The following is a 62,949-nucleotide window of genomic DNA, read 5'->3' on the forward strand; positions in this document are numbered from 1 at the left end:
GCATAAGGTCACAACATAGTCACTGCCACTGACAGAAGCACTGGAAATGTTCTGGAATTCAGTGAGGTCAGGTCTAGGCTAGGTGGTCCTTCCCGCCACAGAGATGCACAAACTGCAATCTGGCCACCTCTAGCTGACTTTCCACTCCTGTGCTATGCCTCATCTACAGAAAAGAGGTAGGAAGCTGGCAGGGATTTTTCTGTGCCTCCTCACCAAGCTGCAGGGCAGCTCTGCTGAAGCTCAGATATGGACAAATCCATACCTTCCTGCCCCAAAGGTGGACAGCAGCACCAGTCCACAAGATGGAAAACCAAGCCACACACTTTCCCATCCCATGTTATTTAACAGAAGTATCAGCCTTATCCATGGCATTATCATGTCTGTCTTGTATTTAAAAACAATCTCACTTTTCTTATTAGTCCAAGGGTAAGAAGAGGTCACACAAACCATTATAGAGCCTAAAAGCCAGATATTAATTTTAAAAGACTGTAACAGCTTTGTGCTCTGCCAAAAAAAAAAAAATAAATAAATCACCATTTCAGATGATGTCTTACATGCACTGGCTTCTCAGTAAAAGGAATTTACCTTTTCATTATTATTTACTGACTGTGCTTGTATTTCATTTGTATGGATTTTATCCAGTGAACCGGTGGAAAAGACAGCAGCCTCAGAAAAATTTAATAAAAAGATGGAGACAGTGAACAATCATTGGAGTCTGTATCTTGACTTGAGGTCATATTTCTGTTTCTTTTATTATGTTCATTTCAGGGAAACAAAAAGCATTTCAGGGAAACAAAAAACTCCTGGATGGGAGCAAATCAGAGCTGCTAATGGCACTGCTAGATTCTTCATGAGCAGCAGTGCCCAAAAACACATCTGTGACAAAATCAAAGAATTCACCCTCACTGTTAAGCTTGAGCAGCCAGTTTGTCACACAAATAAATATTAAAAATCCCCAAGACTTTTTAGCAGCTTTCTAGTCCAACTGCACATACTCTTACATGGCTGAGTCAAGATCTGTGTTTTGCAGCACACACTGCCCCCTCAGAGGGCTGTACTGGGACCAGTACTGTTCCACTTCAATGACAGAGGGAGCAAGTGCACCCTCAGCAAACTTGCAGATGACACCAAGCTGAGCAGGGCAGCTGGTACACCTGAAGGACAGGGATGTCATCCAGAGGGACCTGGACAAGCTCAAGAAGTGGGCCCAGGGAGATTTTGTTGTGGCCTTTCAGTATTTATAGTGGGCTTATAAGAAAGATGGGGACACAGTTTTTAGTAGAGTGCTCAGTGATAGGACAAGGCGTAGTGGTTTTAAAGTAAAAGGTAAAGTCAGACTGGATGTAAGGATGCAATTTTTTACAGTGAGGGTAGTGAAACACTGAAACAGGTTGCTCTGACAGGTGGTAGGTGCCCAGTCCCTGGAAACATTTGAAGTCGGGCTGGACAGGGCTCTGAACAACCTGATCTATTTGAAGATCATTCTCTGCTCACTGCAGTGGGGTTGGACTAGATAACCTCTAAAGGTCCCTTGCAACCCAACCCATTCTATAGTAACACCACATTATACCCCAACAATTAGAGCTTGCAGTCTAAGTTGAAGCACAATTGCATATAAAATCAGTCTTCATTAGTGCTTGTAGTGATAGATTCCTTTATCCAACAGCTACATAATATCCAACATCCACACCAAAGAAAAAAACCAGAGCTAGGGACCTAGGAACCTCCTTCAAGAGCATTAGTACTAATACTTTAGAGAAGGCTTCAACAGCCAAGGTCTGCTTTGATCTTAGTTGTGTCTCTTTAGGGTTTTCTTTTCTCCTTTCCTTAAAATCTCAGTACTGTTTAAAATCCTTTCAATTCCTCAAGCAAGAACTTGCATATTGAAAAATATCAGGATTGACCAATTCTTCAGAAGTACTAGTTAAAAGAAGGAAGAACAATATATCACATCTGCCAAGTCTGATATTTGAAGTCCTCTACAAGTTATACCAGACAAATATTGGGGAAAGTGAGGGAAGACCTAAATCTTAACTAGAAACCTTTTATCTGTCTGTTCAGTAATGGAGATGACAAGGATGTTTTTAAGTACCCTAAATCCCAGGGTAAAACCTAATTTAGGTTTGGCCCAGGAGCTTCTAGAGTCAACACTGAGGTTTTCGTAACAAGTTTTCAAGGATTCTCAACTTGAGCTTTTTTTCACTGGCTTCCTTCATGTCAGCTATGAGCTGTCTATAATAACAGCCTGCAAACATTTCATGTATTAGAGACAGAGCAACTTATCAGGATACAAACAGAATCTTTAGCTATAACCACTGTGCTCAAGGAAATAACACATAGATTTCAGCAACAGGAAAATAATATTTGAATTGGATTCCATCATCACCTCTAAAATCAACTAGCTGGGTTTTTTTTCCCCTCAAGACCAGTGAGGTTCTTTTCGAGCTACAAAGAGGCCAACCCTTCTCTAAACTCTTTCTCTAAATCTAAACAAAAATATGTACTTAGGTCCTAGAATAAGAATCAATGCTCTATGTGCCCAGCACTAGAAACTAAGACTTCAAGTTCAGCCACTGGATTTCTTGAGCTGTCTCTACTGATACCACCCAAAACAGCTGCAACATTTCCCAGATCTGTCAAGGGGAAAAGGAAAAACACGTACAAAAAGCTTTCCAAAGGCAGCAGAGTGGCCTAGCTGGCACTGAGTCAAGTCACAACTTCTATGCACTGGCCTCCTTCTATTAGTCATTGTGGTATACATCGCTGCCCTATAAAAATACTTCTCCAAAGTTAATAAAACCATCCAAGGAATGTGGATCTGATGTCTGTAACAAATCTGGGATATGGTCCAGAACCATCTATTAGTAGTCACACCACTGCCTACTCAGCCTCCCTGAACACTTTTTCAGAGCTACATGAGAAGTCCAGGGATACAACACCAAACACCTATCAAGAGTCAAAGAACACACAAAAGGTCTTGCTTAATAAAGATGTAAAGGTTCAAGAAACCTCCTCAGCTTATTCATTCACCTCCATCTTCTCCACTCATTTAGCAATTAAGAATTGACTGCATGATGCCTTTCCTCATGGTCAGTGCCACTCATACAGCTCATCTACACATTTCCTTGATAAATTCTCTCAAAAATAAGTCAGACTTTGTTAAAAATTAGTTCAGTGGAAGCTATTTGTAATTAATCACAGAACTCCATTTGGTTTGCCAGACAACATTTCATTACAGTGACACTGTACTACCTTATCATCCTTCCACTTAGCTGGACTTTTTGCCTTAAAATTCGGTTTTGCCCTAAGTGAGAAGCAAACTGCAGTCTTCGGCACTTTTCCCAAAGCTCACAATCCTGTTGCTGTAAACACGTGCACCCCAATGAGCACAGTCAAGATTTCCTAAAACCACTGCAGTTCAGTTACTGATGATCAACTCCAAAAGCAGGAATAGAGTAGAGGGCCCAACATGAGGAATAGAGTAGAGGAACCGTGAAGGTTCTCTTAGGAATCACACATTTAAACCTTCATCAAAACAGTTCTTGTTCCACCTACTGAGAAACATATCACAATCTATACCTTAAAAGAAATATTTAAAATATATACACACACCAATATTTATACATAATAGATTTTTAAATGTGTCACCTAAACTATATTTTACATGTGTATGCACAGGTGCACACGCAGGCATGTTTTTAAGAAGGTAAGTTGTCCTTACAAAGCTTCCTATTTTGAGTGCAATCCAGGAAAGCTCAAGCTCACAGCTATATCCATAAATTATGACAAACACATTCATTAGCCCAAAGCTTGCAGGACCAGTTCATCTTAACAGTAATAACATAACTCAGTTCACAGTTGAGCTAGGTTCACATCAAGCAAAAGACTTTTGCTGTGTCTCACCTGTCTTACCACTCCAACCCTTTTAATACAAACAAACTTCCTTCTTAAAGGCCTGCCATGCTACACCTGAAAACACTTCTCTGAAAACCCCTTCCTCAGTGTTTTCTCCCAAGGTCACATATCTCCAACAGGCTTCGCAAGCAGATTTCCAAGACACAGATATGCTGCATGTCCATATAATATTCAATGACTAAATATATTTGTCTTTGTGCAAGTGCACGAACTGAGAGATAATGAAAAGCAGATCAGGAAACCCTTTTTTTGGAAACTATGTTCTAACATTTTTAAATTCTGATTTGTAGAACAGCAACATATTTTTCCAGCATTACATTTAAATTCTCTTTGCCACAGGAAAAAGTCACTTAAAAATGAACTCTTAAATTTAGAAGCTAATAGTTCCAGTTAATTATATATTCATTAGTTGAGTCTCCCTGTTATGGCTTCATGCTGTAATTTCAAGTTCAGTCTGTATGAGGAGTCACTCCTGCTTCGAAAAGAAAGGATAAACACCAAGCCATAGAGTCCAAGGAGAGGGAAAATAGGAAAAAAAAAGTCAGGTTAGAAATCAGGTAGAGATCAACTACAACTGGTCCTTTATGTCAGTGACCGAAGTTTCCATGACTCTAATGTTAAGTTCTCAGGAAGTATAACTGTTTTAATTACATACACTTAGAGAACAGTATAAATGCCACAAAGACCCATTAGAAATATAGAATTTATTTTTCATTACATTCAGACAGCAATATGTTGCATATTTGGACATGCCACATCTTGTACCATAGGTGACTTATGGAGCCTATGTTTATAGTTGTGGTAGCTATTGCTAGCCCAGAAAACACAAAATGTGTTTTTGGAGTGGTTCTCTTGAGAACTTTAAGCCACCAGCAGCAATTTTTACAGAAGGGTACTCCTGAAAATCCACTTCATAAAAATTCATTATCCAACTGTTTCCTGTCTCTTACCTTTACAGTCTCAGAGCTCAAGAAAGCAATTTCAACAATAGCAGTGGGCAGGGAGATTGAGGACTTGCCCCTTATCTTCCCTCAGGTAGCAGTTCTCAGTAAAGATGATACCGCGTTGTAAGGCCACCAAATTCCTCATGGGCCATGAACTGTGCTTTTGGTAGGGCAGCTCCTTTCCCATCCTAGGGTCTCTGCAGCCCTTGCTTCCATTCCCTCCTTGCACATCCAGGTGCAAGCTAACCCAAGAGTGAATCTTACAGTTCTGACAATATCCTAAAACATGTTATTTAAAAAACCTACAACAAAAACTCAGTGAGCCACGGGGGGGAAAAAAAAGACAACATTTTGTTATGTTTAAATCTTCAGTGTACCATAAGCAAGAGGTATCTTCACAACCAGTTTTCCTGACAGCATCTATTCAGTGTATTTCCCTTCATCCTTACAAACTCAGAAACTCTGGGGTGCTGTTTTCCTTGTGTCTCTTAACTCTGCTGGCATTCAGCTCAGGAATACCAGGAGCTGCAGTGCATCATCACATAAAGATGGGGAGGGGTAGGAGAGTGAGAAGAGTGAATAAGGAGGAATACAGAGGCACTGTCCTTGGCAGGCTCTGCACCAGCCATACAGAGAATATGCATACACGTCATGAAGGGTTTTATTGTTGTCTTGCTCTATTTTTTGTCCTTTTCTTTTTTTAATTAAAAAACATTACTCCTGCTAAGGCTGGTTGTGCAAAGTTAACTTTCAAGAACCACCATTCAGTCTGACTCTGTTCCTGCAGACAGGCTTCCTATGGATCCATTTCTCACTAGCATCCTGCTGTAGTTTTTCTGCTGTTCTTCTCTGAAAGTATCTTTGACTTTCGCTCGTTTCAGACCTCCATCCCTGAAATAGAGCAAGAGGGAAAAGTAACCCATCAGGACTGTTATGACTGTTGTTATCAAACTATGCATTACGTTAACTGTAGAGTCTAAATTTAAAGTATTATTATTAAAGGATTTTCTTTAGAACTTCTATAACATCCAAGTTTAAGCATGTTTATTAAAACCTTTACCTTAAGCCACAATTTGTATGAAGTCCAAATTTTGAGTCTAGCTCACTAAAGAAGCCTACTCATGCTGGTAACAGGCTGTACCTACAATAGAAATCTTTGGCAATCTGGGATACTGCTTCCCTAGCCTGTAGGGGAAGTCAACCTTGTGCAACACCATAGTTGTCTCTTGCCTTACATCATTCAGAGGGCCAGCTGGACCTCACAGTTGAATATATTTGCCCACTCTTTTCATCAAAATCTTGCTCTGAAGTTTGTTTTATATGAAATCTAGGCATTGTACTGCCACTTACTGAAGTAGGACATGAGAAAGTCAGAGCAGAAAGCCTCAAGCCCCATTTTTTGTTCAGGTTTGACAAGTAACTTCACTTCTGCTGCTTAATCACAGCAGAAGTCTCAACATGAGGAACAACTGTGAATGGGCTGCTTCAAAAGCATCAAGCCTTCAGGTGAAAATCATTCCATGTTACACACTCCAAAGACTTTGTGCATCTTTATTTTTACTTTCACATACGTGCACGTGGATTTACTCCTTTGCTTTCTCCAGAGTGTAATAAAGTGATGTTGAGTGTTATCTGTCACAAAGCTAAGGGAGGAAGCACCTCTCAATCAAACTAACAGAAAGTCCATGAAGTCTAACAAGGATGGCATTACTCACCAGGGAAGTTCAGTCAGTCCTCCTTGGCGAGCAATGGCTGACCTCACTCTGTTGGCAAAGTGAACAGCATCTTCATCCTCCTTCAAGGGTCATAAATTCAACATAAAGCAGAGAGAAGTGAATTGAAACAGGATTTAATAACATTTTTATCTGCTGCCTCATCAAATTAGCTCACTGCCAAATGATTTGGTCCTTATCATGCCAACATCACAATCTGATGTCCCCTTGTGGTAATAATTTAATTCATTTTTCCCCTAAAGTGTTGAAACTAGCAGAAAATTTTGCTCCAGCAGGATGCAACATTGACACTATTGTGATGGTACCAAGCTGCATCAGGAAAAGCTAAGTCCAGTCATACATCAGTCAACACTGACAAAAATCCAATACAAAATTGATATGGGGGTATGGGGTAAGTAGAGGTTTTGGGGGAAAAGAGTAAAAAGGTCTTGCAGACACAGTCAAGTTCTTAAACAGCAATTAGTCAGCCAGATGCTAGATTACCTCTCTAACCATTGGTGGCAAGTACCACACGTTGCAAACAATGGCCCAGCTTGTCATTATTCGCAGCAGGTAGCTCACGATGTTGTATTTGCTGCTGTTCCAGAATGCATCTCCAAACTGAGGATCATACTGCAAAGGATCACAAAAAACAAATCATAAAACCCCTTCCCCACAGACCATCACAGCCTCCTGGATCTGTGATTACATGACAGAACCAGTAGCAGATGTCACTCATTTGCCTGAACAGCCAAAACAGTTAAGTCTGCTGTGAGCAGCGTGGTTCCCTTCCCTTCAGTACTGGGAGGGACTAGCTGGATCTCCCTTCCTTTCAGCTTTCTGGAGGAAGAAGCTGATCCCATCAGGGACTACCAGCCAGGTTCCATAGGCCAAGGGATTTCACTTTCATTTTAGCCACTTTTACTCCAGGAGTTATCCACAGCACACAGCCAATTGCCAGAGCTACTGTACTGAGACAGCTTCCTGCCACCCAGACAAAAACAGATCCCAAACTTTGAAATTTAGCAGACAATTTTTTCCACTTACTTTGATTGCAACAGGATAGATTGTCCCTCCTATTTCAAAGCTCCCCTTCTTGAACATCATCACAGATGTATTGTTTATGCAGGTGCCTGTCCAGAAGATAAAGTCATTGCTCCACACAGCCTACCACATTTCAGTAGCAACACTGTATCAATGTACAGGTCCTGCCCATAAAGGCCTGCATTTGCTGCTCAGGGAGTGTAACTTAAGCATCTCTCCCTTCCTTACTTTTATCCTTTGTCTTTTGACTGACTCCCTGAATAAAGCCCAAATGCGTGTGAGACAAAAAGCACAATGCTGAATTTAAATCTATAGGACAGTGAATTGATATTCACAGGGCAAAATAAACAATCTTCCCATTCTTCTGCCTAGAGCTTCTGCCAGGAGAACCAACAGTTGTGTTGTCTCCACGTAATCTCGTACGAAAGATGAAAAATAGGAATGCCCTAACCAAGTTTATGGCAAGGGTGAAGATACAACTGAGCAGCAGAAGCCATGGAAAGAGAACAGGGATGACATCTACTTTGAATGGAGATAAGTAGTTCAGCTTCTTACCTTCTGGAAAAATTAAAATTGGAAGCTTGCTTTTATCTGCCACATGTTCCCTGAGTCTGTAAAAGCAGAAGGAAAGCTTAAAAGACAATTTCTTTCCAGTCTTCTTTCCCCAGGCAGGTGCATTAAAAATATCTTTACATATTATGTATTTGTTTGAAAGCAAAGGCTTTTACTAGACACTAATTTGTACTTGCTTTTCTGATTATAAGAAAACTGAAGTTTTGTGCAAGCCACCCCTTAGGCCCGTGGTGCATTACACTGAGGCAACATCCTGTTTTCCTTCCTCTATATTATTTTATTAATGACTGTCAGGAAAGCCAACAAATGTATGCCATTAAGTCAGTCCAACCAACTCTGATCAACTCAACCTTCAAGAAATTACCCACATAAGAAAAAAAAAAAAATTGTGCAGTGGTCCATCCAGGTTTTGCTTACTTAACAGCAGATTTCATAAAAAGTGGGTTCCTAAATGCCTACAGCTCACACTATTTGAATAACACTTGGATAACTTGGCAAAGCTGTCCTGCTGTGCAGAGGCAAATAAGAGGTGGTAAAGAAGTTAACCTGTCAAAATTAACCTAAAAGTTCTTTAAAAATTAGGAAGAATTTCTATCCCTGTACTACTGTGTCCACAGTTATGCCTTTGGTGACATTCTGCAGAAAACCACTTTTTGTAATCAGCTCATTCTTATAACTAGACACCTTCTGCCCCTCACCCAAACAAGTGAAGCTTGGTATTTCCAGTGGCTCACAATTTCAAATGAAATTGAGAGTTTGTATCACAGAAAGCCCATTTTATGATCAGTATTTCTCTTCAACAGAAAATCTCAAAATTTAAATAGCTTCCCATCCTTTTAAAATGTATATCTGAATTCACCAGACATTAGTTATAATGCTGATGGCTACCCAACTGAGATGTTTTGTGACAGTCCACTATTCAGACCTTACCAGAACTTTTGGGCTCATCCATGTTACCCTGTACAAACTTTTCAAGCCTTTGTTGGTGACCTTGACACCTGACATTTTGACCAGTCTACTGCACCAAAGCCCACACAAACAAGCTTATTCAGGTCATTCTGAGTGATCCAGTTTCCTGCATACCACCCCTGGAACTCACTCCAAAAACCCCTCGTCTGGGTCTTTGATTGTCCAGTGACTCTCCAGGGAGTCGGGCACGGGGAGGTAGCAGAGACACACCTCACCTTTTCGTCACTAGATGGCGATCCTTGATCTCGGAGCGTTCAAACCAGACGTGAGGACAGGCCTTGACCGTGGCTCGCTGGATGACTCCCATCAGCCCACCATGAACCTGGCCAACCTGCAAGCCCAGCAAGGCACATCAGCATCTAAGACACTTGAAAAGCAGAACCTCCTCTTATGCATCTCTCTTAAAAAAAACCCCAAATGCACTGGAGACTGCAAACCAGGATCAAGCAGCAAGCACAAAACTGTTAAACTGCATTCACTTGAGAGGACTTAGGTGCACACAGGGAAGTGTATCCCAAGTAGGTGAAGAGCCTAGCACTGACACTGCCAGGACAACTTCACCAGCATGTAAATTGAAGACCAACTTCAACACTAGTGCTCAAGTAGATATCTCTAAACCATGGAAGTTTAATACTGAAGTCCACAACCAATACCCCACAATCTTTCCCTCTCATGGTCCCTCCTCTCCCTCTGCTGTGGTCATAATGGATCTGCTCATACCATGGCATAGCATCCATCATTTGTCAGAATGATTGCATCTATCGGTGATGTGTGGTTGGCAACACAAATTCCTCCTTTCTTAGGTCTGTTTTCCCTGCAAGTACATATTTTTTGGTTAGACTACTAGTGCACTAAGCATCACATTACACACACAACAGTTCCATAAAGCTGCCAGGTGACTCAGTATCTAGTGTGACATTAACTTGCAGGTAAAAAAAGAGCAGCCCCCGTTTCAAATGGGATGCTCACACACACAGAAGTATACACACACTTTTGCTATTGTCACTCACTTGTTATGATAATGGATGGTACCAGACAGAGCTCTGACGAGGATGCGGGAGCACGTGAGGTGGACCAATTCACTCAGGTAGTTTTTCACACTGAAAGAAATCACAGATATTTGGAGCACCCTGGAAAGCAGCTAGACACACATACAATATTCTCCAGCCTACTCAATACAACTCAGGACTGAAATTTTCCTGGTGTTCTGGAGCACAGAGGGATATTCCCAGTTCTACCACTCACTTGCTATTGCAGCTCAGCCAAGATATGTCATACTCTTGGTGTCGCTTATCTAGGCAAGGCTGTAATCTCCTTACTGGATGTTTTTCATCCCAACACCATTACCTCCGCTACAACGCTCCCTTTGAGTCTCTCCTGAGAGCATGAGGAGCCCTTTAGAGATCTCAGTGCCAAGCCTGGCAAGAAGCCAACCTCAACCCAAAATCAAAATGCCACTAAAAGCAAGGTCACAAATTTGCGGTTCAAGTGGACTATCAGTAGTCTGTTTGTAAAATCTGTCTGCTCCCCATCTTCAGCTGTTTGCACTGATGCAACTTGGCAAGTTCATCCTTTACACGCAGTACCTACCTGCTGTTTGGCAGCTGGCCTACCAATGTTGTTCCCACAATCATTGACGAAATCCCAATGGCAGCGAGGGTAATGCTACACACAACACAGACATTAAATCAAAATAAGTATTTTATTCATTGTAACAACACTTTCTCGCTACAAAATAGAAAGGGATTGCAGAAATTCAATTATTCCTCAGATACCCAACTTCTACAGTTCACTAACTCAGCAATCCCCTGACCTGTTGCTCAAAATCATGGTCTAGCAAAGGCAGCAGATTCAGATACAGTGTAAGGGAGCTTTACAGCTCACCCACCTTACACTTATACTGCCAATACACATGACTGTGGGGAAGAATTCATGGGAAAGATGATTACTTAGCCCTAATCTACTCTCCACAGTGAATGGCAAGATAAAAGTATTCTGAACAGCAACTTAACCATTAAAAGGAGTCTTTAAGCAGGTTAATCTTCTGTATCTGCCAATGCTGCCTTTCGACTAAAAGCAGCTGAGATGACATTTACCAAGAAAACACAAATTTATGCATTCCCAGGCTGCCAAAATCCATCAGCACCCACGAGCTTACCGTAGGGGCAGCAGGAAGCAGTACCGCACTACAACCCCAATGACCCACACAATAGTCAGCCTCAGGCTGATGTAATGGAAGTTGACATTAGTCCTCGTCAGGAGATTCCAAGAGAGCAGCTCTTCTGAGGAAAACCTCTGGGTGACTGCATCATCCACAATAGCCCCAAACCCTTTTCTGCAGAAGTAGAAAACGTCAGAGAATTCGAAATTCAGTTCATCCATATGTGCAATTTCTTCCTCCATAGACGTTTCATCTCTTTCAATGATACCTTGGGAAGGAAATGGTAACCACATGAGGAAATAATTCTGTGAATTAACAGTCATTCTCCAAATCACTTGTCACTCTGCATTACCCAAGGAGACAAACTGACTTTCAGAGCCCCTCCTATGACAGCAAGATCAGCTGGGTAGTTGAACACAGCATACTCTTCAGTAGGCAAGTTCCAGCTCCCCTTCCTCACATCTACTCCTTGAGCAGAAAATACATCAAATTCTGTTGCCTACTGAACATGAAGCAAGAAGACTAACCCTTTCCCACCATCTAACATGCTCTCAACTCTGCAACTTTATCCAAGACCATTTTATGCTTTCAGAAGAAACCAGGTGAGATCTTGTCCTTTACATTCCCTTCTGTGTTCTGTATATTTGTAGGCATTTATTCTTCTCAATGGAGGCTTTCCTGTTCCCTAAGCCCATCTTATATTGTGGTGTTCCTCAGCCACATTCAGCTGAAATGTGTTCTGCTGTTACTTGCCAAAGCCCCAGACCACAACACTGTGCATGGACCAGCTTTGAACCAAATGCACCTTCCTCCCTCCACAGTACAAGTCTTTCCTATAAGTAACCACACAATTTTTTTATTTTAGTTAAAATCAAACAAAGAAACATATCAAACAAAGTCATGCCTAGAGGTGCCTTACTATAATTTACTTCAGTTGTGTTTCAGTTGAACTCTGAGCACGTAATGCCTGGCAAAAGAGGAGAAACCTGGACAGTTCAGAACTGCAGTAGCAATAGGAAGTATTCCCTCTTCTCCTCCCCTCTTTTCACTTTTTATACTTATGGTCTGATAACCTCCGATTTCTCACTAGGGCTTTTAAAGGCAAGGACAAATTGTGTAAGCTAAATAAAAAGATCAAGTAACTGCTTTCTGGTAAGCAAGTCTGGCTCCAGAAACTGATGACTGAAGAAATTTAGAGTAACAGTTCACCAGAACAACCATCCCCTGAGACACTCAACTTGGATTACAGAGGTCCAAGTTCAGGTTGCCACTCTGTCAGACATCCTCTGACAAATTGCATAATCCTTGTGCTGCCATGTTGAGATAAAAAAGGGAAAGGACGTAGGAAAGGACGAGCTACTAAGAACTTTCCACATTATATTAAGTGTTTTTTGTAGGAAATCTGCATCCCAATGAAGTCTTGCCAGCACAAAAACTCTGAACATATTTGCTGTGCAAATCACACACAACATTTAAATTACAAGTGATACGGAAAATCTTCGTATTGCACTGTAGCATACATATGGGATAACATAGGAAGCTCCAAGATGCAAGGCCCACTAATTACTGAGGACAATGCTAAAGAACAACATCTAAGAGATGTCACACTGAAACAAAACCTATTAACACCTTCAGCTTTGAACCTGGCAGCCATGTCTTCCAATTCCACCACACCACCTCACCACATCATCCTATCACAAGCCTACAAATATAATTCATTAATATGAAACACCAAAATGGCACACCACATGCCCTTCAGGACCTAAATTATACAAGCATGCATCACATCAAACATTCACCAGAATAAACTACACTTGTGTTGTATTTTAAACCCAAATCAGAGCTCTAGTTTGTGGTTCAATTTTTTTCTCAGTCAGTCCCCTAAACCTCTAAACTTTGAAACATCCAGGACTGTAGGCAAATCAGTCGAACCTGTCTGCTCCACACTGCTGGAGACAGGTTGTAGGCAAGAAACCAGGGGAACTCTCCAGCACTCATCACACAAGTATCACTCTTCTCTCCAGATGCCAGAACTAGGAACACTTCCTCCTTATCCAGACTCTGGTTCAGCACCAGTTAAGCATCTGCCTCACCCGGCTACAATTTCTTGGCTGAAACCAGCCCAGGGTTCAAGATTATCTGCTGGCAAGCTGAGAGAGCACAGCTGTACTGTCTTGCCTCATCAGCCTGCACTGTCCTTGTCACATGATGCCCCCATGCACCAGCCCTGGGACAAGCCAGGATCTCAGCAGCACACGAAGGTATTATGAACAGAATGGTAACACATGCTGCTCTGGTCATGTACTTAGCTGTCTTGTAATCAGAAGGAACATTTAATGGCCTTTAATCCTTGGCCATGGGCAGAGTTGAGTTTGCCAAAGACAGCACTACACAGAAGAACAGCCAACATCACTCTCAACCAAACAAAAAGCCATAGCAGCAGCTTTACTTGGCGTTGCTGCACAAGCCCCAAGCCTTCAAGCTCACATATTCTAGGTCACCTGATTATACCAGGCTCAAACTTGATACTGTCTACTTACACAGTAAGTATATACTACATAGTGAGTAGATGCTACTAACATTATTTGCTTAAACTTTTCTTTTATTGGATGTAATTTTCGAAACTGACTTAATAGCATTTTGTCTTTTTTAAACCCACCAGCTTGAAGATAACACAGCCAACACCCACACAGAGCTGAGAGCTGGTTATTCAGCTGCAATGAGATAGACATCAAGCCTCCAGCTACCTGCTCAGCCAAGAGCTACCATTGGCTCCAGCACAAACACGCTGCCCTCTAACACAGAGGCACCCTGAGGTGAAAGCACCAGGTAACTGCCTAAAGCAACTACATTTCTCCCTGGACTATTCCTTATCACAGCACCAGTGCAGGGGCAGTGGTTGTCATTTCTGCCAAGAGATGTGAAATACACTGGGTTTGGTACTGCAGAGGAAGGTGGTGTCTCCTCAGTTGTGCTCACTTATCTTTGTCTTTTTTTTTTATTCACGGACACAGTTTTAAGGTGTTTGGGAAGACCATTTTTGCTCTGCCTGCAAACAGGAAAACTTGCCCTTGCACATGCATATGCAATGCTCCCTCCTATCCTGACCCAACTCTTAGTGATCACTGGATGGTCAAGAAAGATGGAAAAGGTGATACACACTCCCTTACAACACAACGTGCACATGCGTACACACAAACATTTACCTTTACCCTGTTTTATCAACTACTCTGTAACTCATTATCAGCAGGAATTTCTCCTCCCTCAGTAAATATTGTGTAATGCAATTGGGCCTCTCTGCCTGCTCATGTTTTGTCACCTCAGGGGATGCCAACTTATATAATGCACTGTTAGACCTACACCTGCCCTGACCCTCCAGCACTTTCATCCACATACAGGAATCCAGACTCCTAATTACAAGTCAGTTATTCCTATGCTTAAAATACTCCCAAGAGCAATACCCAGAGCACAGCTTGGCACAGCAGGCTTCATATCTCCCCTGCTTCCCACACCTTCTCAATAAGTAACAGTTAAGACTAGCTTCCTGCAGAAAGAGCCATCTACAGTGGGGAAGGGTTTTAACCTTTTATTTCAGATATAAAAAGGACATTAAAAAGTGGTGCTTCAGGCCACCACTGCAATTGTGTATCCCCATACATAAGACCACCTGAACACAGCCCCCATGCAATCATCTGTATGAATTATCTCAGACCATTTTTACTATCAATGATGCTGCTCCAGACAGTGGAGTACACTCAATTTAGTCTGAACCATGGCACATATTAACACTATACACCCCTCAGTCATGCATAACACAACCAGCTATTTGGAGTTTTTTGGAAAGATAGCTCATTGATATATCTACTAACTGGGACCTCTCCCTTTTCTTTTCTAGAGAAGAAATAATTACACATGAGAATGACCAGATGTCTAGGAATACAAAATCTCCTACTGCACAACTAAAGCAGCACAGCCAGATCTCTTGCCCTTTTCCTGACCCATGGCATAATGGGGCACTATCAGCCTTACAAGAAGAAAACAGGTATCTTGCTGCATCACTGACAGCCTGTGAAGCACATAACAGGGCACTGACATTATTTGGAAGGACCTTGCCTTCCCCTGCCATCCCCCAGAAATATCCCACAACTGTCAGGACACTGGTTAGTGATATAGAATGTACTTTTTCTCAGCCACTTTAAAGTCAGCAATTAAATAAGACAAGTTTTAAGCTGTTTTAAGAGCTGCTGGGCAGTATCTCCAGTTTATTATTACAGGTGCTGACACTTGCATCTGCTACCATCGAAGCCTGTTTCATGCCTGGCCTGCAGATAGTAAGATACCAGTGTTTACAGTATTGATAAAGATACTCCTCTGCAGATGAAACACACACAACCAGTTCAGCAATTCAGTCCCCATTACTGCCTCATGTTTGCATGAGCTAATTCCTAGAATCAGGTAACAACTGACTCGTCTACTAACTGGCAAGCTGGGCCTGTTTCCAGCTGTGCTGCCTAATGAGAGAGCACATAGAAAATGCTGACACTGCTGCCAAATGCTGTCAAAACCAAGCAAATGATTAGCAATACTGAGGCATTCAGGAATCAGGAGAAAACCAACTGCAGACTGCAATGCCTTTTGAGCCTTCTCCTGTTTCCTAGGCTAACTCAGACTGCTCTCACAGCTCCAAAGTCTTACAGCCAACTCTGACCTACTACAGCCTACCAACTGACCTACTACGACTCACACAGACTATGGGTTAAGACATAGTAAAAAAACCAATTTCAAAATTAGGCTAAAGGAAGAATTATGAAGCAATTTTTCAGCTGTCTTTCTACAGACAAGGAGTGTAAGAAGTTTGACAAACACTGATATAAACTCCAGGGGGCAAAAGGCTCATAGAAGCAGACTGAAAAAGGGGAATGAGTATAACACCACACACTTTAATCTGGCAGCCCTACAACAGGAAAGCACTGAGCTTGGAAAAGAAAAGTACTGTCCAATAAACATTCAGATCTCCTCAGAGAATATTTTCAGTGTACTCTGATGCTGTTAGGACTGAGATAGCTGGCCAGCAACCCTGCAGAAAGTGACTTAAAGAGATTTCAAGATAAAAATCAACCTTATATTTAAAATTGAAAACTTCCATCAAGTTTGAGGATGGTCTCCATCTTACGCTTTACTTTGTTTTGTTAAACTTAATGTTATTTCATACACTTCATTTCCTCATCCCCTGTTTGTCAACCATTCAGTACAAGCCGGTAAAAAAAGCATTTCATCCTGCAGGAACAGCAGCATTGTAAAACAATTAGATGCATCAGAGTGCTGGTTTTAGCTGGGGTAGAGTTAATTTTCTTCACAGTGGCTGGTATGGGGCTGCATTTTGGATTTGTGCTGAACACAGTGATGATAATACAGAGATGTTTTTGTTATTGCTGAGCAGGGCTTACATAGAGCCAAGGCCTTTGCTTTTTGTACTGTTACACTGCTGAAGATTTTGGGGGTGCATGGAAGGCTGGGAAGAGACACAGCTGGGACCCCAACTGACCAAAAGGATATTCCATACCATATGGCATCATGCTCAGTATATAAAGTGGAAGGAAAAAAGAGGAAAGAAGGGACATTTGCAGTGATGGCGTTTGTCTTCCCAAGTACCTGTTAAGCGCCATAGGGCCCTTCTCTCCTGGAAGTATCTGAACACCTGCCTGCCTGTGGGAAACAGTGAATTAATTCTTTGTTTTGCTTTGCTTGTATGTGGAGCTTTTGCTTTCCCTATTAAACTGCCTTTATCTCAACCCACAAGTGCTCTACCTCTTACCCTTCTGGTTCTCTCCCCAGTCCCACTGGAGGGGGAGTGAGCGAGAGGTTGCTTCGGGCTTGGAGGCTGGCTGGGGTGAAACCACAACAGTCAGCACATACCCACCCCACCTCTTTTCCAGTTCTCTCATGCACACATCTAACTAATTCATTTGCAAAGGACTCTACTCTGATTTTAGAACATCAGTCTTATCAATTTGACTTTACCCCAGGCTCTCACCATTAGCAGTAGGAGTCTTTGGCATCTGTGGCTGTGGCTTTTTGGCACCTTTTTCTATCCGTATAGTGGCCCACTGTCAAACAGAAAGAAAACATTAATTTCACAAATGCTGTATTCACTCAAGGAAGAAAAGTCACCTAAAAAAAAAAGCAACAGTTAATCAAAGACAGCCTGTGATTTTCAAAGAATATCTACACCAGGTAATCATCACCCATCTTCCTCAGATGTGTTCACAAACCCAAACCCATACAGTTTCTATGAAGAAACAAACAAAGAAATAAAAAAGCAAACAAACAAAAACCACCAGAACCACCCCCCCCAACACTCTTTGCTAGTCAGTACTTCCCAGTTGTACTTGTCAGTCTTCAGAGAGCCACCTCAGAGCTTTAGTTCCAGTTCAGACACAGCCACCAAGAGCCTGAAAGGCCTCTGTCAGCCTTGCTACTTGCACACCACCCAGCAAATCCAGGCTGCATGGGAAGCTCCAGGAGTTGAGCTAGACAACACCCCTTGAGCACACAGCACAGAATGTTCACAGAGCTGACAGACACATTACAACTCAGCCAGAGTAGTTTCACCATACTGAAGCAAAAGAAAGTCCTAACTGGGTTAAGTCAAACTAAGGCCTGCACACAGTTAATTCCACTAAAAACCAAGACAGCATTTGCAGTCACAGGAAGCTTCATTTAAATGCAATCTCAGTACAAAAAAGGACTGCACCCAAGATTTTTCCAAGCTGAACAAACCAAAAATTCCACTTGACTCTGCAACTGCTCATTTCTTGGCATTTTCAAAGAACCATAGTGGTTTGGTTTGGAGAGGATCTTCAAGTTCATCTAGTTCAAAGTCCACTGCCATGGGCAGGGACACCTTCCACTAGACTAGGTTGCTCAGAGCCCCATCCAGCCTGGTCTTGAACACCTCCAGGGACTGGGCATCCACAACTTTTCTGGGCAACCTGTGCCATGGCCTCACTACCCTCACAGTAAAGATTTTCTTCCTCATAACTAATCTAAACATACCCTCTTTCAGCTTAAGGTCACCCCCCCTTGTTCTATCACTGCGTGCCCATGTGAAAAGTTCCTCTCCAACCTTTTTGTAAGCCCCCTTTACACACTGGAAGATGCCATAAGGTCTCCCCAGAGCCACCTGTTCTCCAGACTGAACAGCCCCAACTCTCTCAGCTCTCACTTTAGAGCTCTGAGCAGCAGAGGAACAGGCCAAATCCCCAGCTCTATTGATACAGCTGCAGAGAGCCCCTTCTCCTGCCCTTGGGAGGGGCTGCCAGCTCACTGGGGTTAACCTGCTCTTTTCCAGCGGGTGGGCTGAGAGAATGAGATTGGAATAGGTGATAAAGTAAGCTCTGCTCTCCAATGAGTGTCAAAGCTTCCCAGCTGCCCTGCTTCTTGCATGCAGGAACCTCACCAGAATTAGGAGATCTCCTCTCATTTCCAGTCTCGGTGAGGGTGGAGCCAGTTTAACCTGTTCTCAGGGCAAAAGACTTTCTTGACCTTCATCTGACTCAGTTCCACAGAGTGCTTTTATTACACCCTGCTATCTCAGCTTCATTTTTACTGAGTTAACAATTACACCCCCTTTTCCACCCCAAAGCCTGTGATGTCAGAGTAGCCCTTCTTGCCTGGATCCTTCCTTTCCCTACATGGCAGCTTTGCTAAGGGATGGAAAGTTCAGCCAATAAGGGCTGACTCTGTGGCTCCCCACTATGCACATTAATTCCTCCTCCACAAGACTTCATACTATTTCTAGGAATATAATAGGCATATTCAAGACAGACAGGGGATCTGGGAGAAATGAGCTCATAGGAGAAGATCAGGGTATTATCCTGTTCAAACCTTAACAACTTAAGCAGCATACTTTTTTAACAGCATACCAATGATGCTCACTGGTCTGCACAGGAAGGACCCAGACCAAAGATAAACCATGCATTTTCCACCTCTGAGGTCTAACCAAGCCGTGGGGCATTCAGAGATGCAGCTCCCTTTTGGAAGGTCAGCATCCTGACTTGTGGCATTATCTCCACCACACAGCTTCCCAGTACGAGCCAGTACTGCTTCATGTATCAAGTCTTGCTGAATCACAACCTACCCTACCAATATAGCCATTTGTTTTCTCAGCTCTGCTGCTGCTAAGGCAATAGCTCTTCCAGGAACTCAGTACTTTCTGGCTACACAATATCCTCAGTAGTGTTATGGCCATAAAACTTCTGGGAGATACCAAATTAAAATACTGTTCAGTGAAGAAACTACTCACAATACTGTCATTTATACATTTCTTCTATGAAATAGGTTTGGGGGTACAGGAAAACCAGCACATACAGTCACTCTCTGACCAAGTTTGAACCACTGAATTCAATGAATTAAAATCTCCACAAACAGGTAAGTCACTTATCACATAGAAGAGAAAGAGCATACTTGGCTAATGGTCTCAGGCAAACACACTAGCAAAAAAATAATTTTTCATCTTTCAAATTCTTTCAAAGGGGTAATCAAAACCTGGAAGAACATTTTCTGCTTGGTGTTTAGAAAGAGCACGCAACAGTCCCTGCTTCAGAAACCCTGCAGTTATGGGTTCATGCTAGACAGTGTCAAAAAGGACACAGGTTATTGAGACACACCTTTGTAATGCTCAAAAGCTTGCAACATCCTACTGTACTGCAGTATCCTTTGTCATTCTGCTATGCAAAGGAGGCAGTGGACTCTTCCCAAAGCAGACAGAAACTGCAGGCTCATGTAACTCAAGTCAGTTTCTACTGCACAGATATGTTTAACAACCCTACTGAGAAAAGTACATCCCTTCTTCCTAAATCATCTACCTTATCTCCACAGGTTCATCTACCTCCAGAAAAGTGCAGCAGCCCACCCTGGTGGGGGGAAGGAGGGAACAATGGCAGAGAGAGACTAGAGCAGATAGCTAGCTCCCTTTGCCCTCTACCCATGTTTTCCCAGGAGTTGGGAGCGCTGCCCCAGGCTTGACACCAGCATGGTATCTTGTACAAAGGTTGAGCAGAGCGTTCCAGGGAACAGCTGACTTGTGCTCCACTAGTCAATAGCTGAGGCAGTTTTATGTTCCCTGCCAGGTCTCCCACGTGATTTAAGTACACTTAATAAAACAAGCAAGGATGCGACCAGCTCCCCCTCTTTGCCAGGAGCCTTTGGGCATTCAAGGATCCACATCTACCAGATGCTACAGCAAACAAGCTTTAAGTCCTCTCTGTCAGCTTTCTTCTTCCCTCAATCCACCATATTCCCAGAAAATATTCATGTTCCAGCAACCAAGCAGCAAGACATTTTTACTTAACTTTAACTTACAGTCTAATTCTTCCACTTATTCTCAGGCACCCGAAACAATGGCACTATCATCAAAGCCAAAATCTGAACTTTGATCGAGTGAAAAGCTTGTTTATATCCAGGTTGAAAAACAAAAAAGACATGCAGCAGTGTGAGTAATTTCCCTTCCTTCCTGCAAACTAGGGATATGTACCATCCACCGCTGTTTCAGCTGGTTCCTATGCTAGAGGACAATTTTATGCTACAAAGAGTGATCACAATGTGAGCTGATCCATCCTACAGAGGGGAAAACACTGTGTTTGTGTATTAGAGATCAAAAAGCGTGAAACAATTACAAGCCACAGCCTCCATTCCACTCAGGAAATGAGCAAAAAGGAGACTGGCAGGTCTTCTGGATCTATCAGTAATATTGACACAAATCTAGGTGGCTTCTCCCACCTTGCGAGCTGGCGCTGAGCAGGTAGTTTCAAATACTTGGTGCAGACCTAAGTTTTTAGTAGGGATTCTTGAAGATGCTTTTTGGAATGAGTATAAAACACCAGGCTCCTGAGCAGATTAAAAACAGTTTTGCAGCTGGGGCTACCCACAAAACTACAACTGTAGTTAGAATGCAGCATGATCACATAACTACAAACATCACCACAAGTCTGATTTTGAAATTTTAGTATTCCAACTGCTCACAACAAAGTAGCTTGCATGTTCTAATCACACAAGGCAGAATCTGAAGATATCACACTTCACTAGGCAAGGAAAACACCAACTTTTCCCTAAAAAGGCCTCCCTCCTCATCCCCCTAGGAAAGGCCTTTAATTTATCAACACCTTAAAAAAAAAAGAAGAACCAACAATAACAAAACCAATTTAACATATACATCACTGAGCAATTGCCACACATACAGGACTTATGCAGTGCTTAGAGAAAGATACAGTCAGACTTCAGAACCAAAAATCACACAATATTTACAGGAGATGTGAAAAACCCTTCCTAACTCCAGATAAGACAGTTGCCAAATAGACAACTACCTTCAAAGACAAGCTTGACATACTGTTTCATGAAAGCACATCTAGAGATATTTTGCTAGGATCAAAAGTCAAGTTATTAGGAACACTTCAGAGATTTCCCCTGTTTCCCTAACAGATGGAGCTTAGCCTTTCACCTCATTTACCACCTTTACATCATCTCTGGCTTAATAGCAAAGTTTGACAATTATTCAGAAGAAGAGAGATGACTGAAATCTGTAGTCAAGTGAAGTTAGACTACTGGTGTTCTTCTATTTAAAGGCACTGCCAGATAAGAGCCAAAAATTTATGTGGTAGTTCAGGTGAGTACTACTCCTTGGAGTCTCTCCAAACCTCAATAACAACAGAAAGGTTTCATAGCACCTCCCACACAATGCTGCCTTGTTTAACACAGTAAAATCTGCATGCCAATTACTGGGTTGTTTTGTGTGAGGAAAGGGCACCAGCACCATCAAGAGGAGCAATCAATTCCGCGTGAGGGCAAAAGGTCCTCTTGATCTCCCATGAATCTTCTCATCCTGATGGACATCTGCCCCCTCCAAGGACCTTTCCAAATTGTTCTGCACACATGACCTGTATAGCAGGTACTTCATGGTAGACAGGTATCCAAAGACCAAGAGTCCAGCTTTACAGAAAAACACTAAGGGCATCAGCAACAAAAATGCCAAGCAGCTTCTTTTATGCCAGCTTCACAAACTCTTACTTTAAGGCAAGCTTTGAATACAACTGCTGTTATTTTTTTAACAGCATTTGCTTACCAACAGTATCAGGAATCCCAATGTTCACATGCTGTGAAATTGAGAGCAGTTTCAGATCAGAGTTGTTGACCTGGAAGATGCTGCATTAATTAGTGATGCAAACACAGCAGAGGATAACCCCCACCTCTGCCAAACTTACTTATGTGCAAGGAGCCTTGATTTTTAAATCTGTGGTAAACATACAGAAAGGCCTTCAAAGGACTGGGGTCTAGGTTAATACGGGCCAGGAATTCACTTCATGATTCTGCAGCAAATTTGCTAAAATACTATTCCAAAAGCCAGTTCCAAGCTCTGTAAACAAGGATGCGTCATTCACATCAGGCATGTCTCCAAGACATGCTCCTCATTACCATCCGAGCTGGCAGCTTCCAGAGCCACTCTCTCACTTCAGAGCCCTCAGATTCTCCTCTGCCCAGCAGTCCTTGAAGGATAGCAATTACAGAGACAGAGGCCTTCACTGACACCATGCAATGACATTAGTCAGCAAAGCTTGCTTCAGAGGCCAGTGAGTTACAGAAGAAACAGTCAAAACCCACAATGATTCATCTATTTATTAGCTTACATCTTCTCCTTTTCCCTTCCCCGCCCTTACATCCAGCACCATATGCAACCCTGACAGTGACTTATGGGAAGAATCACAGAATCAACTAGGTTGGAAAAGACCTCTGAGATCACCTCTGACCTAACACCACCTTGTCTATTAAGCACCACATTCAGTCTCCTCTTCAATACCCCCAGGGCCAGTGACTCCACCATGTTCCTGGGCAGCCCATTCCAAAGCCCAATCACTCACTCTGTAAAGAGCCTCTTCCAAATGTCTAACCTAAGAAGCTGCAGCCTGGCATACCTGGAATAGGACATTACAGTCCATCCCACCTACCCTGCTGTTGTGCCATGATCTCTAGTTTGACCACAGGCACTGACAAGTCCTTTTTTCCCCCACAGGTATATTTTTCTCAAGTTTAGATCCACTCATATTGCCAAGGTCACCTGCAACACAAGTAACTTGGGCTTAAACCTCCTAGGTACCAAATAAAGTTACATTCTTGTCCAGCAAAAGCACATTCCCTGCAGGGCAGCATAATAAGTTATCAGAAATTGCTTCTGTTAAAAGGGGCCGCTATTAAACCTCGATGGATCAGTTACAGGACATGAAAAACACCTATGACTGCAAGCATCTGTTGTGCATTACAGAAGGCAAAGCCAACCACACAAGAAGTGCTCTCTCTGCTAACTGCAAGCCCCACAAGGAGCCTCAAGAGATTGGGGAGCAGGGTAGTGCCTTCAAAGGGCTTGCAGTCAGCAACAAACCATTAGTCCAAAAATAGACAATAATCTGATGTTAGTTAATAGCCAGGTTGTTTGTTTCCTGACACAAATGTGACCCAATAATTTCACTTCCCTCGGGCCTTCTCGTTTCTTAATATTTCACAAGTATCATGCACCACGTTTCTTGTATTTAAAAAAGACAAGAAACATAGTCCCATTAGATAGATCAAGCAGAACAATTTGTACAAAGTGTTGCTGACAGCAACTTTACTGTGTTAGGTAGCTAGGCACACACCCCCAAAAAAACCCACAAAGAAACAAACAAAACAGCAGAATGAAAAAACACCAAAGTACTGGAATTAGTTTTAACAAATTGAACTGCAGTCTGTCAAGCAAAGATCATTACTTGGGGGCAGGGGGCTCATTGCTACTGCCAAATATATGGACACACGGTCTAAACAAGTCCTCCAGATCTTCTACAAGATGATGAAAATAGAGAAACAGATTGCTCTGTGGGAATGGCTGCTCTACGGGCCTTAAGGAAAGACAACTGACTCTCTGAAAGGCTTCACCAGCCCCAACCATATTAGAGCTCATAAAAGAGGCAACAGATTGAGATAGAGGAAAAATGAGACCGAGAGGTGAAGATGCACTAATTTTAAAAATGGAAGCTATCTGATGATGTTGAAAACCGAACAGGGAGAAATGCAGCATGCTGTGATGATTGCAAGAGGCAGTCCCCAGTGTTCTAGCAGTAGGAAAGATTTCTGCAGCAAGTGATTTCACAAGCATCAGTGCAGTAGGTGACTAGCCCAGACTAGCTTCTCATAGGGGTGAACAGCTGCTGGAGACGTTTTTTAAAACCATGCTTCTATTAACACCGAAAGGGAAGCCACAGGCAGAAATAAGCAGTTTCCTAAAAGTCTGCTGAGTTTGGTAAGGCAATTCAGAAGCAAGTTAATGTACTTTAAGGAATACCCATGTGATTCGGGGGAAGCAAGCTTTCTAATAGCAAGTGGTCTGCCTGCTGTACTTCATTCCTCTGGTATTAGCACAACTGGTCACAATTTTCTACTCTTTTTCCCCTTATCACATAGGAAAAAATCTACTCATATTCTCCATACAAAGCTGGTAATCCCTGGTGCAGTACTTAGGGGTCAAATGCAAGCCAACAGAAGCACATCCTCATCTGTACATACTGCATTTTGCTTAGAAGCATGCGTCTTGCTGAGGCAGCTCAGCATAGAGAAAAAGCTATTGTGCACCAACTGATGTCCCTTGTCAGAAATGTCAGATGGTCAAAGTACAAAAACACTTTGTTCCTAAAAGGAGCTTTCCCATCCCTTTTCCTGAACCATGCCTACAGCACTGGGAACAGGCTTCTGCCCTCCTGAAACAAGCAGAAACAGATTTTTTTTCTTGTTGGCAGGAAAAAAATCCAAGCACAAGTGTTCTGCTAACCTCAACTTGCTCCTTACCACAGCCTGCATAACAACTGAAGAACACCACAGACTCATATGCCATTTCATCTGACATGACAGTGGACCAGCACATGTACCACAGTGAACTGTAGATTTACCATCTATTTAGTCTCTGGACTGTGGACAGACTTGGACCCTCATAGCAGATTAGCTTTAAAAAAGCACGGTTTTTTACCTGACAGTAGATGCCATGGAGGAAACAAACCACAGTCACTGTCCTCCCACTGTGCCTGCTACATGCCAACGTGTGTCCTCCCACATGCCAACATGTGGGATAGAAGCAGGCAAAACCAAAGAGCAACTTGGTATTCAGCTGGGATGCACAAACAGCCACCACTTTCTGCAGTTCCTGTGATCCAGCCCATCACAGAGACAACAAAAGTGGCGGCAGCATCATCATCATCCTGACTGAACACTGTGCAGACCCAAGGGCCCGTCCTCCCCCTGGCAAAGAGACAAGGGAGACTGCCTGGGAGATCCAGGGATGGAAGCTGAAGAGGAAGCTTAAGGCAGCTATTATGTTAACCACTGTTGTGAAAAAGGCCTCAGCCCATCAGAGACTGCAGCATCCTCTGACTCCACACAGCCAGGAAACTCCTCTCAGAAGAAAACCTGTGCACTTGATTCAAAACCCCAGGCAGTTTCAGACTCCCAGGCAGCAGCTGTGTATTTAGCACTTTCCACCCTTAACATGATTTTGGCAGGGAAAAGTCAGGGGCAACAACACGTATCTTGTCAGGTGCTCTTGCAGGTGCTGCTTGGAATGGCTGGCAGACAATCATCTTGTCTCTGTCAGGCTTCTAACCAAGGCAGACCTGTGAGCCAAGGAACAGGAGTCATTCACAACAAACCACTTCCTTTCAGAGATTCTCTCCATGCAGGAATTCTGAGTACAAAGAATTCAGAGGCAAAGCAAGGCCAAATAGAGGTAAATGGACTACCTAGGTGGATTGAGTTTCTTCACTCTCCTGCAGGAAGTTCACCTTAGCTGACTCTTCTTCTCAGAACACTTCACAGTTTTTCATTGGCTTTTCTTTTATAGATATAGTATTTTATGTAACATTTTTATGTTCAATACAAATTCATATTAATATAATTTTTAATATACTGACTGGCATGTAATTCCTAAAAGTATTTTACACAAAAGTAATGGCAACTTTCAAGATAAGTCATTATTTCCTCCCTTAGGCTCTTGCAATTAACCACTGTCGACATAATGTCAGATACTTCTCCATAATTTTGCCCATGATGTCAGATACTTCTCTGTACTTCTGTCCAAAACATTTTGAGTCACCCCTTGTCACAACATTTGATGACGCTAAAAAATAATGATTAGTGATCTAAGAAGAAAGAATGCACATTGTGGTTAATCACAGGTGAAGGCAAGTCATCCAAATAATACTATCTCACTAGGACATCTGGATTGCTCCCTCAGGTAAGTGTGACCTTCACCCCCTCACCTTCTGCTATCCAAAAACTTTTTTCCAGTAACAACTGCATCTTCTGCCCTTAACAGTTATCATCCTACCATTCAAAGCCCCAGATAGTATTTGGAGTAGATTCATTCTCACCCAAAAGCCTTAAAACATTTTAACTTGAGGCATTTAAAAGATACTATTTAAGTAAGTGTGGGGTTTTTTTTTAGCTAAGCACCAAGGAACTTGAATGCACTGAAGTACATGAACAAAGTTCATCAGAAAATTTCAAAGATGATACAAACCCTACTTTTCACAGTCACATACTGATGTATACACAGCACTGACTATGCTGCGATTCATTTCACTTTTCCCCCTTCGTTGGTTTGGGTGCCCCTCCTCCTTGGGAAAAGCATCATAAAGATTTAAATCTGATCATTTTCGTCAGCAATTTTAAAACACTGTTCCTCCCCACCACCAAGAGCTTCAGAGCAAGCACTTTCACACACATACTAAATATGCCCCATGCAGAAAGCGAGAAACTGGCTACCCTAGAGAATTCAGGGAAAGATGGCAACTGAGGTGCTGGATATGCTCAGCTTGGACGGGACTCCGCATCTGTGAGCATCAGCACTCCTGGCACCCGCCGTCGCAGGCACCGGGCGTGCTGCCAGACATTTACACCCGTCCCAGAGCGTGACCCGGCATCATTTGTCTCAGGTGGGGGAACAGCTGTCCCCGAGCAGTGACAGCCGCGCCCAGGCCATGGTACAGCCTTAGGTAACAAGGTTTTATTTCGCTCTCCTCTCGCGGGTTCAAGGAGCACACGCCAGAGACTCCGCAGCCACCAAATAAATCAATAAAGATTTCGAGTTTTGCCCAAGGGCTTTAAGTGCAAAACCGTAAACGGGCACGGGTGATGCCAAGTAGGAGGCGGCCCAGCCCCTCTCCTCTACAGCCGAGGCGAGGGCACAGACGCACCCCGGGGCTCCCCAGCCCCGCAGCGCTGCCGGGGACCCGCACACCAGCCCGCGGCCGGAGGGAGCCTTGCCCGGCCAGCCCACCCCGCCGGCCCCGCCTGGGCACGGGGGATAAAACCGGCGCCGGGAAGGAGAGCGAGGCCCAGCCCCCGAGGGGGACACCCCACCGGGGACACCCGCCCGGAGCCGCCCCCCTCCGCCTACCTCCAGCGTCTTCACCAGCACCCACATGTAGGCCTCGGAGATGCCCAGCGAGACGCCCAGCGCCGAGGGCAGCACGATGAGCCCGAGCACCAGCGCCAGCCACACGGCGCCCACCCGCGCCGCCACCGACAGCCACACGTCCTCCATGGCCGGACAGCCGCGCACGACGCCGCCGCCTCCCGCCGGCACCACCGCGGAGACGGGGCACCGCCTCCCGCCGGCCCTAAAGCCCCGCGGCCGCCCCCGGCCCGCCCCGCTCCGCCCGCCGGGGCCGCGGCACCGCCCCAGCGGGCAGGAGAGACGGCGGAGCGTCGGGGCGGGGGGTGTTCGCAGCCTCCCGCGCCGGGTGACTTGTCGTGAAGGGCAGCAGCGGGTGCTGCGCTCCGGCCGTGCTAGGAGCAGGGGGGATGTGCCTCGGGAGAGGGTGCTGGCGGGGCGGAGAGCGGCTGAAAACGGGGCACGGCCGCGCTGAAAACTCCTGGTGTGGGAAAAACGGCTCCCAACGGATCGGTGCTGCCGGGGCGCGCTGAGGGAAGGGAAGGGAAGGGCAGGGAAGCCGCAGGGAGAAGCCGAAAAGAGCAGCCAGGGAAGTGGAAGAGAAGAGGAAAATTAGGGAAAGCCTCTAGATCTGTGAATAGTGAATAAGGACAGCTAAAGAAGGTGAAAGGGACAAGGTCTGCACTTCAGCCTGCAGCGCGCACGGTCCGTCTGGGCTGTCTCATGCCTTGGGCTAGGAAGGGGGATTCACTCCAGCCCCCAGGGTACCACCCCACCAGACATTAGGCCATGAGAAATGGAACTTTGTGCGAAGTGGCTAGGCACAGCAGTCCTATAGCACTTGCAATTACACAATATATTCCAAAAAAGCGTTGTTAGCAGAAAGAGGCTGAAGAGGGATGGAAGCCTTGACAAAGCATCCCGGGGAAAGGGAACAACATCCTCCTCCAAGAAAAAGTCATTCAACCTTTCTGTGTGCATCTTTCATAAGTGTTTCAAAGAAATGGGATGTTGTATTTCCCTCTCCATATTCAAGAGATCAGAAATCTATCTAAGAGCCAAGTGGTTAGTATCCAAGAAAAAGCTGAATTAGAGTCCACAGCCTAAAGACTTATTTCCAGGAGAGTCATGTGGACAAGGATGTCGCATTCTGGCTCCTCTTTTTGGCTCTGGCACTACATCATCTTGGGCAAGTCTTCTCTGCTCTCAGTGTCTTGCCTCTCCTACTCTTTGCCTCATCTGGTTAGATAATTTCACTGAGGCAGAGACAGGATGATCCCTGATGAAGCCTCTAGGGACTACAAGCACAGAAACAATTGTCCAGCTAGATCTGACATTGCCAAACACAACTTCAGTGTCTTCATTTTTGTAGGTGTTTAGTTATGATCATACCCAAAAGGCCCAGTTAGGACTGAAGGCAGTAGCCTGCCTATGCCATACACACAGGAAGAGTCCCTACTCCAAAGACCTGCACTACAAGTGGTTTTCAAATATTACAGGGGTGTGTAGATCCGAGTCAATTATTAAATGCCCAAAGCCTGGAACAGAAACAATTCAGAAGAACATTAGTTTCCAATCTGGGTGATATTCATAACGCAGACACCAGTGGGTAGCTTATTTTAAATTTGTATTGTGCCTGTTGCACAGCAACAGCAGAATGTGATACAGGTCTTTTAGTACTTGCTCATGAATTTTCATCTGGGGTGCAAATGGCAGAGGCCAAAGGCTTGGTTGATTTGTTTTTATCTGGCCTTAAGGAGCAAAAGTCTCCATTCAAAGGACAGATATAGCCCAAGCAGCAACAGTGGATGCTGTCTAGATCCTGAGGAAAACAGGACAGCGTTCACAGTAATATGTCATGCAGATTTGCGTCTCCATTACATTTCAATATCTTCATTTAGATAGTAACATCTAAAATTACCATCTGAAGTAAGAATTATAATACAGATAATCCCGTGCAAGGCAAAGTGTTGCCTTGTGTGTTTGTTGAGAAAACAAACCTTGAAAATTGAAAATAATTTGTTTGACTTAGTTCATGTGCTTGTTAACCTCTGCTTTAGTAAAATGGCACAGCCTATCTCAAATTTGATGGCGTGTGGCAAATTCCTGAATCTCAGAGGGCTGAAATCCATCAGTGTACCTGAAGCAACAAAAGAAGATTCTGGAGATCTCTACTTGTAATATTCATTGCATGGAATTAAGGGGTTATTATTGCTTTTTTTTTCTGCAATAGCCCAGCTATTGGACCTACTGGCACTGTCCTCAGGCTCCATAAACAAATAGTAGGAAGGGAGCAATCTCTACCAACATTTGTGTTTTCAGAGCAGGGGGAAGGCAGCTGGTTTGATCCTTGCAGTCACTACACACTAGGGGGAAAAAAACACTGGTGAAAACATCTTTTGATGGGAGGCAGCCATCCTGTGTAAGCTGAACAGAACCAGGACAGATGCAAGACTCACAGATAAACAGAAACTCTTTATTGCATTCAGGTTTCCCCTCCATGCTTGCATGAATAATTCACAAAGCCATTAATATTACATTGGAAAAAAATAATCACTTCTGTTATTAAGCTGCTTGAAAAACCACCTTCTCTGCCTGGGACAGCAGGGAGGAAATGTGCCACCTCACCTGGCAGCCTCCTGGTGACAGAGCTGCTGGCAAAGTCCTATCATGACTGTGCTGAAGTTCAGCCTTTGCACAGATCTTGCACTCCCATCTCAGAATAGCTGACTGTTAACTGCAAAAACTGTTGACTTATTTAAAAAAAACCAAGAAGTTTGCTCTCTTTGCCAAAGGCCCTTTGCCTTCTAAATATATAGCTGTTATAAACCACTGATCACCCATCTACTGATAAATTAGTTTCAAATTAATGACATCATTACATTTTATTTGTTTGCTCTGTAACCTGTGAGGACATACAATTTCTCTGCCTCACTTTTACCAGTAAGCCTGTTTTCTTAAAAGAGGAGGACTTTTTTCTTCAAGCGCTGAGACCATACTTTCAGCATGGGTAACATAGCATGGTTCCATTAAAAGCATGGAAAAAGTGCTAGTTTTAACAATTTTCCATGCTTTCATTTTTTCAAGGCCTATTTTGTGTACAAAGGCTACATTTAGTCATGCTTGCTATAGAGTATTTTCCACTAAAAAGTGCAAATGATGAGAAGGAAACATCCCATGAGAATACATTGGAGTCTATACACTTGGAAGAAAAATATTTCATATATCCTTATTTTTCAATTTATTTCACAAAGAACAGTGCATACCAAAAAAGCTTTGGCTGAAGTTATATGCTTCATGTTTGTCTAAACCAGGTATTCCAAATGGATACAAAAGGTTTTGGGGTTTTTTTTAACTTTGTGAGAAGTTACCAACATTCTTAATTTTTGTTCTATTAACACTAGCAATAATGTATTTTTATGTCTGTAGCAAAAATACATTTATTGCCTAAATATACATGGTTTTGTGATGTAGGTGTAATGCATGACTTTAATGGGGGTTGGATTGAATCACAGACAGAGAAAAGCATCTGTAAAATTCTCATCAGTTTTACCCCACTGCTTCTGTAAATGGTTTATTTTTTTGTTCCTATGGCTATACTTATTTTATCCCACTTAATTATCAGCACATACCAAATTTTGGTGGCGTGAACCATGGCGGCAAGCTTCGTTTTCCAGGAAGGGGGAAGCCTTGTTAAACCAACTTGGGAAGAAAGCCTGGACCTCACGTGGCAGTCCGACTCTGTCTTTGCTAAGCTAGTGCATGTTATTGGCTTCTGGTAGGTCAGATTTAATAAAAAGTAGCATTTCATTTGTCTCCTGTCACAGGAGCCGGGCAACTCCAGAATATCAAATGGTTTCATCTCATGTAAATATCTGTATTGTATTGGAAATAAATAGGGTCAGAGTAGTTATCCTGGTACTCCCTTTTATCTTCTGCTGTTGAGGAATGGCAGGTAGCCAGCAAGCCACTCAGGGGAATTCTTTACTCTCTTGTCTGTCTTCTGGCTGCAAGCAGGTTATGCTTTTTCTCTACCACTGTATTTGCTATAACTCACTCTAAAAATTGATACCTTTTATACAAGGAGTCAGATGTTTTCAGCTTCACTTTGTATCCAGGAACCTAAGTGGAATTTTACCATCTGCTGTCATGGACCTCCAGTTCTTATTACACTGAAAATAAATACAAGTAGTTTGGCTTCTATGCACCCTATAAGCCCAGCACTGTGTATTGACAGAGCTGCAGCCTTGTATGTTGTCTCCAGCAGTAATGAAGGCTTGACACAGCACACAGGCATGCCCCCACCTCAAACAACCTAATTTCCATAATTTAGAAATTTAGGTTTCTAGGAGTTCAGCAATCCACCCACAATTCAAACCCTGTTAAAAGCCCTGAGTTTACTTACTCCTTATGATGAATGGGAAAATATGACAAAATGGAGGGGATCCTAGCTAGACCAGCTAATAGGAAACACACTGTGCTGGAGGCAACTGCAGGCCACAGGAACTGCATGCGTGTTCCACACAACCTTGAGCATCTCAGGTGTGCCTATGGTGAGATGACTCAGTGAGAAACTGAGTCTTTAATGCTGGGGAGTAAGAGAGAAAAGAGAGATCTTCACTAATGCAATGGTCACATGAATAAATCCCAGTGCAGCACCCAACACTTTTCATTTGGAGGCCCTAAGCACAGGTTTTGTGGTCATTTGGCCTCCCATCTACAGCAGGATTTTATCACTTGGAGCATAACAGCTGAGATTCCTTGTTAGTCTTGGAATCAGGACCATGAGACCTTTCTAGCAAGCCCTATGCTTGCACATTTTTCAGTGGGACATCTCAGAGCTTGTTCTTGCAAGCTGCTAAAGATGCTGGCCTTTATACAGCAAAATATGTAAGTGTACACTTAAAGCTTGGTTCTGCAGTGAGAGAGGAGCGTCAGGATTCAGCAACGCTCTTCCCTTTGTGACCTTAACAGCATCTGACCAAAAGACGAAGAAACCTTCACCCTGGCATTTACATGGAAGGAGCTTTGTGAGTATATGAGTGGTTCTGTGGGTCAAGCACAGGAGGAGATGCAGACACCATCTTCAGAGCAAAAATGGTACAAACAACCTGGCAGATGTGTTAGAATCTGTGGCATCAACACAAGGATGGCACCCCCTTTTGCTGTCCACCATGACCTGAGGCCTGGCAGCCTGGCTTTCTACTGCATTTGGAGAGATGAAAAGTGAAGGAAAAAACATATATATGTATTATTCCAGAACTTCATGATCTCTTTAATGACTGAATCTTCCAGTGTAACAGAATTACCACTTAAAAAGAACCTGTTCTTTTCCATTCATGCCAGGATTTGAAGGAAGGACAAAACATGCCGATGGCCAGTAAATTAACTTACCTTTGCACCTCTTTTTTTTTTTTCCTTAAGTGATATTAAAGCCTACGCTTCCTAAAAGAGCATTAGTGAGGTTCTAGTCCTCATGGCAGTGGGGTGCCACCTCCTGGTTCTGCCACACAGTGTAATGCATGTGCTCAATGCACATACCAGATCCCCGTGTCACACATACAATGCAAAGGGGGAGGGTGCAACATGCAAAGAATAACTTACAAACCCAAATGTTTAAGACAACATCTGGATAGAAATCAGCCTCAGTTTTCTAACAGAAATGTAATTTTTATAGAGATATCCCTCCTTATAAAACCTTGTAAGTGTATTTTAGAAAATTACATTAATAAAATGCAAGATTGAGTGGTTATTTGAAGTATAACATATAGATCATTTTATTGCATGTGTGTGCATACTTAGATCTTATCTGAAGTTATAAATTAGATGAGTAGACTGCTCATAGCCATATATGATGAGCAATTTTTTTTAAAAAAACCCTATTATATAATTAATAAACACAGGTTTGAACATATGAACTAATGAGTGCTTATCACATAGTTATAAAATAGGCTGTTTAACAGCTGTCTGTATAAACTAAAAAGTACTTATTAATAACTATCCCTTATAAAAAGAAGAAATAAACCTTTCCAAATTATTTAATAACCTACTTCTTAAAAGTTTGATATGCAAGAATATAGTATTTTCCCCAGAATTACTCTAGCTAATATCCGCAGTTTAGATATTAATCACCTTTCACCACATGCATCTTTCGTAGAGTCTAATAGAAATACCAAGGGATATCAACTGATGTCAATAATCTGCTGCTGCACACAAATCATGACTACTGATTAGTAAAGCAATTATCATATTAAAAGAGTTCAACAGGGCTCAACATACTGTAAAATTAGAAATCGGTCCATACCACTGCCATTATATAGAACATCATTGATTGGATGTACCAAATGCTGGCCTTGATGACAATTGATCACGATGAACTCTGCTCACAGAGGAGTCTGGTACACTAATTGAGGAGCCATCGTTAAACAGAATAATAAATAGAGGAAGAGGGGAGAGGAGAAATGGCTACAAAGCTAGGGTCCTTCCTTGTGTGTACAACAAAAACAATAAGAAAACAAAGAGCCAGGAAGGCCTCTGTCTCTACTGTATGCTCACTAACTTCTAAGCCTACTTTTCCAAAACCAAATGAACCTGTGAACCCCTCACAGGTCATCTCCACAATCTGCACCACAGCTGGGAAACAAGCTCAAAAGAGCCTGAACAACACTTCAGCACAAGCATTTCCAAAACCAAATCCCACAGAGAGGATAGAAAGCCCAGAGGTGTCATCCATAATATATCTGTGACCTAAATCCATTGGCCTACTTGAAATCAGGCCTCAGACTGCACGTGTAACCAAAATATGTTCCTTGAGGCTATAACCAAACACCAGGGGAGAAGCCACCCAGGCTGCTTTCCTTGTTTTGTTCATGGCAAGCTGCACGTGAAAGAGTTTCAGTGAACTGCAGGCTTGTTAAATTTGGCACTAACTGTTTGCTGTTCTCACTACAGCTCAAGGAAATGTATGCTGGTAGGAAAAAAGTTCAGAACATCTCCCTTATTATCCTGAAAACTTGTTTTCTTCTGAAAGTATCATCAGGCTCAGATCAGGAGCAAACTGCGTCAAGGCACCAAAGAAACTCATCACGGCAAATCCAAATGTCCTACTGCCTTCAGGTTTGTTGCCTCTACTGAGTTTTAAAACAAAAATAAAAGCCCAGGGGTTAGACTCATACCCAACTTTGAATGAACTGAAGGACAGAAGTAGTTCTAACTTTGGTTTGTCACAGGGTAGAGATGACCTGGGGAAACCCCCCACAACACAGGCTGCTGAAACTTCGAACAAGCACAAGCTTTGCTGGTATTAAACCACGACCAGTAATCAAAGATCCCGTGCTGGGGGTACGCAGCATTATTTCTATGTTTTCATGGTTTCCTGGAAATGTAGGAGAAATAACAGGCTCATTTAGCGGCATTTAGGGCGAGCAGGTGGTGCAAGGCGGAGTTTACTACTAGTTGAGTGGACGCCACCAGATGGCCCCCGTTGCCCATTTCTTCTGACGCTCGTGATGCAGTCACAGGAACGTACCTTGAGCCGCGAAAAAGAGCTTCCCAGTAACGCAGAGCCGGTCGGCAGAAGTCGGAGAGAGATGGGCATTTCAGACGTTCCCAAAGGTAAGACACAGCTTTAGAAAAACACATTTGGATCCAAGGGAATTAAGGACCTGAGCTACATCAATCGTTGTTAACATGCAAGTACATTACAGTGAAAGATTATCACACGTTTTAGCCAACTTCTGTTCAGTTGTCACAATACAAGAGGTCATCAAGTTGCTTAACACTACATCTTCTAATAATCCACAACATTTCTATTGTTACAAGTAACTCATGTTTCTCATGTCCACACTATGCTCCTAATACATAGAAGGCAGTTGGTCATCCCTTTATATACATTCTCTGTGTGTGTATAGACAGAAAAAAATATTTATATGTAAATATATATAAAAAGAGACCTCAAAACTCCTGGTCCCATCTCGTATTTGAGTCAAATACGCTCCCAGAGGCCCAGGAAATTTAGAGAACCTTCCTGAAAAACAGGCTCAAATACATTAAGGCAATGGTGGTCATTTACACAGAAATTCACCTTACACTGTTTAACACTGAATAATTACAATCTGTTTCAGGTTACTTTACCCTTGCAGCATGAATGGGGGTAACATCCAAATAATCTCTCCTTAATCCACAGATGAAAAGCCAGAAATAAGACAGATGTTGAAGCTATTTGAGTCTACAGATTTAGTTTAAAGGGGTCAAAACAAAACTCACCCTTACAAATTCTACTCCCAACCAAGGAAAAATTAGGTAATAGCAATGCAAACATTTAAAAACATGTTTTCAGAGGACTCCTTCTCAAGCTGTGATTTTGGAAGCCTGCCTAAGGAAGGAGAGGCATGTTACACGCAGTGACCCAGCCTTTATGGGATTTTGTGGAGTACCCTTACTTGTTCAAGGCTTCAGGACTCTAAATACAGGGAACACAGCTCCAGCCTGAAACAGGATAGCACCCAAGTGACTTAAGGTCTGGAGTCACCCCAGAACCCACACTGTGTACAAAGATTCTGCACTTGCGCGTTGACCATGCTGCAGTTTTATTAAGGACCTAAAGGAGGAGTTTTTTGAATATATCTGGTTTTCCATCCACACAGCCAATCAAACAGTGATGTCTCTGAAAGTTAGAAACAGCAACTATGTTCAGCTCTCTGACTCACTCACATAGCAAGAGGGTATGATTTTACTGTTACCCTGCCCTCCTGCTGGAGGTGTAAGACACACTTTTCTGTGGTGTCCTTTTGGATAGTAATCAATTCCTCTATAACCTTCTCACTCTAAGGGCAGTATACAATTTCAAGTAAAAGTAATTGCCAAGGCCACTGCTGATATATTCTGTATTTCATTTGCATTTTAAAAGAATGGAGGAGGTGGAAGGTAGGTAAAGAAAGCATCACTAAAAACCACAAACATTTCTTTAAAGCAGGACAAGACAAAATAGTCTCTGTTTCAAGTTAGGCTGGTATTTTTTGGCAGCTAACAAAGCACACTTCACTCATCATTAAGAAGTTCTTGTGTTCATCACTTGCTTTACATTTCCCTATTCTGTACGTATGTACCTACTTCACAGAATTTTCAGCTTCATTTGTCAAGACAGCCAAAAAATGGCAGAGGAAATACTGACAATCCCACCATCCTCCCACAGGTGACATGTAATACTCATACCTTCAGGGGTCTGAGCTATACTTTTACAAGAATTGGAGTCATAGATATGAGGATCACAGGTTCAAAGGCTCCTCTTCTCTTTGTTAGCTGGGGAAGTGTAGCAGGCTGGGGAAAAAGGCACATCATCTCCTAATTTCTTACAGAAGCAGAGCCCACATTAGAAAATGTCTCTTCCAACAGTCTTATCTCCCCATATTTTCCTGTCTCTGCCCCCTTTTTTTTTTGCTTACTCAGTTTCCCCTTTTACCTCTGAGCAGGAAGAAAGCACATAGTAGTGTGGGAAGGATGCTCCCCACACTTGTCTTACTGCAGCCTCTGTTAGTGACTCTCAGACAACAGTCACACAGAAAGAAAATCTCTCAGTTTTAAACTCTGGCACACTGAAGAGATTTAACAGTTATCAGGATTGTCTACCACATTTCTTCACATTTTTATACCTAGAAAATAAATCAGCAGCTTCAGCAGCCACGGAAGCACAGTTCACTACACTTAGGAGCCAACAGCCTTCTTCCACAGCAGGAGAGCCTGAGGCAATTCTGCTCTGTAGACATACTGCTAGTACTCTCCCTACCTGAGTGGCTAAAAGCTTTGTAGAAGAGCAGTTTCTTCTACTGCTTACCTATGACACCAAAATTTGGACTGACTAATCCACCAAAAGGATTCACGTACCTGTAACAAAGCCCAGCCTGGCCCCAGAAGAGGAGAGCTCAGTTCCATGCCACTTCTGTGCCATGTAGCCTCAGGGCAGTTATCATCTCTGTTAGCCCCTCCTCTGAATATTAGTTTTCTAGACTCTCCAGGGCTGGGCAAAGCTGTATCTGTGCATCTGTGCCTCTGCAGGGTGTGTTTGTGATCACCACAACAGATCCTTCATCTCTTCATCAATGGGCTCTCATGTAAACCTTATTAACTGTCCTTACCAACATCTCTGTCACAGAACACCTTGGGTAAAATAACACCTATTTGTGTGTGTTTCATTAGGGCTATTCAGATCATTTAAGAAGCCAGATCCTTCCATATGGGAGCTACTTACCAGGAGAGCAAATATTTTATACCAGTAAATACTGTAAGTGATGGAAATATTTCCATCTCATACTTCTTGTGTGCAGTTGTTCTATTTATTTCTGGAGGGTGGGCTTGTCAGAGAGCAAATCCTTAGCCTTCATATCGAGTGGTAACATAAGCAGGGGGCTCTCCAGAAATGGTAACACAGGACAATGGACGTCACATCAAATGTTTTCTTTAATTTGTGTAATGCATACAAGCAGACACAGAAAGGGACATAACAAAACTAGAAGATAAAATGTAATTTAAAACCACAATATATTTTCTTTGACACTGTCCTTGGCTGTGACTAATTTACCTCAGCATCACACACCCAGGCATTAGGGGCATGCTGCCCTGGACACTGTTGTGCTCTTTGTCAGAACAGAAAACTTTCTACATTGCTGTCCCTCTTTTCTTGTGACATGGAGGGGAAAGTCAGCACGTGTTTTTTTTTCCCCTCTGACATCCAGCACTTCCTCTTCAACACACAAATTGGAAAACATATTTTGGTGAACTGCCTAATCTCCTATGTGAGGAGCTCTCCACAGCAACATGATTACTGTGGCTGACAGGAACACTGCTAGTCCAAGTCACTGAGACAGCAGGCTAGGACTACAGAGTTGTTTTGTTAGAAGCTAACAGGTAACCATTTAAGTCCTCAAGGTATTGTAAATGTTTTAAAATGGTGTTTTAATGAGCCTAAGTAATTTTATTGCCGATTTTTCTCATTCAACATCGGAGAGAATTTTACTAGTAGATTGTATATTTTTCTATTTATAAAATTAGAGTCTTTTGCATTAAATAAGGATATCTCTTTATGGTTTCCCTGCTGTGTCATATGCAAAATATCTTACAGGGACAGAAGGAAAACATGTTTGGCTTCATACAAAACCCAGTCTATTTTCTGGTGGAGATAAGTCATGGAAAAATGAGATAAAATAAATACCGTTTAACAAACATTTCCGTTTCCCACAGATCCATTTTCTATTACTATCTGGCAATATTTTTTCTGTTGCTCTTCCTTGAAAGACTCTTTCACCTTTTTCCTTTTTAGTCCCCCATCCCTGAAAGATACAGAAAAGAAACAGCCTTGAGCTCACTTCAGGGTCAAGGCAGAAAAACATTGCAATACTTAGACCGCGTAGTTTAACGTTGGATTTTGTACAACAATGCTAAATGATCTGTACTGCCAAGTCTTACCACACAACAATGCCCTTTCTTAACCCAGCATTTAACAGTCAAATAATTCATTTTCACCTAACACTACCTGCTGGCTAGATCTACCTGTCAGCTCTATTTCTCTCTATATACTATATTATTCTATTTATTCTAATAGAATTGTTCAAGGAATATTTTCTGGATTTAAAGTCAGTAAGGGTGATGGACTACAAGTGCAAGCAAAGCAAATCTGGAAGAAGTTTTAAAAGATTCCAGGCTAATGTTTCAGAATACAGAACACCTTAAAAGGCTTTAAACCCAATCTCAGAGGTGTTGCTTCTTACCAAGGAAGCACAGACATTCCTCCCCGAGCAGCAATGACAGCCTTGACTCTGTTGGCAAAGTGAACAGCATCTTCTTCTTCCTGAAAAATATATTAATTATTTGCTTTACAACATAAATGTTTTTTCTGTGCCTCACTTAAAGACATTTTGTCAGACAGCAGGCACTTCCAGACCCACAAGCCAGATGTGACTTGCAGGGCTGATCCTGGGGAACGCTGCCCAGTTTGCCACCAGTCAGTGCCAAAAAGAACTAAGTGGGAGGCTCTCTGGTTTCTGGGGCAATCTCAAACAACACACAGTATGAGGTCACAGGTCTGGCCAGAGCAGGGGATGTGTCTGCTCCCAGTACTTCAGCATGAGTCTGAAGCTGGGAACACACTGACAGGATCACCCTTGCAGGAGACGGGGTTCTTGAACAGGGTTGGGCCTGGTGCATTTAAATTTTTGTGAGCTCACAGGACTGTGCCCAAACTTCAGAGAACTGAAGATACATGCATTACAGCAGCTTCCCTGCCAAAATTAGGGCTGAGCAAAGACCACAGTAGGCAATACTAAACTAGGGCTTTGCTAGAGAAAAAGGCTTGAGCACTTTGTCAGAGTCAGGGTGGCATATAGGGCAGTGGGCTGGGAGGCTCTGCCAAGTTGTGGGGTAAAGCTGCTGGGCAAAGGATTAGCTGGATATGCTGCAGGGCTGAGAAACAAGGTGGTAGGAGGAAGCTGTTACAGAGAACAGGGTGTTGGGAAGATGCTGGTAGCAGGGGTGACATAGAAGGCAGAAGCGACCCTGTATGGAGTGAAGAGAAGGCCTGAATCTATGTATCACTTCTAGAGTAAAAACAGGAGGTCTATGCCAGACTGAGGGGCAGGACTCCTGCAGCATAAACCTATGTCTCTTCTAGTCTCAAGGATCAGAAGAAAGCAACTGCACCTGCACTCAAGTAAAGGTTTTAGCAGCAATAGGGAGCACGGTGCAGGAACGTTTGAATATCTTCAAGGTTAGTTTTTACTTGAAGATAACTAACCCACATGAATCCGTGCTCAATTTTAAGACTGTAATGTTGCTTTCTAGTCTTAGTCCATTAAGTTATCAATAAAAATTCACAAACACTATGCACAGTAACACAGACAACATTTTAAAAGCATTTTCAAAACTTAGAAAAGCATAAGTACTTCTTGGACCATCGGTGGCAGGTACCATACGTTACAGACAATAGCCCAGCTGGTCAACAGATTGAAAGCATAGGTCATCATAGAATGCTTTGTGCTGTTCCAGAAGGCATCTCCAAAGCGGGGGTCATACTGGAAGACAAGAAGAATAAGCACAAGGGCATGATCTGCTACCTTAGTTTAAATCACATAAGCTGCTTTTTTTTCAGCCACAAAGTCACAGTTCAGCTTATTAAAAAGGGGTAAATCTACTCACACCTCCTAAAAGCATCAGAGTAAAGCTCCAACATTTATTAAAAGTTTCTAACATTTTTCATTTACAAGCCATGCAGGACCTCAAACTGTAACAGACACATTGAAACACAACTGTAACAAGAGATTTACTTGAAATGTAAAGACTTGTCATCTACAGACATGCTGACTACGAAGGTTTAATGAAAAATGTTCACACCACTTTTAATGATTTCCTTAAGATTAGGCAATGTTAGAGTTCCAGAAAAAGTAACTAACATATCTAGATTTAGGGCAACTTGGCTAAAGCTACTCAGAAAGACTTGGAAGTGCTAAGCAAAGTGCCTTTATCCTCAGAGCTCACAACAGCCAGGAGCCCTAGGACAGAGTGAGCAAGCAGAACTGAACACACAGCACGACAAGTGCCACTGTACTTTTCAGGTTGCTCCTAACCAGTTGCAAAGATCCTTGATGAAACATTTCCCATACTGCACTGAACATTGCAAACCACCAAGTTTTCGTTTTCTCAGGGTTTATTCGGTATCTCATTCACACCAAACAAGCCCCTTTATAAGGTTTACACATGAACACCTTCTCTGACATGAGAAGCTTTTGCAAACAATTCTTCCACATTTGGAAAACTGCAGTTACATTACCTTGATTGCTACTGGATGGATGGTCCCTCCTACCTCAAAGCTTCCCTTCTTAAACATCATTACTGATGTGTTGTTAATGCAGGTACCTGGCCAGAATTAAAACAGATGAAGAGCTTAATCCATTCTGAGAAAAGTATCTGCAAATGAATCATAAACTGTCTTAAGGAGACTTAAGTTGCCAAAGGAGAAAGTAAGCTTTAGTTCTGGAACAAAATCCCAGAGCCTGTACTCTCTTCCATTATGTTATATGCTAAAGCAAATAGACTGTCATAAAACTGTTGTAAGATACTAGAACTTTTAATATCTCACAAGAGCTAATTAATTCTACAAACTAAAAACAAACACCTCACTTTTAAAGACTGGATATAATGAACTGCACTCAGTGGCAAGAAGTGAAAAGAGCAATAAAATCAATATAGTTGTTTCCTACCTTCTGGGAAAATTAAAATGGGTAATTTGGCCTTATCTGCAATGTGTTCTCTAATTCTGTGGAGAGAAAATAAAATTTCACTGTATATTTCATATTTGTATTTGTCCAAGCATTTAAACATCCATTACCTCCTTCACAGGACAAGAAAAGCCCTTGCCCTGTTGTCTTTTGCCAGGCAGTAGCCTCAGCTGGGACATGTGATAGTGAGACACAGGCCTGAAACTCTCTCTTGCTAATTACAGAAGTACATTTTTTACAAAACTGTATGAAGTTTCATTTTACCATTTTAACCTAGTTAACATGAAGCCAGAAAATGGTGGTACTTGAAGTCTGTGAAAATAACTTCCCAGATTTCAGCTATGAACACAGTCAAACTTGCCTGACTGAAGTATATTCCATATTTCTAGTTTTCATGCCTTCTAGGTACATAGCATCAGTTTTACATGTATCTAATGATTCTCCACATCTAGTCAAGTGACAGGCTGCTATCTTACTACATTAGCTGCATCACTTAAAAACAAATGTATCACCACTAAGCAGATGACTGACACCAAAATCTGTTGTTTTCCAAGACACCCATCTTTCCTATGACTCAAGAGCATGCAGCTCCTCTCCAGTCTGCATTAAAGAACAAAAGCAAAATATCAGATACCATAAAATAAAAAAAAATTAAGAAAAAGAGAATGATCTAGCATAGGGAACCCTTTCCAATTTTCTAAGGACAAACTGTCATAGATACTTCATGTTAGCAGCATTGCACCCTTTCTCATGAAGATTTAGGACGACTAAGAACAGTCTCTGTAAACACCTGATTCTATAAGAACTGTCATACTGAGTCAATCCTGTTTATGTCCTTAAAGGCCAACATGTTTTCTCTGCCAGGAATCAGTATTGCATGTCTTGAGAGCAGTATAGGCATTAAGCAAAAATTTTATGATACTACTCCAGGTGCTCTTCCAGCTTCTAGCAGCTAGGTGGTACCTTGGTTTGGGGGGTTTTAATTCGCTGCAGTCACTCTCTCTTTATGCTGTGATAACACCAGATACAACCAGCTTTGTTGCTCAGAGCTGGTGAGTAAATGTACCAGGACAAGCTATGATCTGGGAAGCAGAAGTGCAGACAGAACTCTGGTTTCTGTCCTGACATCCCAAATCACAGCCTCAAAACTGAATGAATAGGGTCCTGCCTGTGGCAGACAGGGCAGTTGTAGCGATGCAGAAATTCCCAGAGGTTACGTGGCAAATGATCAAACGTGGAGTAGAATTATGAGAATAGTTTGGGCTGGAAGGGACCTTAAAGATGATTGCTACACCCTGCACCTTCTCTGACAGAGCAGTTCCAAACCTTACACTGCTGACAACCTACAGCTGCCCACCAAGGAGAGATGCAGGGTAAGAGCAGCCTCAGCTTATGCTTGAACCTCACAATTACTAGACCTGACCAGACAATTAAGCAAACAGCTCACACTACCTTACTTTTTCCTCACCAGATGACGGTCTTTCATTTCCGAACGTTCAAATACGACATGCTGACCGGTCCGCATGCAAGATTTTTGAATGAGTCCTATAAGCCCTCCGTGTGCCTGGCCAACCTGCAAGACCAAAAGACACTTGTTACTATGCAAACGCACACACACATCTGTTTCTAAGCTTCATCACAAATTGTACCAATTCTCTTGGTCATAAATGCACACACACTTGCCAGCATGTGCTTTTTTGCAGTCCAAAATGCGAATTTGAATGCTATCAAATCCCTCTCTTTTGACCAGTTAGTTTATCCTCTTCCCCAACACTACATCTACAGGCATCTCAACAGTACTGATATTTACCAACTCTCTTGTTCATACCAAGGAGTAGCATCCATCGCTGACCAGGATTACGACATCTAATGGAGATGTGTGGTTGGCTACACAGATGCCTCCTTGCTGTGGTTTGTTTTCCCTGCAATGACAACCACAAAGGTAATTATTAAACATTTATTCTCCAGACTACAGGCCCCATCAGATGACCCATCCAGCAAGCATACATGAACAATCAAGACTGAGTGACAAAAGCATTTCAGGCCCATGGCTTATCTGCAAATCAGTAGAAGCGAGAGAACACAAAACCTTTTAAAATACTAGTATTACAACACCTATGTTAAATTTCTGGTAGTACATTACAGCAGATAAGTCATCTTTCCTCACACTTTCGAGAGTCCCTTCACATTTCAGCAGTTCTGGCATTTCACCAAAACCAGTTTCCTTTTAGCTAAAAATATGAGATTTCCCTGGATATGCATTTTAGCTGTATATATTACCATTCACAGAGGAATGTATCAAAGAATATCTGGACACTAAAATTCTAGAAGCAAAGACGCTGCAGCATGATTTTGCTTTTCTTTCTAAAGCACAAACAAGATATTTCAGAAGCCTCCATGACATAAAGCATACCATTAAGCAAGCAAGACACTACAAAGATTTACCAAAATGCCTCCCATAACTTACTTCAGGGGAGAGCACGAAGAATTAGTTACTAAACAAATTGGCTACCGGGACAGATGAACATTTTATGGCAATATTTTTGCATGTGGTTAAAACAAGTTCATGGCAAACATTGAAAAATGTCTAAGTGTCTATTTAACCAGGAACGCAAGTACTACTTCACCTACACATACCCTGCCACTATACAACAGAAGACACAATAGGGCATGCAAACATCCTGATAGAGTCTAGATGATCCAAACAGCTTTTTGGATAAATTATGCCATCATAGTATCCATGCAGTAATGGAATAAGAATCCTTCTCTGAAACTTGAGACATTAAGTACTGTAAGAAGGAATACCAACCCATTGAGAGCAGATTGGAACCACTCACCTGTTGTGAAAATGAACAAGACCACTCAGACATCGGACACCTAGTGTGGCACATATCATCTGAACCTGGTTGCTCAGCCAGCCTTTAACTCTAAAAGAAATGAAACCATACATACATTTCCAGTTCTATGTAGTCAGTCATAGAACACTCCAATGTAAACTCTCCAGATTATTCCAAATAGCTGTTACTACAAAGCCCACACTAAGAGGATTCTCTGCAGTAGCAATGCCACACAGAAGGAGCTCATTGATATCAGAGATATTCTTGATCCACTCTCTTACTGTAATCTATTCTAAATGCACCAGATTCAAAGCAGAGAAGATAATAGGGTTTTGTTTTATAGATTTCTTCTCATTCACTAACATAAATTTAATATAGCACTATCTAGCTGGTGAATCACATTTGAGTTTCCTGCAGTGACAGGACACAACAATCTCAAAGTATTAATATGGAATTGCTCAGCACAGGCGATTTAATTGCCCTGTTCTGACTCAGGTAGAGTATACTCTATTTTATGCTCTAAGACATGCTTCCAGCAGTATCTATCTGGCTTACATTGCATGTCTGCTTTCAGATGCCATTGCCATACTCTCTCTCATAGAACTCCGTAAGTTTACAGTAGAGAAAAAGTCATCCCATGATAGTCCACATTAATCCTCTGGCCACAAGCAGAGTGTTCCAACTACTAGTTCAAATCCTTAAAGAAATGAAAAAGAAATCAGTAGAACCCTCAGCAAACACCTACCTGCCATTTGGAAACTGTCCTACTACCATACTGGCCAACACCAGCAACAGGATGCTGAAAACAGACAAGCAGACGCTACAAAGTAAAATAATCTTAATTAAATGTTAAGAAGCAAAACTGGAAGAGTAAGCAAGAAAACATTTTATGGCCCTTTGATCCATTTCACAATGCTTCCCTCCACCATAACAGCATCTAACTAGCATTAGAAACCGCTAAGGGCCAACAGGACAATACAAGCACATGTTTTCACCCAATTAATCCTGCACTGGTTACAAAGCCTTGTGCTGCTTGGAGCCTAACTTCCAAAAAGCACCAGGCTCTGATCTAAAGGTATCACATGGTGAAGAAGCCATGGTGTTCAAAGAGGACAGCAAGTAGTGGCTGGTGTTCTTTTATGCAGGTGAGATTTCTCAGGGCCAAAAGGGTCTCAGAATTTCATTTTTAAAAACTTATCCAGAAATTTTGGTATGTATTTCCACTCTAAAAGGATAAAAATTAAGTTCTGTTGGTTACTAATGGCTGACCCAACAAGTATATTGAAGCCATTTCTACACAAATGTTGTCTTCTTAAGCTGTATATCTAAGTTTACAGCCAGGTATATGTGCTTGGCTATGTGACTGGTACAAAATTCCACCATGCACTTCAGCTAGGTTGTAAGTATATTGCCCACCCATCAAAAGAATAAGGAATTTTAAAAGCTCCTGTTGTTTGCAAGAACACATGAATATTTGTAATGGTTTGGTCAATACGACAAAGGTTGGTTTTGCTTAATAGACAATTTTAAAATGCTGAACATTTAATACATTCCAAGTGGATGTCTCTTTTTTTTCCCCTCCATTCAGCCCTATGCCCCATGAACACTGGCTTTGCTTCAAATCCCAAGTGTTCAGCACACAGTCTCCCTGTCTCTTAGGCAAGTAGAGCCTGATCCTTTCAGTTGAAACAGTTGTTATTTTACCTAACAAAAAGATATCCTGTTTATCCCTATACAGTTTTGCTGGATTTAAAAACAAATTAATTACTAATTACTATTAATTAGTTACTAATCAAACATATGGAACATGAGAAATTTACATCTTTGGCACCTCTTTTTTTTCTTTTAGGGATATTTGAGTTTAGATGGCATCTTGGAAAACAGACAAAAGCCATATTATTACACAGCTTCTGTAAAAAGTAACATGAAAAGCAGAACCCAGCAAAATACATCTGGCTCACCGAAAAGGCAGCAGGAGACAATACCGAACTAGGATCCCAATGACCCACACAACAGTGAGCTGCCAGCTGACACGGTGCAAGTTGGCATTGGTTCTGCTGAGGAGGTTCCAGGACACCAGCTCCTCGGAGGAGAACCGTCGAGTGACTTCGTCTTCTGCAACTGCCTCACACCCCTTCTTGGAGAAGTACATAACATCAGCAAGGCTGAAGCACCCTTGGCACCGGCCAGCAATCTCCTCTTCCATGGGGGTGTCATCTCTCTGGATGATCCCTGCATGAGGAAATGAGTCCTCCTTCCACACGATGAAATGAACAACATGGGTTCCAAAGAGAGTAAAATACACGTGCTTTTTAGAAATAGCTTTCCTCCTACTCAAGCACCATAATTGCATTGTTATGCCTCATTTATGTACTGACATGTAATTCCACAAGTTACTTCTCTAACCCTATGCCATATAACCCCCCTAAATTGCTGAGGAAGGAGAAAAGCATTCAGATAAAGCTGCAAATAAAACCTTGAGCGCAACACCTACTTCATTGTCATTTACCAAACAACATATGTACACACACCTAGAAATGTCAACAATGCACTGCCAAGGTTGCAGATCCCTCCTGGTGCCCTGACTCAGATTCAGCCAGTGCTTGTATATTTATTGTTCTTGTTGCTGTTGATTAGTTTTACTTTTTCCCAGCTGTAACAAACCCCTTCCTCTGTATTTTTTTTTTTTCAGGGCTTTCTCTCTTCCTCTATCCCTTCTCCTTTGAGAGTCCCCTCATTACCAAGTAACTTGGAAGTGTCTGGATTTCCCCCCACCCCCAAAACACGCATAGTGTAACATTGCACGTTGTTCTTCCAGACACATTGTGCTGGAAGAATAAAACCACATTCATGCTCTTCTATTTGTAAAATTACACCCCATAGGACAACCACACAGCAAGTTTCAGTGTGTTTGCTGAGGTCACTCTGAGACCAGATTCTTATCTGGCTGGTTAAAGTGACTAAAATTGTCTTGATTCATACCAGCTAACACTTGGCCTTCTTGTTTGCCTTTTGGTTTTGGGGGTTTTTTTCTGTTTTTGGTTTTGTTTTCTTTTGTTTGTTTGTGGTTTTGGTTTTTTTTTTTGTTTAGTTTGGGTTTTTTTTGGTTTTGTTTTTTGGCTTTTTGGTTGTTGTGTGGGTTTTTTGTTTTTGTTTGTTTGTTTGGGGTTTTTTTGGAGGGAGTGTATTGGATGACATTAAATGCGCATTACTCAAAATACACTTAATCTATCTTAATCAATATACTACCTCCCACCAGAATCACAAAACTTTCTTCCAGCTGCACTTCAGTCAAACAAACTTTCAACACCCAGAAAATCATCAGACCCAAAACTTACTAGCTGACAAACCAAGCAGTCTACATGACTAATGACTAAAAATGACACTTCAAGTAAAAGGATTACCATGAGAACTTAACCCACTCCCCTCTGGTCAAAGAAGAAAGGAAAAATAGTTGGGGGAAAAAATTACTCAGATTTTATCCTCATGCCTAGACAAGAATGCAAAATTTATCTGTGATCCATGGGATGCTGTAGCTCCTTCACTTGAGAGACCCTGGGTTTTTTCCATGCGAGGAGTTACAAGAAACAAAAGAGAATCCATGCAGAGCAAAGTCAAGAGCAATGAACACTCATTCCTCTCAGTCTTGTAAAGAGAGAGCTGGTGGAGTCAGAAAGCACGAAATACTCATGAAAACAGGGACAGCTTCCCAAATGCTTATCATCAATGTCTTTCTATACCCACACTAGTCTCTAGGTTCTTTTATTCAAGAAGACTCTATAATTTGCAGGTTATCTTGCTTATAACACCCTTCTGTAGCTTTGGAACTTCAACAGTTATTTGCCCATCAAACTCCTTTCTAAGTAAGATTTTTAAATAGTTGCCTTTTTACAAGATGAATAGTGCTGTGTCCCCTTCATTCAGAGATCTTACCAGTGGAGATTAAATTTTCAAGTGCCAGCGCCTTCTGCTTTTTTACTCCCTCCTCAATCTGCAGGGTGGCCCACTGTTCCCAAAACAAGAAAAGTAGATGTTGATGGTTTTAATTTCATCATTTCTAGACATTCTGTAATTACCTTAGGTGAGTTGTCTGAGCCTCTTTTACTCCTACATGGTCTTAGATTTTCATTTTTCAAAGTGAGCCTGAAGGCTGTCCTGCACACCTCCTGTTTCATTTGTTACACAGACTACCTTTCACCATTTCTAGGAAAAATTGTTTGGCTCAAACTTCTTTTCAGGACACAGTTGTTTTTTTTCTGGAGGCTCAACAAATTACTGAGCTACCTGAAAGACTATGAGATCCATGGGTCCAAAACACTCTCTTTTCCACTTAGCTTCAGGCAATAGGGTTATGCAAAATACTATCACTGACATTAGAAAGATGCTGAAAAAATAGATCTAAAAAAATTAATTTTAAAGAATAAAAGAGATTACCTCATTTTTGGGGCATTAATGTGGTTTCTGTTAACAGAAAACAGAGGCAGCAACATTTTGTATCCTTGGTATTTCTGAAGGAATAGCTTTGGTAATGGGCTTTCACCCTTCCCCGTCCTCACCTTTTTGAGCTAAACCAAGTTTCTCCTCCCTGTGCAGAACATCATAAAACTCTCCCTTAGCAAAATCAAATATACCAATATGCCTAATTTTTCAAGTTTTCATAGTTTTGAATGCTTTCATCATACATATATAAATAGTAGCTCTAGCGAGTCCTAGATCTTCCTGTATTTATGTCAAGATATCTGGCCTAACAAAGGACACCGGATGCTTGAGTGTAGGCTCTGCTCATTATCAAAGAATCAACAACCCACTCATCTTATGCCTTCACCTGCTATTAAAGCTACCCATCTACAACAGATAAGGATAATCCATCTGCTTCAGGATAAACTCCTGCTTAAAGTGTATTTCCTTCTTACTCAGCCATTTAAGTCACCACAAAGCTGATCTCAAATAGTCTTCACTACACTACAATGTGTTGCATGTGCCAACAATATCAATTAGCTTTTTTGCCATCCTTAAGTTTTGTATGCTCTCTACCAGCTCCTTCTGTAGCATTAAAGTCAGTAAAAAAAGGGTTACTTTGCCAAGGCATAGTTAGGATATTTTAGTTACCCTTAGTTGACTTTTTCTTACCAGCCATCTTAAAAGAAAAGAAAAAAGTGAAAGCAGAATAGGCTTTGATGGGGTGCTTTAAACTCCATGTAAACCATTTGTTATAACACCATAAAACAAACAAACAAACAAAATCAAAAAAGAAGAAATTAAAAAAAAAAAAATCCCACTCCACAGCCCTTCACTATACTTCCCTATTACTCTCTTGAAAAGGTCAACTGGTACATCATCTGTCTCAATCTTTTGCAACACATGAAGAGTCAGAATTGTGGAGCCAGGGGATGTCATGAAAACAGCAGCCCACACACTGAGAAATGAAAGAACATCCGGAACAGGTACAGCAATGTTGCAAAAGAGAGTAAAGGCAGACATGTGGCAAATTTAACCTCTTTATAATGTACTGCTGGTTCTCACCCCTTCCCCAATATTCTTTTAGGATACTTGTATGGCATGAGGGAGGAAAATAAATAAAAAATCACTGAGCTTGACAAATAAAGCCTTTTTGCCTTACTCTGTTTTCTTATCTCCTGTCTACCACTCTTATCTTGCCTATCACAGTCCTCCTACATAGAGAGGCACCTGGCAGCCAGCAAGCACTGCAAGAAATGAGCTTGCTCATACTGTCCTGGAGGATTTGGAATGCCTCAAGAAGGCTGGCTTTTGATTGCCAGATAGAAAAAGGGTGATAATTACTGACCAAGCTGACTCAAAATATCTGTTAACTAATTTAAATGAGTAAGACAAGTCAAAACCAACAAAAATTTATAAAGATTACTAGTAAAATATAAAGTCTTGACTCATAGAACAGAGAAAGAGTGAGACAGAGTGGGCAGAGTGTATGAGCAAGAAAAAGGCAATATATTTCCACAAAACACAGTTAAGTTGTGAGTTCATTGTCCAGAACATGTCACCAGAGATCATTTGAAATGGGAGCAGTTACAAAAAAAACATGGATGAAAATTACTGTGGAACACAAAACCGTCCCAGCTCATGAACTGGCATGGGAGACTGAGGCATCAAGGAGTGAGGAGGGAATCTGACCATACAACCACCCAGCTCTTCAGCTTTTCATTGAGCAGTTGAATTGAAGCCTGTCAAAGCTGTCTGTCTAGGTCAAACTCTGGACTGACTCAGCAGACTAGCTACTATGTTGTTCTGCATTCAGTTGCATCTGTACGTATAATTTGTTTTTAAAAATGAAATAAGTCTTTGCGATAACCTTTGTATTGCACAGCATTGAGACAGAGCTGTCATGCTGGTCTTTGTTGCAAAACAGTAATGAAAGGATGTTTTAAATGCCTTACAAAAAAAAAAAAAAAAAAACAGATGTTGCAACTAACACAGAATTTAAGTATTAAATGTAGCAACTTCATTCCTAAGTTTGCTGACTGAACGAGAACTCAGGTGCTGTGCTTTCCTCACTCCCATTTCTGAAGCGATGAGGACACAAGGAGTCCAAACATCCAGTGGTTGATCCCAGATGGAATACTGAAGACCTGACAGCTTAACTCCAACAGTCCATTTGTTTGAGCTTCCTGTAATTACATTCTAAACAAAATAAGAATGCCCAATACTTGGTTATATTAATTACTTTCTTCATAGTACCTGACAGGAAAAACTATACAATACGGAATGTTCATTTTCCAAAATCTCACTTTTTGTGTTTTTATGAGGGTTTTGCAGTTTTTCCTCCCTTTTCCATTTAAAGTACTCTGTTTTTCTATACTATGTAATAATTCAGTTTTGCATCTCTTCTCATATTTTACTACACCTTCTCCCATATTCTTATAAGAGGTTTTTCTAGTCACTCATTACACTGGCTTTTCTCAATCCTTTTCTCATGTGTGACAAAGGCTTTGGGGCAATTACTCCCCATAGTCTTCCAATACAATGGCAAAGAGAAGGTCAGTAGTTTTTTAGCACAAACTAAAATCACCATCTAAGATCGAGCAATTGGGACATTTTCATCCAACAGTCCTTTCTGTCTGGCCTCATTTCCCCTTTCACATCACAACCAAGAACCCAGATCAAATGATCTGAGCATTACATTGTATGTCTGAGGGAATGTGACTGTCCACCATCAGATTGTGAAAATGACTCACAAATCTCCTGCCTGCTTTAGTGAGGGCAGATGAAGTAGGTTGAGAAGGGTCACAAACATTTGTTTGGAATAGGGGCAGAGATGTAATTTGTTTGGGCTTCGTTGCAGAGGCTAGCTCAGGATAGCCAGGAAAGCACAGCAGGGAGCTTCTTTCACTAGTTTAAGTGTCAGCAACATCTGCTCATACTCCAGTGGGAATTTACAGCATATTAGCTACCTCGGTGTAGCTATCAATTCAAAGACTATTCACAATTATTAGATGTCTTTCCTACATGAGAGTATTTCTCAAGAAACAACAATGCTTCAATTTCATACAGAAGTTCAGAACTCAAAATTCCGGAAGATTCTTGGCAAATAGAGCTACAGCTGTTCAATATGTTTCTTTGACTCTCCACAGGACTGTGAGAGCAAAGGCATTTTCTTTTGGAACAGCTGGAATAACATCCCTAGAACGGCTTTGCTAGTATTGTCATTTCCATCAAACCCTGATATAGACAAGCAAATACAAACTCAGAGAAAACACATTATTTACAAATAGAAGTTTACAAGCATATGGGAAAAAGTAACCCTATCAGAAATCAAACCACATTCATCTTTATCACTTCTAGAGGGTACAAATTATTTCCATACATGATTACATCTTTTCCATTTGTTCCAGTCACTGTTCACAGTGCTAAAACACTTCAGTGAAGTCAAGAAATCAAATTGACTTATCTCATCATATGCCACTATTACTCATTGCTTAGTAATAAATCTGAAAACTTAAGCTTTATTCTAAAACACATTTTTTTTGCTCCCAGCAAATTCAGTAAGGGCTACAGATATGCTTTCTTTGAAAAATATTTTCTAACTTTGAAGTCCTCAATTTCAATCTCTACTTTTTTTATTTTTCTCAAGCTGACAAACATGGAGAAAAATAAAACATGTTTTCCCTCTGCCTCCCTATTTATCATCTACAGCTGTAAGAAACAAATATAAAGTGTTGTCAGGTGAGAAGTTTTCTGTTAATTTTGCAGGTCTACATAACAGACTAAATCAAATGCAACATAATGGAGAATCCAGTCATAGCGCTCAAGGTTGGATTTTTTTGCTGAAACATCAACCAGTTGTTTGGTACTTCCTAAAGCACTGATATTCCTGCAATATAATCCATAGTGTGCTAATATATGACTAAGCATCTGCTCTTAGCATTTTCAGCTTAGCTATCCGGTTTGACATCCTATTTCGCCATTCCGGATAAAAACAGGAACCACGGTCGGTCTCTGTGCATTACCCCATTAGCAATATCTCAGCTAGATAATGTCACAGCTGGAAACCAGTCCACCCCTCACTGGACTTTCAATGTCAAGTTGTTAATTTCTCAAACAAGCGGTGCATAGAAGCCTGCTTTAAAGCTGACTGTATCCCAAGGTGCAATTTCGGCCATATTCTGAGGAATGAGCCCCAGGACTCAAAGAATAGGCCCAGCAATTACATGCACAAGTTTTAACCCAGCATTTCCCAGTCCTACTCTTCCCTGCAAAGAGCCTAGTGGGCCACAGCACAAGCAAAGGTGACCTAAAACTCCCTCCATCCTCTCTCCCTCCCATTTCCCCCCAAAATAGCTCTTAGTTACTCTTTTGGCACAATGAGAAGCATTTGAGCAATACTTCAAAGAAAGTAGTTGGAATTCCCTGTCAGATGAAAACAGAGGAAACTCCTTTTTTGCCCATCGAACAATTAGGGAGCAACTTTGAACTAAAACACAAAACAAGCCAGTCTGAACTGCAGTGCATGGAGTTGTGCTGCTCCTGTTATTAGCTGCTGTGGCCACAGGGAACTAAACATAAAAGGCTGCACCTGATCACACAACAATTAACTTAATTATTTCTTTTTTGATAAATTGATCCTCCGCATTGTGAACACAAAATTATCATGCTTATAACCTGTTACAAAAACTGTGGAAAGAGAAATATCTAATGTGCTTCACGAAAGAAGTACCTTCCTATATAAAGCACACACTGAGTGGGTCAAACGTCTCTGGTCAAGCTGGAGGGTGGGGGGAAAAATTCGGAAGTTATTTTAATGTCTGGCAACTGCAGCAGCAAGACCTGTCCAAAGACCTTCTCAGATTTGATATAAGAGTGCCAAGAAGAAGGTACCAAGAAGAATTTAATTAGCATAGCACTAGTTGATTAAAAAAACATTTCATATATAAAGGCCAATATTACACATAGCCACTCCAGGCAGTCATTTGTCATTAACACCAGCATCTGAAAAAGCAAGTAACCCTGAACTTTGCAGTCCTGTGCACTATGCTAAATGTTGTTCATACAGCTGAAGACAGATCCTGCCCAAGAGCTCTTAGTCAGCATTAAAATAAAACAAAATAAAAAATAAACACTCAAACAAATGCAAACAAACAAACAAAAATAGATAGAAGAATTATAAGACAGAAAAAAAGACAGAATTGGCAAGGTAAGATGGTTATGATATTAACTATATCACACGGCTACAGACATGTTCTACTGCACAAATAGATGACTCCAACAGTTTAATAATAATAATAATAGCAATAATACTAGTAATGTGTTTTCTGCCACAAGTAGAAAGTATATTCACAGAAAGCAGGTTTATGCCAGAAGCACAAAGTTAATCTACTGGAAAATGGAAATCCTTCACTGTTCAGTATGATGAATTCACTGCACCTACTTCTGGCTAATGATGGATACGAAAAGTCAAACTTGAAAAACTAAATGGAATTATGGCTTATTAAAAGCCTCAGAAACCTCTTACTGATAGCAGTAGAATTAGGATCTTAGCCATGATCAGTTCATCCCTAGAAAAATTACACTTTTAAAAGGTTGCACAGATTCCTCAAGTCTCGTACAACAGAACTTGTAACTGCTTGATCCTCCAGATTTACATCTGGAAGAAGCAACACACAGAGTGAATATTCTTACCTAAAATATTAATATCATGCAAATAAAATAATCCAAATAAAACCACTGAATCTCATGTACATCTAAAATACATGTTCTTATTACTTACCAAGTCCCATAAACTAATACCTCTTTTTCTTTATATCTGACTTTTCATCAGTATGTTACTTGCATGAAGTACTTTAACCAGCCTGAACTAGAAGAGATCATGGAGTCTCTATTTTAATCCAAGAAAATCTCAAACCAGCAGCAGATTATATGTAAGCCAGCACATAACTAGATATCATTAAAGCCACCACTCAAAGTCTATCATGTAAAATAAAGCTTCAAACAACACATCCAAGTTAATGGAATTCTTTCTGCTGACTTTTATGGCTTCTATAAAAAACGTACAGGTTTTATTATTAAACATGTCCTGTAGCAAACAATACCTTTTGAACCTAATTCTCAACTTACCTCTAATATTTTTATTACAATATTCACATAGAAATGAGAAATCCCCAGTGACACTCGGAACATCGAAGGCAACAAAACTAACGCCACAAACAAAATCATCCAGACTGACAAAATCTTGCTTTCTGCAAGACCATGGCCCTCTCTATTTTCTTCCATGCTTACTCCTCCAAAATGCCAACCAGCTGCCTTTCTGAGAATATATGCTCATCCGCAGTGGAGAATCTAGCAAGCTTCCAGAGATGGAGCCAAATAAGAATTACACATTCTAAGAGCCAAAGTTATGTTTAGGTGAAGACTGCTGCTCTCTGAAGCCTAACACCACAGATACTCTCAATGATAATGTGATTTCTACCCCCTTTATCCCACCCTAACTCCACCCACTTCCTTGTAATTGATAAGCATTTACTCACCAGGGGAGAACAAAAAAAAAACACATGATAGGTAATAATATATGTTAGGTAATTAGATACTGTCAATAAGAAAACTTTTCAGTGTGTCAATTAGTTTTCACAAGGTGTCCTGCCAACAAATTACAATACAGAACTAGGTGGGTGTGGTTTTCAGACTGCCTAAAATCTTCTCTTCTAAACCTCATTTAATACACACGAAACACTTCTCCAACTGACATTTGTGCAAACTGGTGACTTATTTAGTCAGATTTTCTGCTTCATGAGGAAATAACTGCCTCATTTTGGGATTTAACCAAAGGAATGAAACTGAAGCTTGAGGTGCAAGTCAGGCTTTTTTATTTTATTTTTTAATAACACACATGAAATGAAGACACAAGTTTCAGCAGGCAAGGATTGACAATATGATAAACCTGCTCCCTCCGTTGCTCTACCAGAAATTAGCCAAAAAGCCTGTATTACAGGGTTACAAAATAGACTTTGGTGAAGTAACAAGCCTTTCATCCTTTCAAACCTTTTCATCTATTCAACTACAGAATTGAAATGCAATAGATAATCCAGTTTCTCCTTCTATCCTATCAATTGTCAATAATTTAATTCAGTATTTCTTAGGAAAGACACAGTTCAGCCCCTTACAGCCACCTCTCTCCTGCCTCTTTGTATGCACAATTGAAGAGGTGAATAACTCCAGAATTCAAGGGGAGCCCACCAGCTGCTTGTTTACAATCTTCTCACAGAACAAATTAACTAACTTTGATAGAATGAGCAAAACTTCCAAGACAGTGATATGCTAGTCCACAAAGCATTTTCCCTTTGCACATACTTACATCAGCATGTTTTCCTAAAGCTGGGGCTGTCCTTTTAAAATATTCCCATTCCCATGTACTATTGTTTGGTCTGTGGAGCAATCTGAGTACACACAAACTGGATTTTCTTGGAAATGAAAGCAGACCCAAAGATTCTCTGTAGAAAGTGCACCCAATACCCTCCAGTCAGTAACAGAAGCAGAGATGTCAGAGTGGGCTGTACCACCTCCAAGTCCTCTAGTTTATACCACATGCCCAGGCACCAACAAACAGGATCCTGATGTGTTCTCAAGCTCACATGAATCTCTGGGATGCTTCTTGTGCCCTATAGTGAGTCAAGTAGCTTTTGTATCTTCAAATTTGCTGCTGAATGACATCCTTCGGGTCTTTGCAACTACACTGCAATCTTTTTCAGCAGTCTAACTTTTCTTTTGCTTCTTCTCATTATTTAGCTTCTTTGCCTTCTCCCCCCTTTCTGGCTTCTTTCTGAGCTTTCTGCATCTTCTACAAAATCTTGCTGATTTGTCTGTTTGTTTTTTTCTGCTTTCCCATTGCTTTTTCTCTCAACAGGAACCTCAAGCCCCTCACTCTCCCATCACGCTGCCGCTGCCAGGTACGCCATCAACCACTGTTTTCTCACCTGCCCCGCCAAAAGGCTCCAGTTCCAGGCTCCCCTGGGAACAATGTTTTATTGTTTGTAAAACAGCTTTACTCACCCGTTTCTGTTTAGCTACCACTCCTTACGTTCTCATTACTAGTCTCTTCCTCGAGTGGCTTGCCCAGCTAACACATGATCCCTAGGGTGGCATATAGTGGAGAGCTGGATGGGCGGGCGCTGATGCACCTGGCACAAGGCAGTGTCTCTGAAGAGCTGCCATCAGCCCCAGCACAGGGGATCGGTATGTATGTCGCCTGGGTGCTAAAAACCTTGTGGGCGGGAGGGTGGAGGTAGTTTCTGGGACCTGAGTGAGGCAGGAAAGGTGGGCAAAATTAAGTATTGATAGGACACCACAAAGTAACAGGAAGATGTGGTGACTCACTTAATGGGATGCCTCAGCAATAAGTTTGGACGCACAAAAGACGGATTCTTTCTTAAAAGGATAGAAGGGAAGACAGACTTGCATAGAAGGGAAGACAAGACTTGCCTACCCTGGGTGGGAGTAAGAAGATGTTTCCCCTCCTGAATAGGGAAGAATTGTTTTCCATCCCATGAAACCTTATCATTTGCACTGCCTAACTCTTACAAAGTCATATTCCCCACTGCACCATGAGCACAGACACTGTAATCCTTACCTGCCACTTTCTAAAAATACCAGAGAGCAAGCAACCCCCTCTCATTTTCACCCATCTATTATGCTGAATTATGGGATTGTCAGCTATAATTTTCCCTGGCAAACCACTCAGTCCAAGACACATGAGGTTTTTTGAGGGTTGCTGAGACAATTATCACAGATGTATGAGAAAAAAAAACAAAAACAGGTTTAGAGGGGGAATAAATAGAGAGATCTTGGCAGTCTATTGCTTTTCACGAAACATGTCACATTTTCCACACAGCAAAAGATAATTACTACACCTATTCCACTCAGTTTGCTCCTGGACACATGGCACTGCAACAACCCACTGCAGTGAAAGCATCATCTTGAATTAATGGGCCAGCCTGGCAGCCCCAGCCCCTTGCAGGTTTGTGAAAGAGGAGGCCATAGGGATGGCATTCCAAGTGAAAGAATTGAAGAGTTGCTAGTAGCCTCTCTATTGAGGTGGTCAAACTATCCAGCCCAAAGGCACTACAAAATCCATATGGATTGGAATTTTATCTCTGCCCTGAATGAAGGTGATGCACTTGCTCATGATGTGAATAAGAAAGGAAATCTTTTATTTCTCGAGGCATTTAATAACACAGCTTCCTGTTTTTTGGTCAGAAATTTGGCATAACATTTTACACCCCAGCACAATAATTGATCTTTTATTATTTCCAAAGAACTACTGAACTATACATGTTTCTCGAATTCCAGTATGAGCTGAATAACTACAATTTGTGATGGGGCTACACAAGTTTCCTTGGCACAGTAATTTCTTTCAGAATTAATTCTGTCAGCCACTGACTAAACAGAGCTTTTGATTGTCATTCTTCTGCTTTCTTTGTCCCTCTTACCAACAGCCAGCCATGCTGCAATCATATCCATTTCTAAGCTGGGAGAGGGAAGTGTGAAGGTATTGCAAATAATTCAAATAAACATGCAGCAACAGAATGTAGCATTCATTTCTAAGGTCTAGTATATAACAGCTGATGAATTTATACCAAATATCACAAAGTACCCTGAATGTCAAGAAAAGCTGCAAGACAATGTGCAAAACTCTCTGTTCACGAAATCTAACTTAGAAGAAAGAGATGCTGGTGACACAGGAGGAATTCAAGAGCAAAGCTCCCTTTAATTTAACAAATCTCAAACTGCCACCCACAAGCATAAGAAATTCACTTGAAACAATCCTGTTCTCCTAGGGAAATGAAAAGGAGACAAAATGGGTGTCAGCCACCTACTCTTGGCTCTTGATCCCTTAGGGTCATTCTACTAATTTCATATTGCAAAACATTGCCTAATGCCTAGTTGCCAATTGTCACAGGGAACCAGAATTACGACCCATTTATTTTTTCAGTGCCAGGAGAAGCAAACACGGCACTGACCTCTGTCTATCTGTAGTGCCTTACATGGAAGGGTTAAATCAGGTATAAACAGCCTTTTCCTGTACAGCAGTCAGCTTTTGAGTAGATGCATATACACTGTGAACAGATGAAAAACAGCAATGAGACATAACAGTTTTCAAGAAGTGCCACTATGGTTTTGCCTTCCCAATACGCACCCTACTGCAGATACAGACTGGAAATAACACTTGGCATGGCCTCAAAGAGAAGGTATCACAGAGTCACAGAAATTTTGGGAACCACTCTTTCCAGGTATGCTTTCTTCCTGTTCAGCACTAACTATTCCAGTGACTCTGAGGGGATATCCTACAGGAGTTTGCAGCCTGCCTTTCTTGTAACGCCTTTCTTATCAGACTACCAGAACATTTTATGTCCCCAGCAGATACTGTTCCAAAGGAGCACTGACACATCAGCTTCAGCCACATGGTGCTTCAGATGTTGAAGTAATACATTCCCTAAAGGTTAACAAAGAGAAATTTCTACCTGAGGCGAATGACAATGACCACAACAATCAATCATGGTCAGCCATCTATCAGCTGATCTTTTTTATAGTAGATATACAGGGTATATTGTTTATAGTAAATATATAGTATATTTTTTATAGTAAATATACAGGGTATATTGTTTAACTGTTTTGAGTTGTAACATGATCCAAAAGTGCTTACATCTAGAAGTACAGAAGTAAACACAAGCATTGCCATTAGGCACATGAAGGTGTTACTATCGCTAAATGCTCTTCTACCTCCCTGGTATTTCTGTATGAGTTTTGCTATGCTACAAAGCAGACTGATCTACTTAGAAAAGCCTTGTAAGTCAATGACAGAGGGTCAAGAGAGCAAACCTGGGCTGATTAGCCAGCATCAGCTAATATTCAGGGGTACCAGGATTATGCTTTGCAGGATGAGAAAGTCTTTCAAACAGGACTGACCAGAGCATTGTGCACTCCAGTAATTCTGATGTGTGTACTTACACATGAAAACTACTAAGAATATATCTTTTTCAATTGCAGATACTAAAAATAAAATAAAATTTTAAAACAAAACCAAAAACAAACAAACAAACAAAACAAAAAAAAAAAAGGAGAAAAAAAGGGCCTTTTTGGTTTTTGTTTATGTCTTCTCTATGTTTCAACCTCTGATTCCACACCTGATTGCTACTCAAGGGGGAAATAATCTCTGGTAGTTTTGTTTTGATATTTATGAAGACTGAGGTTCATGTTTTACTGGTGAAAAATCCTCCAAAAAGCCAGAATAACCTTAAAGATCACCTATTGCATCTAATAGCAATGTCAAGTGCAATATTTATCTATAGAAACTACACTGTTTTCAGGCACTTAAATGCAACTTGGTACTCCTCTGCATTAACATTCTAACTGATCTATGTCTGCTGCTCTTCAGGTCTGTACAGATCCCATCTACACCACTAAACAGATATGTGTTTATATCTGACCACAGTAAGATTGTGCTATTTATGCTTTATCTTTGGCCATCAACAGTTGAATTATGAAAACATTGAAGAAGTATGTTTGACTACTGTATCACTCATAGAATGACTGTAATACATTTAGCTCTGACCACACAAGCATTATTGTTTCCACACAACATAAATTCAACAATTACAGAACCTTATTTATTGTATCCTGTAGCTTACAACAGGCTTGAGTCTTTGTATCACAAAACAGGGAAATCCACTACATGTTCTGACTACATTTGTTTGCCTTAGCAATGCATAGATATCACAGGTGTGTAGGCATTACATGACTTTCAATACGTACCTCACATATTGTCCATATAAATCTTGTATATGATTTGTGTATCATTGATGCTAAATGCAATAAAATAATTTGCCAAGGCCCAACATTTATTGCATTGGTTGAATGCATAACATTTTCTCCCAGCTCTGGCTTAGGAGTGACTGCAAACACAGCACAGGGTCCTTTGGGGCAATTCCTGAAAGACATCAGCATTCATCCCCTTTCATCATTTTCTCCACAAAAAGCTAAGGAATATGGACACATCCATCAGTTCTTGTTGCCTTCACCATGGCAATGTGGTCCATAATGGAATCATTTGTCGCAATGTATCACTTCAGTTGTGTTGTACTTATTACCCCTTTTTTTAATACCACATGGCCTGCATTGTAAGAAATGCATGCTAGCTCTTTCCCATCACCCTCATCCATCATTCTGTATCATTCAGAGACTTGTGTTCCCCTTATCCAGAGATCTAGATCATTTATGAGTGTGTTGAGGAATAAAAGTCCTAGCTGGTCCCTCTCTCCACTGTAACAACAGTTAAGAAGCACAACAATTTTCCTCTTCTAAATTTTGGCACCATTCACATATATTTTAAATAATACTTAAAGAATTTTATTTAAATATACTAGAACAAACCCTTCTCCTTCTAAATCTTGTCAACAAGTTTTATTGGAAAAAATATTATGCTAAGAACATGAATTTTGTATGCAACATAAAAAAACCATATTTGAGACCCCAAAAGCATGGAAATATAACTTAAAAGACCACAAGAGCATACATTCTATTTCAAGAGTCAGGCAATTAATGTCTAAGGCTAAGAATGTGCTTACCTATAGTCCTGGTGAGGGATGAAATAAAACATTTGCTCGCCTGATTTACCCTGAAGGGGTAAAACTCCTGCGGCCTTTAGACCAGACCTCTGATCATATTTCAAAGAATGTTGTTACTTTTAACTCTCCCTTCCTGAAATTGTTTTCTAGAGTTTTCTTCTGACTGTTATGTCAGGAACACCTGCTAAAATGGGAAAAAAATACATTACTACAAGTATTAAAAATGAGTAAAATGTGACAAAGGAAAAAATACAGAACGTATATTCTGCAAACTCAGTCTATACCTGAGGAAGAAGTTGTACAATTTACTGCTCAGCATTGTTCAACATTATCATTTTATTAATTCCTTATCACAATTTATTAGGTTATTAACTCAGAAGATTCTCACAGTCCTAAACAGTACAGTGCATCTCCAGACATCCTCACAGCTGCATGGCTTGTTTTGAAAGGCATGGCCTTGTTATGGACAGCAGTTTAGCCAGTGCCATGCCTTTTCATATTGCAGGCTGGCATGACACAATCCTCCCATTCCCAAGACATGAGCCCAGCTCACTCCACCCACACTCCCAGCAGGATGATGTGGGCCAAGCAGCTCAGTTTAAAGGTCATTTTGATGAAAACATCAAACTAAAGCTCATAGTGCAATTCAATGAGGCGCTTCCATGAATGCAGATCCTGCCTTTCAGCCTAGAGCTGTGTCAGGTCCCAGAGCTTGCAGGCAGGAGACTGGCAGCCATGGATGGGGCCAGGACACCCTCGGGACAAGCCCTTGGGCTGCACTCACAGACATTCACAGAGACGCAGAGGATTGAGCAGCCTTCCTGTTTCAATTGTTTCAGTCTCCAGGAATTTAGACTTAAGAACTGTGCCATTTAAGGCAAACTGCAAGGGATGATTTTCCAGAAGTCTCACTGGGCAGGTGGCAGGAAGAGGCTGGGAGAGTGAGAGAGGATAGAAGTGGGCACAGAGGAGGTGAGG

General features: G+C 41.5%; 2 protein-coding genes across 3 annotated transcripts; both read right to left on the reverse strand.

The window, feature by feature from the left end:
• Window positions 1–4,602: 4,602 nt before the first annotated feature.
• Window positions 4,603–28,031, reverse strand: GPAT3 (glycerol-3-phosphate acyltransferase 3). Of its 2 annotated transcripts, XM_027652856.1 has the most exons (13): window positions 27,787–28,031; window positions 17,353–17,425; window positions 16,971–17,024; window positions 11,316–11,586; window positions 10,748–10,822; window positions 10,168–10,257; window positions 9,878–9,971; window positions 9,373–9,488; window positions 8,171–8,226; window positions 7,619–7,704; window positions 7,076–7,204; window positions 6,575–6,654; window positions 4,603–5,750 (listed from the first exon to the last, which is right to left on the reverse strand). In XM_027652856.1, exons 1-13 carry the CDS (start codon window positions 27,931–27,933, stop codon window positions 5,624–5,626), a joined length of 1,398 nt encoding a protein of 465 aa, XP_027508657.1. In that variant the 5' UTR covers window positions 27,934–28,031; the 3' UTR covers window positions 4,603–5,623. The 2 variants fall into 2 exon arrangements, with proteins under 2 accessions (XP_027508657.1, XP_027508658.1); XM_027652857.1 differs by lacking the exon at window positions 16,971–17,024.
• Window positions 28,032–38,225: 10,194 nt separating this feature from the next.
• Window positions 38,226–55,716, reverse strand: LOC113951684 (glycerol-3-phosphate acyltransferase 3-like). The gene is made up of 12 exons (XM_027652964.1): window positions 55,472–55,716; window positions 48,818–48,890; window positions 46,846–47,116; window positions 45,630–45,704; window positions 44,885–44,974; window positions 43,876–43,969; window positions 43,505–43,620; window positions 42,030–42,085; window positions 41,600–41,685; window positions 40,716–40,844; window positions 39,546–39,625; window positions 38,226–39,107 (listed from the first exon to the last, which is right to left on the reverse strand). Exons 1-12 carry the CDS (start codon window positions 55,625–55,627, stop codon window positions 38,993–38,995), a joined length of 1,341 nt encoding a protein of 446 aa, XP_027508765.1. The 5' UTR covers window positions 55,628–55,716; the 3' UTR covers window positions 38,226–38,992.
• Window positions 55,717–62,949: the final 7,233 nt, after the last annotated feature.

The sequence above is a fragment of the Corapipo altera genome, unplaced genomic scaffold (assembly GCF_003945725.1).
Source record: "Corapipo altera isolate COAL_440 unplaced genomic scaffold, ASM394572v1 69, whole genome shotgun sequence".
In the NCBI taxonomy this organism is placed as follows: Eukaryota; Metazoa; Chordata; class Aves; order Passeriformes; family Pipridae; genus Corapipo; species Corapipo altera.

Bases quoted from the DNA above. Each gene is read 5' to 3' on its own strand.
- LOC113951684 (XM_027652964.1), bottom strand. From the start codon at position 55,627: ATGGAAGAAAATAGAGAGGGCCATGGTCTTGCAGAAAGCAAGATTTTG. The intron at 48,891-55,471 runs GTAAGTTGAGAA...TTTTGGGAACAG, and splicing joins TTGTAATAAAAATATTAGAG to TGGGCCACCCTGCAGATTGA. The intron at 41,686-42,029 runs GTAGGAAACAAC...AATTCTGGCCAG, and splicing joins CATTTTAATTTTCCCAGAAG to GTACCTGCATTAACAACACA.
- GPAT3 (XM_027652856.1), bottom strand. From the start codon at position 27,933: ATGGAGGACGTGTGGCTGTCGGTGGCGGCGCGGGTGGGCGCCGTGTGG. The intron at 8,227-9,372 runs GTGAGGTGTGTC...CTGCTTTTACAG, and splicing joins CGCCATCTAGTGACGAAAAG to ACTCAGGGAACATGTGGCAG. The intron at 6,655-7,075 runs GTAATCTAGCAT...TGACCCTTGAAG, and splicing joins TGCCACCAATGGTTAGAGAG to GAGGATGAAGATGCTGTTCA.